Source organism: Hippocampus bargibanti, linkage group LG02 (genome assembly GCF_051943395.1).
Source record: "Hippocampus bargibanti isolate YZ-2025 linkage group LG02, ASM5194339v1, whole genome shotgun sequence".
Classification (NCBI taxonomy): Eukaryota; Metazoa; Chordata; class Actinopteri; order Syngnathiformes; family Syngnathidae; genus Hippocampus; species Hippocampus bargibanti.
The window spans coordinates 34371874-34443962 of record NC_142735.1 but is presented as its reverse complement, the minus strand read 5'-3'; the positions used below and the strand labels follow the sequence as shown (position 1 = coordinate 34443962).

General features: G+C 39.3%; 4 protein-coding genes across 4 annotated transcripts in view; 3 read left to right on the top strand and 1 right to left on the bottom strand.

Moving 5' to 3' along the window:
• The first annotated feature begins 7961 nt into the window (after nucleotides 1-7961).
• LOC148902510 (homeodomain-interacting protein kinase 1-like) lies at nucleotides 7962-16578 on the top strand. The gene is given in 9 exon segments (XM_089018584.1): nucleotides 7962-8165; nucleotides 10535-10726; nucleotides 11659-11840; nucleotides 12685-12808; nucleotides 13727-13840; nucleotides 13910-13996; nucleotides 14794-14987; nucleotides 16007-16098; nucleotides 16101-16578. Coding segments are annotated over 9 exon segments (1560 nt in total). The 3' UTR covers nucleotides 16472-16578.
• An 8872-nt stretch (nucleotides 16579-25450) lies between these two features.
• On the bottom strand, nucleotides 25451-32599 carry gask1b (golgi associated kinase 1B). The gene is made up of 4 exons (XM_088991109.1): nucleotides 31880-32599; nucleotides 30804-30997; nucleotides 27449-27675; nucleotides 25451-26261 (listed from the first exon to the last, which is right to left on the bottom strand). Exons 1-4 carry the CDS (start codon nucleotides 32544-32546, stop codon nucleotides 26054-26056), a joined length of 1296 nt encoding a protein of 431 aa, XP_088847235.1. The 5' UTR covers nucleotides 32547-32599; the 3' UTR covers nucleotides 25451-26053.
• Nucleotides 32600-34546: 1947 nt separating this feature from the next.
• Nucleotides 34547-47392, top strand: tmem144b (transmembrane protein 144b). The gene is made up of 12 exons (XM_089018570.1): nucleotides 34547-34625; nucleotides 34716-34877; nucleotides 37961-38083; nucleotides 40236-40335; nucleotides 40414-40494; nucleotides 41808-41886; nucleotides 41993-42069; nucleotides 42358-42476; nucleotides 42551-42670; nucleotides 43669-43766; nucleotides 46059-46112; nucleotides 47309-47392. Exons 1-12 carry the CDS (start codon nucleotides 34547-34549, stop codon nucleotides 47390-47392), a joined length of 1176 nt encoding a protein of 391 aa, XP_088874696.1.
• Nucleotides 47393-58409: 11017 nt separating this feature from the next.
• rxfp1 (relaxin family peptide receptor 1) overlaps nucleotides 58410-72089 on the top strand; it is a 40836-nt gene continuing 27156 nt past the window's right edge. Inside the window, exons 1-2 of the mRNA XM_088991108.1 lie at nucleotides 58410-58735; nucleotides 68492-68632. Coding sequence (XP_088847234.1) covers nucleotides 58660-58735; nucleotides 68492-68632 — 217 coding nt within the window. The 5' untranslated portion in view covers nucleotides 58410-58659. The remainder of the gene's footprint in view (nucleotides 58736-68491; nucleotides 68633-72089) is intronic.

The following is a 72089-nucleotide window of genomic DNA, read 5'->3' as shown; positions in this document are numbered from 1 at the left end:
CAAAACAGTAAAATCATGCATAAAGCAATAAATAATAAAACAGCATAATAAATTAGACCATGTAAGCAAGTTTAAAGAGGTGGGTTTTCAGGTGAGATTTGAAAGTAGGAAGGGAGTCAATGTTGCGGATGTTGGGTGGAAGTGAGTTCCAGAGTTTAGGAGCGGAGCGGCTGAAAGCTCTGCACCCCATCGTTGTGAGACGGGCAGAGGGCGTGTAGAGGTGGAGGGAGGAAGAGGATCTGAGGGCCCGAGTAGGAACGGAGATTTGAATTAGGTCAGACAGATAGGGGGGGGCAAGGTTATGGATGGCTTTAAATGTAAACAGAAGTATCTTGAATTCAATGCGGAGTTTAACAGGGAGCCAGTGGAGCTGTTGGAGGACAGGAGTGATGTGGTGAAATGAGGGGGTTTTTGTGATGATCCGGGCTGAGGAATTTTGGACTAGTTGGAGTTTATGGAGACATTTTTGATTGACCCCGAAAAGAAGTGAATTACAATAATCGATACGGGAGGTGACGAGACTGTGGACGAGGATAGCAGTGGTGTGAGGGGTGAGAGAGGGACGGAGACGATTGATATTGCGGAGGTGAAAATATGCAGACCGGGTTATGTTATTTATGTGGGAGTGAAAAGATAGTGTGCTATCAAGGATGACACCCAGGCTCTTAACCTGAAGGGCGGGGGACACGGTAGAATTGTCAATGGTGAGAGAGAAACTGTTTGCTTTGTGAAGGGTGGATTTTGTACCGACAAGGAGAAGTTCAGTTTTTTCGCTGTTTAGTTTGAGAAAGTTATGAGAAAACCAGGATTTGATTTCTGAGAGGCAAAGTGTAAGGGATGCAGGTGGAAGAGAGGCGTCGGGTTTACTGGAGAGGTAGAGCTGGGTGTCATCCGCGAAGCAGTGAAAATGAATTCCAAATTTGCGGAAGATATCACCAAGGGGAAGAAGGTATATAATAAAGAGAAGGGGCCCCAGGACAGAACCTTGGGGCACACCAGAAGACACAGGGGAGGACCGTGAAGTGAATGAGGTAATTTGGATAAACTGTGAGCGGCCAGTAAGGTAGGAGTGAAACCAACTGAGTGGGGTGTGTGTCACGCCTAGAGTGGAGAGTCGGTTGAGCAGGATGGGGTGAGAAATTGTGTCAAAGGCCGCAGATAGATCAAGAAGGATGAGAATAGAGAGGGAGCCGGTATCTGCTGCTATGAGAAGGTCGTTCGTGATTTTTATGAGGGCTGATTCAGTGCTGTGGCGGGGACGGAAACCAGACTGGAATTGTTCGTAGAGGTTATTGTGAGTGAGGTGAGAGTGGAGTTGACAGGCGACGGTTTTTTCGAGAATTTTAGCGATAAATGGAAGATGCGAAATTGGACGTAGGTTATTGAAATCATTGGGATCTGAACCAAGTTTTTTCAGGATTGGTGTTACAGCTGCGGTTTTAAGAGGGACAGGAACAATTCCAGTGGACAGTGAGGAGTGAATAATAGCTGAAATAAAAGGGAGGAGAGCAGGTAGACAAGATTTGATGAGGACAGTAGGGAGGGGGTCAAGTTGACAGGTGGAATTCTTGGACTTGGTGATGAGGTCAGAAAGTAAGGAGGGATGAGGGAGTTCAAAAGACGACAGCAGTTGATCGGGAGTAGGAAGGTTGGGGGAGGGGGGGGATACAGAGGAGCCGAGGTGCTGGTGGATCTTGTTGATCTTTTCAGTGAAAAACAGAAGTAGTGCGTTGCAGGTGTCTGAGGAGTGAAAGTGTGGGGGGAGAGAGATAGGGGGTTGAATGATTTTGTTGTATAGGGAAAACAGAGTCCGTGAATTCCCACTGTTAGCATCAATCAGTCCAGAATAGTATTCCGATTTTGCGCGTGTGATAGAGTCCTTGTAGTGGGTGAGGTGAGCTGTGTACATGTCCTGGTGGGTGGTGAGGCCGGTCTTTCTGTAAAGTCTTTCCAGCTGCCGAGTTTTCGCCTTGGTGGAGCGGAGTTGGGCGGTGAACCAAGGGGCGGATCGAGTGAATTGGACTGACCGGGATTTAACAGGAGCAAGGGTGTTGAGCATGTGTGCAAGGTCCATGTTGTATTGGGAAACAAGTTCATCAGGGGGGGAGTTGTAGTCCGGTTTGAGGTTGGCAGCCATTGCAGTGAGGGTGACAGTGTCAATGTGTTGGATGTTCCGATAAGTGATGATGCGCGGTGGCTTGGGGAGAGAGAGTGTGATGGGAACGTTAAATGAGACGAGGAAATGGTCCGTTACAGGAAGTTCGTTTGCTGTGCAGTTGGCGGGGGTAAAACCACAGCAGCATATTAAGTCCAGGATATGCCCTTTTATATGCGTGGGGAAATCAGAGAATTGGTGTAAGCCAAAACTCTCCAATGAGGAAATAAAGTCTTTGGTGAGGGGATGGGTGGAATTGTCAATGTGTATGTTGAAGTCCCCAAGGATAATAATATTTGGTGACAGAGTGGAGAGGTGTGTGAGGACGGCTGAGAAGTCTTTTAAAAAGTCACGATGTGGTTTAGGGGGACGATATACAGTGGCTATAACTGTGGGAGATGGACCAGAAATTTGACACGCAAGGCATTCAAATGAGAGAGTTTCCGGGACTGGTACTTGAGTGACTTTCCAGATCTCGCGGTAAAATATCGCGAGACCGCCTCCGCGGCCCGAGAGGCGGGGTTTTGAGAGGTAAACAAACCCAGGTGGCGTCGTGTCGTTCAACTCGGAAAAGTCCCCCGCTGTTTGCCAGGTCTCATTCAAACAGAAGAAGTCCAGCTTACGGTCACTAAGGATGTCTTGGATAAGACAACCCTTACCCGTAAGCGAGCGGATGTTCAGGAGGCCGAAAGTGACGCTGGTGGTGTCATTTTGAGGGGTATTGGCCGACCTAGCCAGGCCGGCCAACACACGGTGTTGCACGGAGCGGCTGTAACCTCTGCGTGTATGTATGCATGCATTCATTCATGTATTCATTCATGTATGTATGTATGTATGTATGTATGTATGTATGTATGTATGTATGTATGTATGTACGTACGTACGTACGTTTGTATGTATGTATGTATGTATGCATACTGTCTGTATGTATGCATGCATGCATTCATGTATGTATGTATGTATGTATGTATGTATGTATGTATGTATGTATGTACGTACATATGTACGTATGTACGTACGTTGTATGTATGTATGTATGTATGTATGTATGTATGTATGTATGCATGCATTCATGTATGTATGTATGTATGTATGTATGTATGTATGTATGTATGTATGTATGTATGTATGTATGTATGTATGTATGCATATACACACATTTCTAATTCCCGAATAAATGTGTGAATGGCAGTGAATGAGTTAAGAAATCATGACTTGAAAGACGACATCTAGAAATAAGTATATTGACAAATAAAAATACACCAGGCTTTTATAGAATATGTATTCAATTGTCCATTTTGTTTTCATATCTTGATGTTTCTTTGGTGGTCTGATTTGGCATGAAAAATGAGCCCCACCAAACAGATCATAATCATACTTTAAAATACATTTTAAAAACAGATTAATTTGTCTTGAAACTAATTTCATTTGAAATGGTTTGTTTGTTTTGGTGTCAAATAATAAAAAAGTCAAAGAACATAAAAGCCATCTAAAAATATGATGGCAGTTATGAAATAAAGGAAGTGATTTACACTCCTCATATTTAATATTTGCAAATTTCCCCATTGTGGGACTATTAAAGTTTTTTTTTTGATGATCTGATTATAAAACTTATAAAAAAAATCATATTAGTTATTTCCCGAGTTGATAAACATCAAAATTTGGTTGCTTTTTGCGTCTGCATTTTTTTATTATTTATTTATTTTTTGCTACCGTCACGCCACGTTGCGTGCCGGAAAATTCAATTAAAAAGCTTCTTTTGTTTACGACGTGACGGATGGCTTTGGAGAATGAGATTAATATTGCAAACATTTTGTGTCCTGACTAAAAATATCCATTGTGGTCGTGCTGCATATTAATAATTTAACTTTTTATGGAGGGGAAATATTAAAATATTTACTGGCTCACAAGCTGACATTGCTGTTAATGTTGCCTGTTTACTTGTGTCAGGTCAGTAAGAATGAGTGGGCTAACTACTTTTTCTATTAAAGGATTTTTTATCTTATATATATGGTGTGTAAGGCGTGTCTAGCTAGTTAGCTATTAGCGAGCTAGATAGCTTTCTATTTATTTGAATTACCTATCTATTCGCGAGCTATTAGCTATCTATTCGCGAGCTATTAGCTATCTATTCACTAGCTAATGGCTATCTATTCACTAGCTATTAGCTATCTTTTCACTAGCTAATGGCTATCTAATCACTAGCTATTAGCTATCTATTCACTAGCTATGAGCGATCTATTTGCTAGCTAATTGCTATCTATTCGCTAGCTATTAGCTATCTATTCACGAGCTATGAGCTATCTATTTGCTAGCTATGAGCTATCTATTCGCTAGATAATCACTAGCTAATGGATATCTATTTGGTGGCTAAAAGCTATCTATTCGCTAGCTATTAGCTATCTATTTGCTAGCAAATGGCTATCTATTCGCTAGCTATGAGCTATCAACTCGCTAGCTATGAGCTATCAATTCGCTAGCTAATGGCTATCTATTTGCTAGCTATTAGCTATCTATTCGCTAGCTAACTGATAGCTAATGGCTATCTATTCGCTGGTTAATAGCTATCTATGCGCTAGCTATTAGCTATCTATTCGCTAGCTAATGGCTATCTATTCGCAAGCCATTAGCGATCTATTTGCTAGCTAATTGCTATCTATTCGCTAGCTATTAGCTATCTATTCACGAGCTATGAGCTACCTATTTGCTAGCTATGAGCTATATATTCGGTAGATAATCACTAGCTAATGTATATCTATTCGGTGGCTAAAAGCTATCTATTCGCTAGCTATTGGCCATCTATTTGCTAGCAAATGGCTATCTATTCGCTAGCTATGAGCTATCGATTCGCTAGCTAACTGCTAGCTAATGGCTATCTATTTGCTGGTTAATAGCTATCTATGCGCTAGCTATTAGCTATCTATTCGCTAGCTAATGGCTATCTATTCGCAAGCTATTAGCGATCTATTTGCTGGCCATTAGCTATCTATTCGCTATCTATTAGCGATCTATTCACGTGCTATGAGCTATCTATTCGCTAGCTATGAGCTATTTGCTAGATAATCGCTAGCTAATGGATATCTATTCGGTGGCTAAAAGCTATCTATTCGCTAGCTATTGGCTATCTATTTGCTTGCAAATGGCTATCTATTCGCTAGCTATGAGCTATATATTCGCTAGCTATGAGCTATCTATTCACTAGCTAATTTCTATCTATTCGCTAGCTATTAGCTGTCCATTCGCTAGCTAACTGCTATCTATTTGCTGGCTAATAGCTATCTATTCACTAGCTATTAGCTATCTATTCACCAGCTAATGGCTATCTATTCGCTAGCTATTAGTGATCTATTTGCTGGCTATTAGCTATCTATTCGGTAGCTATTAGCTATCTATTCACTAGCTATGAGCTATCTATTCGCAAGCTATGAGTTATCTATTCGCTAGCTAATGGCTATCTATTAAAAAGGTGAATAAAACCACTTTATTATACCGTACAGTTTATTTCTTTAGTTATAATACCATAGCATGTTTATTATACATAAAATAAGGTATATTTTGCGTAGTTTTAAGGCTTAGAAAATTAGAAAATTATGTTTTATGGGGACCTAGGAACGGATTATTCTCATTTTAATGGTTTCCTATGGGAAATACATTTTTGGGATACATACTTTTCGCCTTACACACTCTGTCTGGGAACCAATCAAGTTCGTAAGCCAAGGTAGCACTGCATTACCCGTCCTCACACCCAAGTGAGCCAAAGTACGGCATTGTCTTCTGAGGCATTCAATTGTGAACTAATAAGGTGCGGATCAAAGCTAATGAGGCGTCCAAAATGGTCATGTGTGTAAACACCGTGTCATGTTCCCCGCCAGGTGTTTGCTTTTACTCAACTCATATTTGTTTGAGAAGAGCGCACGTTGCCATTTAGCACTCAATACCCGCACATCCTGCTGACGGTCAAAGGATTGTGGATTAGCATAGATAGCTTTTGTTGAATATTTGACAAACAAACAAAAGACATCTTGAAATCGATAAAACTGAGAGGGGGAGGAGTTTCTATGAAGAAAATTCCAGAATTTAGTTGACATGAACCAGTATTAAAGGACAACTGACTGCATTTTTTTTTTTGTTTCCTAACTGACATCAGAAAAACGTTTTATAGCATCTAAAATACCCAAAACACGCAGTATGATAGTTTTACTCAAATGCAAAACACCAATAAAAATGACTGGCTAGGTATCTATCTAGCTAGCTAGCTCTCTATTTGCAATCTAGCTGGCTAGCTATCTACAGTAAAGTCTGGTTATATCGATATCGGATATATCGATAGTCCCGGTTATATCGATATTTTTTCGGACCCCCTTGAATATCGATATAACGAGACTTTACTGTATTAGCTAGCTTGATGGCTGGCTATCTGATGGCTGTCTGGTGGCTGGCTAGCTGGTTAGCTGGCTATCTATTGGCTATTAGCTGGCTAGCTAGCTGGCTGGCTGTCGATTGGCGATCTAATAGCTAGCTGGCTATCTATTGGCTATCTGTTAGCTAGCTAGCTATCTGGCTGGCTATCTATTCGCTATCTAATGGCTAGCTAGCTTTTTATTTATTTATTTGAGTCATTCTGGGTTGAGTGAACGCTGGCGTATGTGGTTGCCGCTGCTCACCCACAGAAAAACGGATCCAGTGACTGCAAAGTGACCTTGAGAGTTTTGAAAGGCGCTTACAGCGTTCACTCAGCCCAGAAGTAACTTAAATAGATAGCAAGCTAGCTGGATAGCTAATAGATAGCTAATAATAATAATACATTGTATTTATAAGCGCCTTTCAAAACTCTCAAGATCACTTTACAGTCAAGGGATATTTTTATCTGTGGGTGAGCAGCGGCAGCCACAAGCGCCACCGTTCACTCAACCTGGAAGTAACTCAAATAGATAGCAATCTAGCTAGCTAGCTAATAGATCGTTAATTATAATAATACATTGTATTTATAAGCGCTTTTCAAAATTCTCAAGATCACTTTACAGTCAAGGGATACATTTTTCTGCGGGTGAGCAGCGGCAGCCACACGCGCCAGCGTTCACTCAACCCGGAAGTAACTCAAATAGATAACAAGCTAGCTGGATAGCTAATAGATAGCTAATAATAATAATACATTGTATTTATTAGCGCCTTTCAAAACTCTCAAGATCACTTTACAGTCAAGGGATACATTTTTCTGCGGGTGAGCAGCGGCAGCCACACGCGCCAGCGTTCACTCAACCCAGAAGTAACTCAAATAGATAGCAACCTCGCTAGCTAGCTAATATATCGCTAATCATAATAATAATACATTGTATTTATAAGCGCTTTTCAAAATTCTCAAGATCACTTTACAGTCAAGGGATACTTTTTTCTGCGGGTGAGCAGCGGCAGCCACACGCGCCAGCGTTCACTCAACCCGGAAGTAACTCAAATAGATAACAAGCTAGCTGGATAGCTAATAGATAGCTAATAATAACAATACATTGTATTTATAGGCGCTTTTCAAAACTCTCAAGGTCAGCCCACAGTCAACTTACGACCATTTTGTTTGTGTGTAAACTATACAGTTTACACTTCTTCTCAACAGCTTTCAAGATGATGCCACTGGTAGACATCATCCCAGTCAAATGACCTATTCCATGAGCGTTGCGCTTATGTGATTGTGATGTCACTCAGCATCACGGCGCCCTCAAAGGTATCCGCCATCATCGCACGTTTATTTATTGAGTCGCTTCATTTACCATTTACGAATAAAGTACCGGTACCAAGATAGTCTGTAGTCCAAATGGATTCATATGGCATATTTGGTGACCGTTTGGTCCCCGGCGCTCGGTTGTATTCGGCGTTCGCTAGCTACAAGGTACTGTCGTTACTCAACAGCGGTAGCTTTGGGAAAGTGGTCAAATGCCGCAAAATGGACAGCGGCAAGATGGTGGCGGTGAAGATGATTCGGAATCAAGGCAGCTTTGCAGAGCAGGCTAAGATTGAGGTAGCGTGAACCTCTGTTTGTTGGCTGTGTTTGTGTGGGAGGAGCGGAATGTTCCAGAAGTTACGTGAAAATCCGCAATTACGCTAATTGTAATTTAAAATTAACTCATTCACTGACAGACAATGTGCAAAAATGCGTCCACTCCAGTGCCAAGGTTTTTGTCATTGTCACTTGAATTCCAGGACCTAAGGAATAATGAGTTTTAGGACTACAGTAAAGTCTCGTTATATCGATATCGGATATATCGATAGTCCTGGTTATATCGATATTTTTTCGGACTCCCTTGAATATCGATATAACGAGACTTTACTGTATATAAACATTCAATAGATTGTTAGAAACCTTTGTTTCTCTTCTTTCGTCGGATAAAAAGAGTTAATTCCTAAGTTATATGGGTCTGGAGTTATCTGAGCTTGAAATGGGGGCAGGTGTACAAAATACTATAATGCAATACCGACATAATGGTTTATGTCTCGCTTTAACAACAGTTGAAGCTGTAACAACGCACCGACATGGAAAAAAAGGGAAATGCTGCCCCCTTGTGGAAAGGAAAAACATTGCCAGAGGTCTGGCCAGCACTTTAGCCACACCCAAGCAAGAAAAAAAAAAACAAACCCCGAACTAATTCGGGGATGGCGCTCTGTCATATTTTCAATTCCCAAATATATTCCTGAATGGCAGTGAATGAGTTAAAAAAAAGATTCAATTAGAACGACCATAAATTGGAATTAATTTTCCACACTTCAACTTATGCAGACTTTGGCCAATTTTGTGCTTATTTATGCCGAAAAATAGTTAATTCCTAAATTATATGGTTTTGGAGTTATATGAGTTTGAAATGGGGGCGGCTGTACAAAATTTAACGCAATACATACGTATTGGTTAATATCGCGCTTTAACAAAAGTTGAAGCTGCAACAAAGCACTGACATGGAAACAAGGGTAATGCTGCCCCCTTGTGGAAAGGAAGAACATTGCCAGAGGTCTGGCCAGTGCTTTATCGGCACCCAAGCAAGAAAAAAAACCTAATTTGGGACTCGCGCTCTACGTCATATTTACAATTCTCAAATAAATTCGGGAATGGCAGTGAATAAGTTAATTGGTTCCCAGACAGAGTGTGTAAGGCGGAAAGTATGTATCCCAAAACATAATTTCCCATAGGAAACCATTAAAATGAGAATAATCTGTTCCCAGGTCCCAATAAAACATAATTTTCTACTTTCTAAATTGCTTAAAACTACGCAAAATATACCTTTTTATGTATAATAAACGTGCTATGGTATTATAATTAAAGAAATAAACTATACCGTATAATAAAGTCGTTTTTTTTTTTACCTTTGTGACGGTCGTTGATGGCTTGATGGAATGGAGTGGCCGCTTTCCTCAGCATTAAACACTTGATGAGGAACGTAACCTTCTTCTTTCACCATCTTGAGCAGGGGTGTCAAAGTCGTTTTTTGCCGTGGGCAACATTGTAGTTATGGTTTCCTCTCGAGGGCCGTTCAGAATTTGGGGAACCCATTAGAATGTTTAAATCCCTTCAAATATTACATATAGAGCACACAGCAAATTAATGAATAACTCGTTTTCAAATCTGAAGTCAAGAATAATGACTTTTATTGTGGTTGACATCCAAAAATATGAAATTTTGGCTCAGATTTTAGCAATCATCATGGAATTTAACAAGTTTGATTTGCTTTCGCGGGCCGAAAAAAATGATGTGGCGGGCCGGATTTGGCCCGCGGGCCTTGGCTTTGACACCTGTGATCTTGAGGAATGATCTAGTTGGTGCTCTGTCTGTGATAATTTTACCTTGTTCCTCATCAATTATGTTCTGTTAGCTGCGTTGATAGCTTTTTGCATCAAGTTTACAGAAGGCTTGTGCGGGTTGTTTGTGGAGCCTGATTGATGGGAATTTTAACCTTGCAGTCTACAATCTGCCTTTGAAGTATCAAAGTTGAAAATCTGTCTATCCATTTTCTCAGTCTCTCTATGTTGTCTGCCTGTCTCTTTAATGTTTAAACCACCTCCCCTCACTGCTGCGTTCTTGACCAATCACGTGGCTTTAACCGGAGACTGGGGGCGGGGAATAAAGGACAAAAACAGTCGGCTGCCATTTTGTTATTAGGAGAACCAGCTCGTTCGCAAACGACACATCACTCATTGTGGCGCTCCGTGTCTATCCCGAAAAAGTTAACGTTCGAAACCGAAAAATTCGTAAGCCAAGGGTTTTGTAACTTTTAAATTAACTTTCAAGAATTTATTAACGCAGACTTTGGACAATTTTGTGCTTATTTATGCCGGTGTAAAAAGTTACGGTGTAGAATAGGTATGGTGCTTTGCCCTCCATTTGACATGCAGTCCCTACAGATTGACAGGCTACAGAAAATCAAAATGCTACAAAACTCAAAAAGACATCTGGTTCTGTGGAAACGGGTCTTCAGCGACATGGGCCACATTTGTCTAGAGTTCGAATACCTGGACAAGAATCTTTATGACCTCATGACTGAACGACAATTCAAACATCTTCAAGTGAACGAGATTCGACTCGTAGTCCATCAGGTACGTTTTAAACTCTGACCCCGCCCCCCTAAAAAAAGGAGGATTCAGCCTTGAAGTGCCTGTAAAGTGCCTTCGAGACTGTGGAATTGTAAGATATCCAGCTAGCTATTTGCTATCTAGCTGGCTAGCTAGCTATCTATTAGCTATATAGCTATCTAGCTGATTTGTAACGGATAACAAGGAGACAGAATGAACTTAACACAACTAGCTAGCTCTCTAGCAAGCTAGCTATTAGCCATCTATTAGCTATCTATAGCTATCTATTAGCTAGATAGCTTTCTATCCATTTGAGTTACTTCCGTGTTGAGTGTGGTTGCCGCCCCTCACTAACAGAAAAAAATATCCCCTGACAGTAAAGTGACCTTGAGAGTTTTGAAAGGCGCTTATAAATACAAATTACTTATTATTATTATCATTATTATTATTATTATTATTATTGTTATTGTTATTATTATTTCTTATTATTATGAAGATGACTGACAAACCGTGTTTTTGATGACCTCGCAGCTGGCCAGCGCTCGAGCCATCTATTAGCTATCTATGCGCTATCTATTAGCTAGCTAGCTTTCTATCTATTTGAGTTAATTCCGGGTTGAGTGAACGCTGGCACGTGTGTTTGCCACTGCTCACCCACAGAAAAAAAATATCCCTTGACTGTAAAGTGACTTTGAGAGTTTTGAAAGGCGCTTATTATTGTATCAATTAGTGAGCTAGCTTTCTATCGATTTGAGCTACTTGCGGTTTGATGATGATGGCGATGATGATGATTATTATTATTAGCTATAAATTAGCTAGCTAGCTAGCTAGCTAGCTGAGTTCCCACCTATTTGAGTTTGAGTGAACAGTGGCGCGTGTGGTTGCCGCTGCTCACCCACAGAAAAAAAATATCCCTTGACTGTAAAGTGACCTTGAGAATTTTGATGACCTTGCAGTTGGCCAGCGCTCTGGACCACTTGAAGCGTGCTCATATGATTCATGCGGACATCAGGTTGGACAATGTCATGCTGATCGACCACCAGCGGCAACCGTACAGAATCAAAATCAGTGACCTCTGTTTGGCCCAAGGCGCTTCGGCTACCAAACACAACTGCAATGTTCAGAGTCACACATACTGGTAAGTCTGTGGAAGCTCTCAGTCGTACAGGAGTGGTCCATCGATGAAAAGGTTTCTTCAGCCGTCATCTGTACAAATTTGAAGGTGTCGGATGTTTCGCTTCTTAGCCAAGAGGCTTCGTCAGCGAACTAAAATTTGCTGGTAGTTTCGGCCCTAGATATATCCCTACTGTACTGACGTGGCGGTGCCAGACTGCTATGATTGGTTCCTGCTCTCAGGTTGGTGGGAGCAGAGGACTACTCCCTGCGGCTACACTGATTACTTCTATTGTCCTGCCTGAGTATGTGGTCTACGACTGGCCTGATTGCCCCATTTGCTCTGGTATCACCTCATCAGCATAACTAAGCCTATGTTGCCTAAAATGTCTGTTGTACGAACAATCCAAATTGAACCTCACCCCACAGCGGCGATATAGTGACGGATTTTGCTAAGACCAAGTCTGAATCATGCAGAGTCAAATGCCAAAAGTGAGTTTTGAGGTGGGTTTTAAAGATAGGAAACAAGACAGGTATCGTCATCAACTCGAAAACAAGACTTCCTGAATATTCAGCGTCAGTCTTAAAACGTAAAATATAGCAATATGCTGTGGAATCTTTGTTAAATACGCTCAGTAGAAGTCATTTGAAGTGATTTTACAAATTATGGACACAACTTGTCCGGAAGTGTCGGTTGTCCTTTAAAGACTCTAAAACGTATAGGGAGCCAGTGAAGGGATGCCAGAGTAAGAGTTATATGCTCCCTCTTATGAGTACCAGTCAAAAGGCGAACTCCGCCTCGCCTTTTTGCGAACCCGAAATGTAGATATGGTGTCTGGTAAGGATGTCTCACCTTTATCTCCTCACAGGTCTCCAGAGATCTTAGTGGGGGCCCAATACATCGAGGCAACAGACATGTGGTCTGTCGGTTGCGTGGCGGCTTTCCTCTACATCGGCGCTCACATGTACCCTGGCAAAAAGGAATACGAGACGGTATTTGACCACATTTTATTTCCCATCAAAGTAATAACTCTGTTTACGAACCCCTCGGCTTACGAGCTTTTCGGTTTACGAACGTTACATTTATGAACATTTTACCTTGGCATGCAAACTATTATTCGGGATACACACGGAGCGCCACAGTGAGTGATGTGTCGTTCGTGAACGAGCCCGTTCTCCTAACAAGAAAATGGCAGCCGACTCATTTTTGTCCTCTATTCCCCGCCCCCAGTCTTCGGTTAAAGCCATGTGATTGGTCAAGAACGCATCAGTGAGGAGGGGTGGTTTAAACATTAAAGAGACAGGCAGACGACAGTGAGACAGTTTCAACTTTGATAGTTTAAAGGCAGAGTGTAGACTGCAAGGTTAAAATATCCCATCAATCAGGCTCCACAAACAATTTGTAGACTTGATGCAAAACGCTATCAATCCAGCGAAACAGAACACAATTGATGAGGAACTAGGTAAAATGATCGCAGAGAAAGCACCTACAAGGGATCATTTATCAAGATGGTGAACGAAGAAGGCTACGTTCCTCATCAAGTGTTTAATGCTGATGAAACGACCATCACAAAGATAAATAAAATGTCTTTTATTATTATATAGTACAGTTTATTTCTTTAATTATAATACCAGAGCACATTTATTATACATAAAATAAGGTATATGTTGTGTAGTTTTAAGGCTTAGAAAATTAGAAAGTAGACAATTACGTTATATGGGGCCTTGGGAACGGATTATTCTCATTTTAATGGTTTCCTATGGGAAATTAATCTTTGGGATACACACTTTTCGCCTTACACACTCTGTCTGGGAACCAATTAAGTTTGCAAGCCAAAGTATCACTGTACTTCATAAATTGTTTCTAATCACGACTTCTTTTGATTCATAGTCTCTGTTTTGTCTCTTCAGATAAAATACATTACGGAGACTCAAGGTCCATTTCCAGAGGACATCTTGGTCTCTGGAGAGAAGACCGGCAACTTTTTCCTTAGGGACAACAAAACCAGTTTGTGGAGACTGAAGGCAACCTCATTTTTTAATGAATTTTGAAGGTCAAATGCTAACGGTTAACCATGACCCATGTCTCCCCAGACGGCAGAATATTACCAACAAGAGACGGGATTTGCGGCGCGAGACACCCGAAAGATCAAGTTGACTTCTCTCAACCATCTTCAACAAGTATGTTGGTTAACTCTTCAGATCTCATCAGTACAATAAACCCCGGACACCCAGACAAGGACTAATATGAAGAACGAAAAACTGCCTGTGATCACAACATTGCTTCGGTTTGTCTGTGTAAGCTCTCAGTCATACAGGAGTGGTCCATCGATGAAAAGGTTTCTTCAGCCGTCATCTTTACTTCTTTGAAGGCGTTGGACGTTTCGCTTCTTATCCAAGAAGCTTCGTCAGCAAACTAGTCTTACTGGTAGTTTTTGCCCTATATACATCCGTACTGTCCAGACTCTGGACTCTGCTATGATTGGACTAATCCCTGCAGCTCCACTGATTGCCACTGACTGACGACTGGCCTGATTGCCCAATTTGCCCTGGTATCATCCAGATCCAAATTGAACCTCGCCCCACCATGGCGGTTAAGGGAAGTATTTTGCTGTTTTATGAAAATAGCTTCTTTTACTCCCCTTTCAAACAATCTACAGTAAAGTCTCGTTATATCGATATCGGATATATCGATAGTCCCGGTTATATCGATACTATTTCTATGCACGCACGGAGAAAATTACATGCAAACAGGGTCGGATATATCGATAGTCCCGGTTATATCGATATTTTTTCGGACTCCCTTGAATATCAATATAACGAGACTTTACTGTATTTTCTTTCGCTAAGAAACTCCCAGTAAGACAATAGTTTGCTGACGAAGCTTCTTGGATAAGAAGTGAAACGTCCGACACCTTCAAAGAAGTACAGATGACGGCTGAAGAAACCTTTTCATCGATTGCTTCGGTTTGTTTCAGCTCCAGCCTTGGGTTTCCGATTCCCAGTATCCTGCCGACAAAGACGTGCACTCAGACGACAAGCAGATGTTTGTGGATGTGCTCAAGGGAATGCTTCACCTCAACCCATCCCAGCGATTGACTCCACGTCAAGTCCTGGCGCATCAGTTCGTCACCATGAGCCACCTGAAGCTTCATCGCGACGTCAGCCAGTAGTATGTTGGCTAGACACGTAAAATGAGGATTCCAATGTTGCTTTCAAGACTGGAATACAGTTGTAAAATAAGATTATGGTTTCAAACAATGGTTTCCAGCGTGTAACCAGTGTCTGGAACTCATGACAAAAAGTTAGCGGACACCAGGGCAGACAACTCTGAAAAGTTGCCTGCCCGGCCATCAAGTTGCCTGCCCCATTTTTCACAACTTGTAACATAATAAGATGACTAATCACAAAAAAAAAACATTGTTGAGAAATATATGTGATTTTTTTTAATTAAGGAAGTACCTGACTTGCTTAACTTATGGTAAATATCCCTTGCTGAAGATTTTACTCCAGTTGTCGTTTGTCGTCATGGTGAACAATGCAATGTTTGCGTTGCGTTGTCTGCTCAAAAAAGCCACGTGGCTCCTCTTTCTAAGCACTTTTAAAAAACTCTCAAGTACACTTTACAGTCACGGTATGGTCCGAAGCACGAAACTGGCTTCTGATTGGCTACCGTGCCGAATATTCAAATTTCCAAATGGCAATTTGGAAATTTCCAAATGGCAATTTACATACTCTGCACGGCAGCCAATGAGAAAGCCTGTTTCATGCCATTATACCGTGACTTGAAAGTGTACTTGAGAGTTTTGAAAGGCGCTTAGAAAGAGGAGTTCACGTGGCTTGTAGCTTTAGCTTTATTGAATAAAACAAACGTTTGATTTGACAAAAAATATATTTACAGTAAAGTCTCGTTATATCGATATCGGATATATCGATAGTCCCGGTTATATCGATACTATTTCTATGCACGCACGGAGAAAATTACATGCAAACAGGGTCGGATATATCGATAGTCCCGGTTATATCGATATTTTTTCGGACTCCCTGAATATCGATATAACGAGACTTTACTGTATTTATTTTCTTGAAGAAGTTGTCGGCCACTCGGGTCGAGACGTTTTGAAAGTTGTACGCCCCGGGCCGACGTTATTTCAAACACTGGTGTAACGTGAACACCCCTGTGTTTTGCAGTGCAAAGTCATGCTATGAGTTGATGTCTTACTGCGAGAAGGAAACATCTCACATGAGCAAAAACAAATCTTCAACTTTGCAAAGATCTTCCTCCACCAGAAGAAGAAAAACTACACCACAAGAGTCCACAAGAAGTCCCACGACGCCACATGTCATCATCCAGCCAAAAGGCACAAATGTGGAGCTGAAGACGATCGCACCAAACAGGCTAAACAAGCTACTGTAGAACGAACCCTCAGCCGGATCTCGAGACTAAAGTCTAAGGATGCAAAGTACATCAAGCTGAAAACCAGATTTGCGGAACGCTTCATGGAGGAGCAAACTGCGATGGATGAAAAGCAGACTTTTCAACGTGCTTCAACTCCAAACCAACAGCAAGAACGTTATTACTGTCCTGAACCAGGAACAAAGACCTGGGACCTGGGTAAGGGTCTTCCGAAAGATATACTATTAACACAAAAGTAGGGGACCAATGGATAGCGCGCTAGGGTTTTAGGTTTAATGGGTTTGCAGGTTCACTGCGGGTCTGTGAGGGTTTTCTCCGGTTTCCTCGTGCAGTGATACCTTGGCTTACGAACTTAATTGGTTCCCAGACAGAGTGCGTAAGGAGAAAAGTGTGTATGCCAAACATTAATTTCCCTTAGGAAACCATTAAAATGAGAATAATCCGTGAGGTTGCCTTCAGTCTCCACAAACTGGTTTTGTTGTCCCTAAGGAAAAAGTTGCCGGTCTTCTCTCCAGCCCAATGGACCTTGAGTCTCCGTAATGTATTTTATCTGAAGAGACAAAACAGAGACTATGATTCAAAACAAGTCTGTGATTAGAAACAATTTATGAAGTACAGTGATACATTTGCTTACGAACTTAATTGGTGCCCAGACAGAGTGTGTAAGGCGAAAAGTGTGTATGCCAAAAAATAATTTCCCAGAGGAAACCATTCAAATGAGAATAATCCGTTCCCAGGTCCCCATAAAACATAATTTTCTACTTTCTAATTTTCTAAGCCTTAAAACTACACAAAATATACCTTGTTTTATGTATAATAAACGTGCTATGGTATTCTAATTAAAGAAATAAACTATTGTATAATAAAGTCATTTTATTTATGAGGTGATACCAGAGCAAATGGGGCCGTCCGGCCAGTCGTAGACCCCATAATCAGACAGAACAATAGAAGTAATCAGTGTCGCCTCAGGGAATAGTCCTCTGTTCCCCCCAATCTGAGAGCAGGGACGTATCATAGCAGAGATTGGCACTGCCACGTCTGAACAGTCGGGATATATATACAGTAAAGTCTCGTTATATCGATATTCAAGGGAGTCCGAATAAATATCGATATAACCGGGACTATCGATATATCCGATATCAATATAATGAGAATTTACTGTATATATATATATATATATATATATATATATATATATATATATATATATATATATATATATATATATATATATATATATATATATATATATATATATGGGGCCAAAACTACCAGCAAATTTTAGTTTGCTCACGAAGCCTCTTGGATAAGAAGCGAAACGTCCGACACCTTCAAAGAAGTACAGATGACGGCTGAAGAAACCTTCTCATCGTCATCTCTTTAGCTAAACTTCTTATCTTATTGAGCAGTAGCTCCTCTTATTTGGTCGTCAAGTAGTTCAGCTCATCTGAAGCAATGTAAACGTCCTCCATCCCCTTCATGTGGCGTGAAAACAGTTGCTTTATTTATCCGGGAGAGGATGGACGCCCAAATGTCACAAGCGGAGCGCTTCGGCCCGGCGGAAAGGCTTAGGTGGCGAGCAAAAGGTGCTGATCCAAAGTGACATTTAAAAAAATGGCGGTCGGCACAATGTGCATTCATCCGGTTACGCTTTGTTCTCTGACAGATGAAGAAGACACGAAAATACTGTACAGTGATATCTTGGCTTACGAACTTAATTGGTTCCCAGACAGAGTGTGTAAGGCGAAAAGGATGTATCCCAAAAATTAATTTCCCATAGAAAACCATTATAATGAGAATAATCCGTTCCCAAGGCCCCATAAAACATCATTTTCTAATTTTCTAAGCCTTAAAAATACACAAAATATACCTTATTTTATGTATAATAAAGTTTCTATGGTATTTTAATTAAAGAAATAAACTGTACTGTATAATAAAGTCGTTTTATTGATCTTTGTGATGGTCGTTGATGGCTTGATGGAATGGAGTGGCCGGTTTCATCAGCATTAAACGCTTGATGAGGAATGTAACTTTCTTCTTTCACCATCTTGAGGAATGATCCCATGTAGGTGCTTTTTCTGCGATAATTTTACCTTGTTCCTCATCAATCGTGTTCTGTTTAGCTGGGTTACTATCTTTTTGCATCAAGTGTACAAATGGCTTGTGCGGGTTATTTGTGGAGCCTGATTGATGGGAATCTTAACCTTGCAGTCTACACTGTGAACTATCAAAGTTGAAACTCTCACTGTCGTCTGTAGGTCTCTTTAATGTTTAAACCACCCCCCCCCCCTCACTGCTGCGTTCTTGACCAATCAGGTGGCTTTAACTGAAAACTGGGGGCGGGGAATAGAGGACGGTTCGTAAACCGAGGTATCACTGTATTGGTTTGATCAGTGGAGTGCTATGTCTTGCCGACAAGGGGCTTTTTAATAAAATCAATAATTTGCTCGATAAGGCAATCATCTTCTTCGCCAATCCACTCATGCCTGCTGGTTGTGTGTGTGTGTGTGTGTGTGTGTCATAGTTTAGCTTGCCCGGCAGAGTTGATTGTATCAGCTTTGTATCTCAAGAGAGCGCCACTCTCAACTCTGTGCTTTCATTTACTTCACCGCCTTGTCTGTCTAACGCTGGCTGGCGTCCATGTTTGCAACGAGGGCGCGCGGGGGGGATGTGTAATACTATTATGGGATGGCAGCGCCATCGTTTTTGGTCAGGCTCTGACCTTGTGGACTTGAGTTAATAGTGAAGTGTGTGCATTGTGAGGGTGAGTCATCAACTTTTTGCCAGTATGTCATGTAGACACACTCACAAATGAAAAATAAAATATTTCCCTATTTTTTTTTTTATTCTCTGTGTGGTTGAAGTTTGGTAGAATACGGGCAAAATCTATTGATCAGGCTTCTGTGTAAGCTCTGTCGTACAGGAGTGGTCCATCGATGAGAAGGTTTCTTCCCCCGTCATCTGTACTTCTTTGAAAGTGTATCCGAATTGAATCTGATCCCACCATGGCGATTTAATGAAGGGGTTTTGCTGTTTTATGAAAATGGCTTCTTTTACTCCCCTTTCAAACCATCTATTTTCTTTCGCTAACATGTATAACACATGTACACACATACAACATGCTTGTGTCATGTCATTTATTGGAGCCACTATTTTGTCCACCCCTTCCCTCTTGCAGGTCCTCATCAATGAATTACTACATGCATCCACTTCTTTCACATTAAATGCAACAGCGCCTTCTAGCGTCCGTCTGTGGCGCAATCTTTAGTTTTGGTGCTCATTTGTGCTCTCTAGCGTCTGTCCACGGTTAAAAAAAAATAAAAATAAAACCGTGAAAATGGTGATAAAGCAAAATTTCTTTCACTCTTATTTCACCTCATGATTGTTTCCTAGTTTTATTAGTTTGGTGTTGTTCTAGCATGCTTGACGTATGTATAAATAATAATTAAAGAACTGCTGTCACTTTGACACAAAACTCATCATTTCAACTCTAGCTTCTCCACATTTTGTCCGAGGCAATTGACAAGAAAACGGGGAAACTCGAGGAAGAGACTTTGTGTCGGGAGGACGTCAACGGAGAGCAAGGGACAGATGGTGTCCACTATGCATTTTTCATCATGCGTCACTTTAGACGGGACGACAGGAGACAAGCGTCAAGAATTTTGAGTGACTTGCTTTACTTAGAGTGTTCGAAGGTGATCCGTATTCCCACACTTTTGTTTGTACAGTGATACCTTGGCTTACGGACTTATTTGTTTCCCAGACAGAGTGTGTAAGGTGAAAAGTGTGTATCCCAAAAAATAATTTCCCATCGGAAACCATTAAAATGAGAATAATCCGTTCCCTGGTCCCCATAAAACATAATGTTCTACTTTCTAATTTTCTAAGACTTGAAACTACACAAAATAGACCTTATTTTATGTATAATAAATGTGCTATGTTATTATAATTAAAGAAATAAACTATTATATAATAAAATCATTTTATTTACCTGGTGGTGGTTATTTTTAGTGGAAGGGAATAAGTACTGTCCAATATATATACAGTGATACCTTGGCTTACGAACTTAATTGGTTCCCAGACAGAGTGTGTTAGGCGAAAAGTGTGTATGCCAAAAAATAATTTCTCATAGGAAACCATCAAAATGACAATAATCCGTTCCCGGGTCCCCATAAAATATAATTTTCTACTTTCTAATTTTCTAAGCCTTAAAACTACACCACAAAATATACCTTATTTTATGTATAATAAATGTGCTATGGTGGTACACTTGATGAGGAACACTTGATGAGGAACGTAACCTTCTTTCACCATTCTTGAGGAATGATCCCTTGGAGGTGCTGCGATAATTTTACCTTGTTCCTCATCAATTGTGTTCTGTTTAGCAGGGTTCATAACTTTTTGCATCAAGTGTATAGATGGCTTGTGCGGGTTATTTGTGCAGCCTGATTGATGGGAATTTTAACCTTACAGTCTACACTCTGCCTTTGAACTATCAAAGTTGAAACCAGTCCAAATTTCACTGTTTTCTTTCCATTTTGTCACTCTGTCTCTCTGTCGTCTGCCGGTCTTCTTTATGTTGAAACCACCTCCCCTCACTGCTGCGTTCTTGACCAATCACATGGCTTTAACCGACGACTGGGGGCGGGGAATTGAGGACCAAAACAAGCCGGCTGCCATTTTCTTGTTAGGAGAACGGGCTCGTTCGCGAACGACACATCACTCGTTGTGGCGCTCCGTGTGTATCCCGAAAAATAGTTCGTATGCCAAGGTAAAATGTTCATAAATTTAACGTTCATAAACCGAAAAGTTCGTAAGCCTATGGGTTCGTAAACCGAGGTATCACTGTATCACCCCTGGGCCTTCAGTAGTCCTACGTCGGAATAAATCCACAGCTGTGACTGTAAATAAAAAGGGTAGTCTGATTTACTAGAGGGTACCGTTAGCCAGGAAATAAATTGTGAAGAAATACTGTCATTAGACTGTTCGAGTTTTTAGCATGAACGCGTGGATTCGTGATATGGGATCAGAAGTTACTCAACCTTAAGATTGAACAACAGGATGGCGAAGCATCAATAATAACTTCATTAAATTGCTATTTTTGCTAGCTTAGGAGCTGTCTGACCTTTCTTAATGATGTCCATCTTTTCTTGAAAGTCCGTTTCATGTCAGTCTACTTGTTAAATACAGTGGTGGGCCGTGGATTTCATGGCTAGGCCTTCAGTAGTGCTATATCGGAATGAATCCACACTAAAAAAAAGTGTGCTGTTATGTACTGTAAATGCAGTAGATCACAGGTGTCAAAGTCAAGGCCCGCGGGCCAAATCCGGCCCGCCACATCATTTTTTTCGGCCCGCGAAAGCAAATCAAACTTGTTAAATTCCATGATGATTGCTAAAATCTGAGCCAAAATTTCATATTTTTTTGTCAACCACAATAAAAGTCATTATTCTTGACTTCAGATTTGAAAACGAGTTATTCATTAATTTGCTGTGTGCTCCATATGTAATATTTGAAGGGATTTAAATATTCTAATGGCTTCCCCAAATTCATAACGGCCCTCGAGAGGAAACCATAACTACAATGTGGCCCGCGGCAAAAAATGACTTTGACACCCCTGCACTAGAAGATGCCATGACACAGGAAATAACTGACCGACCTTTCTTAATGTCCATTTTTTCTTGAAAAGTCCGTCTTGAAAATGGCTTTGACAGTAAATCTGTAAGCTTTCTTCTCCTTCAGCCATTGTGGGTTGACAAAATTGCAATTAAATCAACACAAAAATGTACTTGCTAATGCAGCTTGCTACAGATACAGTGAGGTAGCTCTTGTCACTAGCGGCTATGATTGACTGGTGAGTAGCCAATCATAGTTTGCGGAAACTTACCCAGGCCCTGCGCGTCACCAACTTGAAAATCTGATTGGATAAAGCAATAGACATTAGTTCAAGCAACAGTCACCACATTTTATGCGACAGGACTGCAGACAACCTGCAGAACTCTTTGTGAAGGTAGATTTTGGACCCTGGTTACAAATTATGGCAGAAATATGAAATACGAAAACACACTTCTGGAAGCAGCACAATACGGGAAAAGCAATGAAAGGTAACTGAAAGACAATTTGGAATTATTTAATAAGAATTCATGGACAAAATATAATAAATTAGTCTGTGGTTCAGATATTTTTAAGCCAGCAGAGAAGGCCTTGCAGGCGCTGACGACCTACCACCGGTCGCATATTACAGCAGAAAAAAAATCATGTCCGGGACAACATGTGTCACTTCATTTGACCACTAGAGGGCAGCAAAGTAGCACTTTCAAAATGGTTCCTGAGAGCCAAACTGCGACGTCAAAGTTAGTTTCGATCTTTCCGTACTGCACTGCATTACATTTGGATATTTTTGTGACCTATTATTAAATAACATAAAAAAACACATCGTTATAATACATTCTACCTCATGTGCACACGAGAAAAGTCAAAATGCGTCTGTGAATTACTGTACAGTTCATTTTAAGAATAAACAATAATTCTCACGATCATCTGAATTCATTACATTTGTATGTGATCACATTTAAATAACCAATCGTGTAATCGAATAAACATTTGACAGGTATATAGCTAACAACCATTTATTAACTTGGATCAATGAGATTTACACAATCCAAAAATGTTTTAGTCATGAAAAAAAAATACATGTACAGTGATACCTCAGCTCACAAACTTAATTGGTTTGTCTGCCAAACATGTATTTCCCATAAGAAACCATTAAAATGAGAATAATCCGTTCCCTGGTACCCATAAAACATAATTTTCTATGAAATTAATCTTAAAACTACACAAAATATACCTTATTTTAATACAGTAATACCTCTGCATACGAACGCTTCAGCTCACAAACCTTTCGCCTCACAAACATTAAATTCGCAAGCATATACTCTCTGCTGACGAACTAGTTTTCGGCCGTGGAGCTGAGGTATCACTGTACATGTAATTTTTTTCATGACTAAATTAAAGGAGTTGATTTTTTAAAAAAGAAAAATAAATAAATAAAAATTGTTGTTAAAGCGCTATATAAATCAATATGTATTGTATTGCATGTCATGTTTTGTTTATCATAGGTTGCTTGTTGTTAAATAGGGCAGCTGATACTGCCGCAGGCAGAATCCTTGTGTGTTTTACATACTTGACCAAAAAAAGATGATTATGATGCTGAAATAACATGTTTAAATTCTTACAAGTCCGCAACAAATTTCCACTTGCCCGAGAGACGTTTCATATTTGAGCAAGTGTGCATCCACACGGACGTTCAGAAGCTTAATTGTTATGAAGGCATCGGTATGGGAACTAGATGGTGTCTTTTGTAAGACAAACACGCTGGAGCTGGAACCCCCGGTAATTGGTTCGCCAATGCGGGTGCAAAAAGAGGTTAGAATAACAAGCGCATGAATGACTCACAGGCATAAGAAAATATCCCGCAAAGCCCCTTTGGACTCCCATAGGACCAAACCGTAGAATGTGCTTCACTTAGACATGCATTTCACTGTCTAAAACTCTGAGAGATTTGTATACAGTATGTTTTATATATGATGGATCTATATTGGACTTAAACTGTTAGTCAGCACTCGCAGTACAGACGCTCTCCAATTTACGAACGTTCCGAGTTACAAACAACGGTACATACGAACATTTTTGGGGGTACAGTACAGTGATACCTTGGTTTACGAACTTAATTGGTTCCCAGACAGTGTGTAAGGCGAAAAGTGTGTATCCCAAAAATTAATTTCCCATAGGAAACCATTAAAATGAGAATAATCCGTTCCCAGGTCCCCATAAAACATAATTATTTATAATTTTCTAAGCCTTAAAACTACACAAAATATACCTTATTTTATGAGTAATAAATGGGATATGGTATTATAATGAAAGTAATAAACTGTACGGTATAATAAAGCAGTTTTATTGACCTTTGTGATGGTCGATGGCTTGATGGAATGGAGTGGCTGGTTTCATCAGCATTAATCACTTGATGAGGAACGTAACTTTCTTCTTTCACCATCTTGAGGAATGATCCCTTGTTGGTGCTTTCTCTGCGATAATTTTACCTAGTTCCTCATCATTTGTGTTCTGTTTAGCTGGGTTGATAGCTTTTTGCATCAAGGGTACAGATGGCTTGTGCGGGTTATTGTGTAGCCTGATTAATGGGATATTTTAACCTTGCAGTCTACACTGTGCCTTTGAACTCAATCAAAGTTGAAATCCATTTTGTCACTCTCTCTCTCTGTCGTCTGCCTGTCTCTTTAATCTTTAAACCACCTTCTTGACCAATCACGTGACTTTAACCGAAGACTCGGGGGCGGGGAATAGAGGACAAAAAAATGTCGGCTGCCATTTTGGTGTTAGGAGATCGGGCTCGTTCGTGAACGACACATCAATCATTGTGGCGCTCCGTGTGTATCCCGAAATATAGTTCGTATGCCAAGGTAAAACTTTAACGTTCGCAAACCAAAAAGTTCATAAGCCAAGGGGTTTGTAAACCGAGGTATCACTGTATGTTGGTGGGTGCCAGTTGACACTCCAGGAGGACCCGATGCATAACAAAAAATAATGGCTGCTGGCACGTCATTCAGTAATTGCGTGCCAATAGCTTCAGTAATGGCTTACAAAAGACCCAAGGATATATGTTGTCGTACTACAGTACGTGTGAATTTATTTGACAACGGTTAGAGCATCTGTGGTTTATACTTCCCTATTCAGTGTTTGACGTAAACATACATTCCATACAAAATACAGTGATACCTCAGCTTATGAAATTAATTGGTTCCCAGAAAGTGTGCGTAAGGCGAAAAGTTCATCTGCCAAACATTTATATCCCATATGAAACCATTAAATATGAGAATAATCCGTTCCCAGTTCCACATACAACATACAGTAAAGTCTCGTTATATCGATATCGGATATATCGATAGTCCCGGTTATATCGATACTATTTCTATGCAAGCACGGAGAAAATTACAGTAAAGTCTCGTTATATCGATATTCAAGGGAGTCCGAAAAAATATCGATATAACCGGGACTATCGATATATCCGACCCTGTTTGCATGTAATTTTCTCCGTGCGTGCATAGAAATAGTATCGATATAACCGGGACTATCGATATATCCGATATCGATATAACAAGACTTTACTGTACATGCAAACAGGGTCGGATATATCGATAGTCCCGGTTATATCGATATTTTTTCGGACTCCCTTGAATATCGATATAACGAGACTTTACTGTAATTTTCTCCTAAATAAGCCTTAAAAAGCCTGTCGTGGGGTCTTTTTCGATCCCATAATGGCAAAAGTACTCCACTCGATAGCAAACCACGTCTGCAGTCAAAGGGGGCGTGGAAAATGAGTCCGCCAGCCGCCTTGGCGCTGTTCGACCGTGTGGTTTGGTGTTCATCTGTAGAAAACTAGTCCGCCGACCACCGTGGCGCTGTGTGGTTTGGTTCGTCCGCCAAAAACTACTTCCTATGCCAAGATTATATTCTGGCGAATTTAATGTTCGTAAGGCAAAAAGTTTGTGAGCTAAAGTGTTCGTAAGTGGAGGTATCACTGTATAGCTTTAAACCAACTTACGAACAAAATCACCTGACGAACGATTGCTCGGAACGTATGCCGTTCGTAAGGCGGGGAACGTCTGTACAAGAATAAGTCAGGGAGAAAGAAATGGATGAATGAGTCAATAATTCTACTGTTTGGCTTTGTAAATGAAGCAAGGTGCCATCTTGTCCAAAGTGACATCATTATCAAAGTTGATATCGTTCCCACGCCATCACTCACTCATGTCAATGGCCCGGATCCCATGCGCGTTGGCATATGTCAGGAGAACATGAGCTCTCCGTTCGACAACGTCGATAAGTTTGTCGATGCCGGGACGGCCACCTCGACTCTCCCAGTACGTTTGGTCCAGGAAGAGCGACTGCAGCAGCTTCTGCCGCAGTTGACCGCTCGTCAGCACTGAAACGGCACCGTTGGGCAATCTGGAAAAAAAAAAGCAGTGGGCCACAGGAACAATCATTAATTGATCTTCACTAAATCGTCAGGGTGGTTTCAGGTGTAATTTAGACCGTGCTTACAACAGACTTCTTAGGCTGATACTACGTAGGCTTAGTCATGCTAATGAGGTAAACCAAGGTCAGTGATAGAACATTAGAGGTAATCAGATTGGCTAATGAGGTGAATCCAGAACCAGGGATACTACAATAGAAGTAATCAGAGGTAATCAGATTGTATAAATACAGTCAAGTCTGGTTATATCGATAGTACTGCTTATTACGATACTATTTCTATGAACGCAAGGAGAAAATTTACATGCGGCAGAATCGGATATATCGATAGTCCGGTTATATCGATATTTTTTCCGACTCCCGAGAATATCGATATAACGAGACTTTACTGTAAATAGACAAATAAATAAACACATAAATAGATACATAAATACATAGACAGATAAAAATAGATACAAAAATTAATGAACAGACGGACAAAATAAATAACTAAATAGACAAATAAATAAACATACAGACAAATAAATAAGTAAATAAATACAATACAATAAAAATTAAAAAAAAAGAGTGAAAGAAAGAAAGAAAGAAAGAAAGAAAGAAAGAAAGAAAGAAAGAAAGATACAAAGAAAGAAAGAAAGAGCAAAAGAAAGAAAGCGAAAGAGTGAAAGAAAGAAAGAGCGAAACAAAGAGCGATCGAAAGAACGAATGAAAGAAAGAAAGAAAGAAAGAAAGAAAGAAAGAGCAAAAGAAAGAGCAAAAGAAAGAAAGAGTGAAGGAAAGAACAAAAGAAAGAGCGAAATAAAGAAAGAAAGAGCAAAAGAAAGAAAGAGCGAAAGAGCGAAAGAAAGAAAGACCGAAAGAAAGAAAGAGCGAAAGAAAGAGCAAAAGAGTGAAAGAATTGAACGAATGAACGAACGAACGAACAAAGAGCGAAAGAAAGAAAGAGCGAAAGAGCGAAAGAAAGAAAGAGCGAAAGAGCGAAAGAAAGAAAGAGCAGGAGCGAAAGAAAGAAAGAGCAAAAGAAAGAGCGAAAGAGCGAAAGAAAGAAAGAGCGAACGAACGAACGAACGAACGAACGAACGAACGAACGAACGAAAGAAAGAAAGAAAGAAAGAAAGAAAGAAAGAAAGAAAGAAAGAAAAGAAAGAAAATCAACTTACTCCTTGATCCCCTCCAGCAGCCTAAAGTCCAGGTTGTCCTCATTCCGGTCAAAGTAGCCCTTATTGACGGTGAGTACGAGTTGTCGAGGGTCTTGATTGCTCCTCATCAGATGAGCCAATCGGATGCCGTCCTGCTGCCTGCATTCAAAATGGCGGCTGGATTCCTGGCACCGGTCCTGCTGCCTGGGTTTGAACCCGCAACAGCTGGGATCCAGACGCTTGTGAATCTGCATCGCCAAAAAGGAAGTGGAGAAAACAGCTATCGTAGTCGACAGCTTTCAACACTCAATTCAACTTTATATTGTAGAGCAAGTGTGTATCCCAAAAAATATTTTCCCATAGAAAACCATTAAAATGAGATTAATCTGTTCCCACGTCCCCATAAAACTACAATATAAGCCCTAAAGGACAACCGACGTCACTTTTTTGTTTCTTAACTGACACCAGAAAAACATTTTATAGCATCTAAAATACCCAAAACACGCAGTATGATATTTTTATTCAAATGCAAAACACCAATAAAAATGACTTAAAGTGTCCAAAATCTGCAAAAAAATGGAGCTGCGAATTGGGCATTTTCAGAAAGTCCCGCCCCCAGTTCGTGACGTCACGCCAAGACGTCTTGCATTGCTGGAGAATCAAAACAATGGCTTCAGATTCGGAGAATAAGCTTTCTTGTTACACATCCAGTTATGAATATGATTCAAATAGTTCTGAAGAGGAAAGCGTACATGTTTGCAATCAATTAAATAATTTATTCTGTGCCATTATGAGGCAACATTGAGGGGCGATGTCTAAACGAAAAAGAGGCACAAAATGGCGACCTCCTGTGGCCACCTCCGTTTCCACAGGCTGATAAATACCTCATATGGAGCTTGGACGCCCTCTTCTGGCAGCTTTTGGGTGCAACACGAGGTCCCCAGACCAAACAAGTACAGCAAAATACATTGACGGGATGGAATGACCGCTACAATGCATCTTTTTTTCAGTCAGGGGCGTTCCTTTCGTGACGTCACGTACGGACTCGTCACCAACTCAAAAACAAGACTTCCTGAATATTCAGCGTGAGTCTTAAAACGTAAAATATAGCTACATGCGGTGGAATCTTATTAAACGCTCAGTAGAAGCCATTTGAAGTCATTTTACAAATTATGGACACAACTTGTCCGGAGACGTCGGTTGTCCTTTAAAACGACACAAAATGTACCTTATTTTTTGTAGAATAAATGTGCTATTAGATTGTCATGAAAGGAATAAACTCTACTGTCTAATAAAGTCGTTTTATTGACCTTTGTGATGGTCGTTGATGTAGTTGCCTCTTGATGATATCCGAATGAAGTTGCCGTGCTTTCTCTGCGATAATACCCTCACTCACACTGTCCCCAGCTAGCTTCTTTTCGTTAATCCAAATCAACAGTTTTCCAACCTCTTCTATTGCCTGAGACCGTTGCTTAGACAACACAGAAACACCATTAGCAACACGTAGCATTGGTCGACTTAGCTTACTGGTACTGGGACGCTAAGTCACACAAACGCACACCTCGTTGGTGTTTTTTGATGATCTCCTTCTTCTCCTCGACCGTAATTTTCTTTTGTGTCCTCTTCGGCTTAACATTAGCCTGTGGTGGGGTCTTTTTTTTTGGTCCCATAAGAGCAAAAGTACTCCAATTGATAACAAACCACATCTGCACTCAAAGGAAGGAGGGTGAAGAAAACTAGTCCGGCAGCCACCGTGTGGTTTGCAAAGTTCATCCGCCGAAAATTAGTTTGTATGCCAAGATTATATACTCGCATATTTAATGTTCGTAAGGCGAAAAGTTTGTGAGCTAAAGCATTCGTAAGCTGAGGTATCACTGTATATAAATAAAAATGACTTGAGAGGCGAATTAAATGTTGCCATTTTGGTTCTGAAGGATTCATCGTCTTTATGGGGGTGTCAAAATTTCCCATACACAATAATCCAACGGTCAATCAGTCACCCTTATTGAAACGTTCCAAAAACGTTCCCTCCTACAGGGGGTTCTTGCTGTAACATAATGTCAAGAAAGTTCCTGAAATGAAACTTTTTCCATTAAAATCCCAAAATGGCTGACTCCTAACACACTAGAGTATCGAACAATGCTGAAATCCAGACATCTGTGTCGAGCCTTCCACACAGGAAATTGTGGAGCTAAAAGACATTTCCTCGGAGAATACATTTTTTTTATCAGTAGAAAACAGCTGTTGGACTACACTGATATTGCTAAATGGGAAGACTTATCTGAGGAGCATTTACGAGATAGTTGTTGGGGGAGTGGGAGGGTACGTTTTTTTAAATGGTACAGTGATAGCTCGGTTTACGAACACCTTGGCTTACGAACATTTCGGTTTACGAACGTTAAATTTATGGAAATTTTACCTTGGCATACGAACTATTTTTCAGGAAAAACACGGATCTGCCACAATGAGTGATGTGTCGTTGGCGAACGAGCCCGTTCTCCTAAAAGAAAATGGCAGCCGGCTTGTTTTGGTTCTCTATTCCCCGCCCCCAGTCGTCGGTCAAAGCCACGTGATTGGTCAAGAACGCAGCAGGGAGGATGGGGGGGTTTACAGACTGAGAGATAGTAAAGACATTCTCCCAAAAAGAAAATGGCCGCCGACAATTTTTTTTGTCCTCTATTCCCACTATTAAAGCCACGTGATTGGTCAAGAATGCAACAGAGAGGGGAGGTGGTTTAAACATTAAAGAGACAGGCAGACGACTGAGAGTGACAAAATGGATAGAAAACAGTGAAATTTGGACTTGTTGCAACTTTATTGATAGTTCAAAGGCAGAGTGTAGACTGCAAGGTTAAAATATCCCATCAAGTCTCCACAAATAATCCGCACAAGCCATCTGTACACTTTTTGCAAAAAGCTATTAACCCAGCTATACAGAATACAAATGATGAGGAACTAGGTAAAATGATCGCAGAGAAAGAACCTACAAGGGATCATTCCTCAAGATGGTGGAAGAAGAAGGCTACGTTCCTCATCAAGTGTTTAAAGTTGATGAAAGCGGCCACTCCATTCCATCAAGCCATCAACGACCATCACAAAGGTAAATAAAGCCACTTTATTATACAGTACCGTTTATTTCTTTAATTATAATACCGTAGCGCATTTATTATACATAAAATAAGGTCTATTTTGTGTCGTTTTAAGGCTTAGAAAATTAGAAAGTAGAAAATGATGTTTTATGGGGACCTGGGAACGGATTATTCTCATTTTAATGGTTTCCTATGGGAAATTATTTTTTGAGATACACACTTTTCGCCTTACACACTCTGTCTGGGAACCAATTGAGTTCGTATCACTGTATTTAATATTCTGTTACCTGTAAGAGAAAATCAAAAAGTGCCAGTTTGCTCCATTCATAGTGATGGACGGTGCAGCCTGTCTCAATCTTTGGAGTTATATTTTGAACCCAGCACCTGCGCCTTAGGGACTGCTGGTATTCGGCCCAAGTTGGGTTCACGCCATCCGGGTGGAGCGATGTCTCCCACGCAACCACTGGACTCGGTTGGCCATCTAAACAGAGAAGACAACCAAATGAATATTAATTACAACCGTAATGTATATAATGTACCTTCTCTAAGATGTCCTCAAAGACAAACTTATCTAGATGGCTATTGTACATTGGTAGGCCTATCTCTCTATAGTCTATACCAGGGGTGTCAAAGTCATTTTTTGCCGCGGGCCACATTGTAGTTATGGTTTCCTCTCGAGGGCCGTTATGAATTTGGGGAACCCATTACAATGTTTCAATCCCTTCAAATATTACATATGGAGCACACAGCAAATTAGTGAATAACTCGTTTTCAAATCTGAAGTCAAGAATAATGACTTTTATTGTGGTTGACATCCAAAAATATGACATTTTGGCTCAGAATTTAGCAATCATCATGGAATTTAACAAGTTTGATTTGCTTTCGCGGGCCGAAAAAAATGATGTGGCGGGCCGGATTTGGCCCGCGGGCCTTGACTTTGACACCTGTGGTCTATACCTACCTACCTACCTACCTACCTATGTCTGTGTACGCTCAGTTTTTTGTTGCCAAAGGACTCAGTAGTTTTTTCAGAAACTTCTGCAATGTAAGGCACTGCTACTCCTTTCCTTTTAGTATCTTCAGAATTCTTGGTTTCATTCCCTATGCTTTCCTTTTGACATTTGTTAAAAGACCACTGAGACTGTTATTGTTGTTTACATATGACAATTTGAAATGTTTGTTCAGACTTTAGCTAGTATCGTAGAAGTTCGTATAAGTTCATATAAGTTCGATTTACTTTCACGGGCCTTGACTTTGACACCTGTGCTTTAAAGTGTCAGTGTTTTTATTTAAGTCATAAGTGAAAGTGATTTTTCCACATCTCGTTATATCATTTCACTGTCGTTATTATTTAATGGCCCACCGTGTAAGAAGGCTAACCTCCGACTCACGGCTGGCAACGTTCTGTTGAGTCCTAGCACTCGGTCCAAATGGAAAGCGAACACCTCCACCGAATCCACCGGGCCAAGGGCGAGTCCCAACGCCGTGTTGTGCTCCTCCGGACGGGTTGCCTCAAAAACCAAAAGTGGCCACGGAGCTCCTTGTGATTGTTCGACGCGTAAAACTTTAGCACCTGCGAGAGCGCGCATGGTACCCACGTCGTGTGAGCTCAGCCAAGGCGGAGGAGTTCGGCTGTATATGCGGATAGAACTCACGGGAGGGTCCGTTACCAATCCGGGCTTGAATTTCGAATGCGGAAGAGTCGTTCTTCTCGTTTTCCGACGCAGTTTGGGTCGTACGGTGCCGCGAATGTTGGAAGGCTTCAGCCGCTTTGATTTGAATGTAATGTAGACCACGTTGGAGTGGGTCGGAACCGCCGAGTCCTGGTTCATCAAAATTACATTCATGACACCCCTCGGCGTTACTCGGTTCCGTTTGGTTGTCGTCTGGTTGGGGCTCCGTAAGGAAAGGTCCACTTGGGTTAAAAATAGATACACCGCGCAGACAAGAGCGGCTGTTAAAGTTTTTTTGGGAACAATGAGCCTTCGGAACCAAATCCCGGGCCGGTGGAAGCGACCCTTGCCCGCCATTTATTTTGTTGGCATTGTGAACCGAACCGAATTCGAAATGAGGGAGTGTTGGGTTGACAGGACGGGACAGGATGCAACTGCGCAACGGAAGCGCAATCCTGACCCAAATGTGCTAACAAGCTAAATACAGACAATTCACATTCTGCCTTGAAAACAAGAATTTTCACGGTGATTATTTTTTTTTTCATATTGATCGGTACAGTTAAATGAAACACAAAATAAACAAACAAAACAGTGTCAAAAATACTTTTGATAATTTGTGACTTTATTCGATAATAAAAAAAAAACTTAGTTGTTGCTAAATCAGGACTTTTAATTATGTTTCCCTTATAATGTTTCTATTTATTCCAGCATTTTATTTATGTAATAATAATAATAATAATAATAATATATTTAATTTCTAAGCGCCTTTCAAAACTCTCAAGGACACAGTCACAGGATTTCTTTGTGCGGGTGAGCAGCGTCTGCCATTCGCGCCAACCCGGAAGTGACACAGCAGCAAAGTTATTTATTAATGTGTTTATTTATTCATCTATTTGTCTTTGTCTAATTATTTATTCATCTATGTATCTGCTTATTTATTTGTTTATTTATTCATCTATAAAACACACAGTAAAATAAATAAATAAATATGCAGTGTGTTTTGGGTATTTTAGATGCTATAAAACGTTTTTCTGATGTCAGTTAAGAAACAAAAAAAGTGACGTCGGTTGTCCTTTAATGCACCAGCACGCGTCACATTAAAAATTCATGTGTTAAAGGTGACACCTGCTGGTGTATATTGAATTGTTTAATAAGTACAACGTTTGAGGAACATTTATTAACAGACTGGGAAAAAACAGCTAGGAAAAAAAAGAACTTCAATTTTTGAGGGAGGAAAGGTTGTGAAGCAGTTTTACAGGATTTCCTGCAATGGATGTAAAGTCGTTCCAAAATAGACACAATGCGTTTGTGTTTCCTGGTTGTCTGTGGATACTCAACACCTCAACATGCTACATGCTACATGTGCTCCCATTCGAAACAGAGGACTTTGTACTGATGGTTAATTCTTTAATGTAATTTCACACCACCGTTGAACGACAAACAATTGTAAAAATATGGCTATTATTTACACATAAACATTTGGACTTTGCATCCATGAAATAAAACATGTATGCAATAAAATCGTACAAACCACTTTGTGGCTTTCCGTCCGAAATTGAAGTTTTGATCGTAGTCCTTTTTATCTTTTCCTTGCTAAACAGTACAGCGATAAAGCATGTCCATTCTCACCGTCTTCTCAGTGAAAAATGAAACTTAAAGAAGCACGGAAAGCCTGACATGTTTCGGATATATCATCTATCTATCTGTAACGGAGTTGTGCGCTTAGATTATTAAATTATGAAGGAAGTGACGCAACGGCGCACAGTGTGGCACTATGTCCCGCCCATAGTTTCCAGAACAATCTCGAGGAGATTCAGGTTAATCACAAGACGAAACCCATGCGACTTCACCCATCCCTTCTGCCATACTGTGTTGCAGAAATAAAAGAAATAAAAAGACACATCCACGCGTCTCGTCTTCATTAATACGGCAGCATCGTGGAGATGAAGACAGTCACTGTTGTGACGCCCGTCACATATCTATATCTATGTCATAGATATAGATAGATATCTAGATCATCTATCCATATCTATCTATATCATCTATCTATCTATAGCTATATCTATATCACAGCTATATCTATCTATCTATCTATCTATCTATCTATCTATCTATCTATCTATCTATCTATCTATCTATCTATCTATCTATCTATCTATCTATCTATCAAATGTCTCCTAGTTATTACTTAAAAAAAGAACACTGGGCGTCATGATCCAATTTGCGCTGCCCCCTACTGGCATTATTCACCCCCATGATTAGTTGATTGACAGCACCTGTCAAGCAACTTCTTACTTGTCAGGAATTGAACCGGGGCCGAATGTCACCAGGCCGACATCACGTCGAATTTCTGGAACATGTTTGCAATGAAATGTGCTTTACTTGTCATCCCGTTTTTGATCGCCCGTTGCTCTGGAAAGCAAACAAAAGCACCAGGTTTGAATTAATTAATGACAAGAATCGTTTTTTTTTTTGTTAGTTTCTTTTTTGGCTTTGAAAATGTCTTTTTGTTTCTTCCCCGTGAAGGTGGCACTGGAGATGAAGAGGTTGAAGCAAATAATGGGACGTTTGGTTTTAACTCTACCAATAATATGACACGATTCACTTGCGGAATGGTGGCAAATGTAGCTGCTGTTCTGCTGTACGGAAGCAGCTTTGTTTCTGTTAAACGCATCGAGACCGGAGATGGTGAGTACTGGACATTTGGTCTTTGTTCTCTATGATGAATGTGATGTAAAAGAAAAGAGATTTGAGGACTCGACAAATTCAGTATGCTAAATCAGATGTCACTGCAAAGTCCAATTTGGATATACAGTGATACCTTGGCTTACGAATTTAATTGGTTCCCAGACAGAGTGTGTAAGGAGAAAAGTGTGTTTCCCAAAAAATTATTTCCCAGAGGAAACCATTAAAATGAGAATAATCCGTTCCCAGGTCCCCATAAAACAATTTTCTAATTTTCTAAGCCTTAAAACTACACAAAATATACCTTAGTTTGTGTATAATAAATGTGTTCTGGTATTATAATTAAAGAAATAAACTGTACTGTGTAATAAAGTCGTTTTATTTACCTTTGTGATGGTCGTTGATGGAATGGAGTGGCCGGTTTCATCAGTATTAAACACTTGATGAGGAACGTAGCCTTCTTCTTTCACCATCTTGAGGAATGATCCCTTGTCGGTGCTTTCTCTGCCATAATTTTACCTAGTTCCTCATCAATTGTGTTCTGTTTAGCTGGGTTGATCGGTCGTCTCCCTTTCGTCTCCCTTTCGTCTCCCTTTCGTCTCCCTTTCGTCTCCCTTTCGTCTCCCTTTCGTCTCCCTTTCGTCTCCCTTTCGTCTCCCTTTCGTCTCCCTTTCGTCTCCCTTTCGTCTCCCTTTCGTCTCCCTTTCGTCTCCCTTTCGTCTCCCTTTCGTCTCCCTTTCGTCTCCCTTTCGTCTCCCTTTCGTCTCCCTTTCGTCTCCCTTTCTCTCCCTTTCTCTCTCTCTCTCTCTCTCTCTCTCTCTCTCTCTCTCTCTCTCTCTCTCTCTCTCTCTCTCTCTCTCTCTCTCTCTCTCTCTCTCTCTCTCTCTCTCTCTCTCTCTCTCTCTCTCTCTCTCTCTCTCTCTCTCTCTCTCTCTCTCTCTCTCTCTCTCTCTCTCTCTCTCTCTCTCTCTCTCTCTCTCTCTCTCTCTCTCTCTCTCTCTCTCTCTCTCTCTCTCTCTCTCTCTCTGTGTCTTGTGTTCTGTTTAGCTGGGTTGATAGCTTCTTGCATCAAGTGTGATCATCAGATGGCTTGTGTGGGTTGTTTGTGGAGCCTGATTGATGGGATATATTAACCTTGCCTATCAAAGTTCTCTCTCACTGTCTGCCTGTCTCTTTAATGTTTAACCCCCACGCCCTCACTGCTGTGTTCTTGACCAATCACGTGGCTTTAACCGAAGACGCCATTTTGTTTTTGGAAGAAGAACCTCACTCTCACTCTGTCTGTAACCCCCATCCCCCTCACTGCTGCGTTCTTGACCAATCATGTGGCTTTAACCGAAGACTGGGGGCGGGGAATAGAGGACAAAACAGTCGGCCACCATTTTGTTGTTAGAACGGGCTCGTTCGCGAAGGACACATCACTCATTGTGGCAGCTCTGTATGTGTATCCCGAAAAATAGTTTGTATGCCAAGGTAAAATTTTCATAAATGTAACATTCGTAAACCGAAAAGTTTGTAAGCCAAGGGGTTCGTAAACCGAGGTATCACTGGAATTCAAAGGGTGACAGCTGAAATCCACATTTTTGAAATAACACATTGACTTAACTTGTTTTTGCTATTCAACAATGATTCAGTTATGTGATGCGTTAAAAGTGATCATTCGTTCCTGGTTCATCGGTTTTCAGGGTTTTAGACGTGGCATGGTGAAATCAGCAGGAAGTCAGGTGTTGAACAGAATAAATTATTTTAATCTTGTACACAGCAGGGACATTGTGAGGTCGGTTGAGGAGAGGAAGAGAGAGATCGACGCGCTGGCAGAGCATTTATGTAAGACGGACAGGATGTGATAGGACACAGGTGTCAAAGTCAAGGCCCGCGGGCCAAATCCGGCCCACCACATCATTTTTTTCGGCCCGCGAACGCAAATCAAACTTGTTAAATTCCATGACGATTGCTAAAATCTGAGCCAAAATTTCATATTTTTGCATGTCAACCACAATAAAAGTCATTATTCTTGACTTCAGATTTGAAAACGAGTTATTCACTAATTTGCTGTGTGCTCTATATGTAATATTTGAAGGGATTTAAACATTCTAATGGCTTCCCCAAATTCAGAACGGCCCTCGAGAGGAAACCATAACTACAATGTGGCCCGCGGCAAAAAATGACTTTGACACCCCTGTGATAGGATGTGACATCATGTAAAGGCAGGCAGGATATGACGTATCAGGAAGTCCAAAACAAAACAAAACAAAAAGATGTTTAAAGACGTTCGTATAGCGAATTACCCCGACATTATGTAAAGACTTTGTTCATGTTCATCGTCATCGTTAAAAAATGGATGCATATCATCTCAAAACCCACCTATTTAAAATGCATTTTCTGTGTAGCTTTATCTCGTTTCTATTTATAATTGTACGTATTTTAGTTATTATTGTAGCTGTTTTTTTCTAGTCTTGTCTGTGACTAAAGTGTCCTTGAGCGCCTCGAAAGGCGCTTGAAAATAAAATGTATTATTATTATTATTATTATTATGTGCACCACTATTTCTATAACTGTCATTTTCAAATGACCATTTCTGCAAAATTCCTTAAATAATTCCAAATGACAGCGCATTTAATGCGACAGGGCCTGCAGAATTGATTGTGAGGACATCCAGGAAGATTTCTGACCCTGGTAACAAATAATGGCTGAAATATGATTGGTTAAATGCTTAAATACAAAAACACGCATCTGGAAGCAGCGTAACGGGGGGGTAAAAGCAATGAAAGGAAGCTGAAAGACAATTTGGAAATATTTCGTAAGAATTCATTGACAAAATATAATAGCCGTTATATTATTAAATTATGAAATATTAATATCCGCGTGATTAAGATATTTTTAGGCCAGCAGAGAAGGCCTGACGGCCCCACCACTGGTACGCAGTACTCCAATGTAACTGCATGAATCGATTGGGTCAGATATTTTTAGGCCAGCAGAGAAGGCCCAACGCCCCCCCCCAACTCTGGTGCCAATGAATGGACCACGTTGACGTTTTATTTTACATACAATTGCCTTTCCAACTTTTGTTGTATTCTTTTGAGCAGGGATGTTTTTCCAGTGGATGTACTGCACCGGAATCTGGTCGGTGGCCATGATCGGTGATGTGATGCTCCATTCTCCCAAATTCCATTCTTTGGCAATGCTCGGAGGAGTCATCTGGGCCACAGGTACGACATTGACATTGTATAGCTGACTGTAGAGTGGCTCAAGAAATTCTATGCGCCACCATGTTTCCACTCCTGTGCCAGGGTTTTTGTCATTGTCACTTGAATTCCAGGATCCACAAAATATTGCGTTTTAGGACTACATAAACATTAAATAAAGCGTTAGATTTTCTTCTTTCATCAGAAAAAAAGTTAATTCCTAAATGATATGGGTCAAGAGTTATATGAGCTTGAAATGAGGGCGGCTGTCCAAAATACAATGAAATACATACATATTGGTTTATGATAGAGATTAGACAGAATAAGAAGTTATCATATTTAAAAGTGTCATGCTGTTATATGCTTAGTCAACACTTGTGACTCGATACAGAATTGAAGCACAGACAACCTGGGGTCAATCTGAGGTCAACAGACACAGCAAATTAAACTGTCAGCTTCATCTAGGAGATCCGGCCGGGCACAGAATTTAGGACTTGGGAAACTTTATCACAGAAGTAATTTAGGACTTGAAACTCCTTGACAAGAAGAGCTCATTAGCCAGGTTACAAATTCATCAGTTAATGGAAGACACAATGTTTTATTGCCTACAGCTGTTCGTGCTTTGAAGTCAAGAGGTGTGGTATTCTAATCAAGAAAACTATGTTTTACTAAAGTATCACTTAAATTTGCATATAATCTCAATAAATAGCTTGGCAGAGGGCTGCAGAATTCAGACGTATGTCATGAATGGCTGCGTCTCCTGCCGGCAGTAGGGACAATCTTTCTGGATCCGAGTCTCCAGCCACAGTGTCTGACTGTCATATTTCTGACATTTTATATCTCGCTTTAACAGCCGAAGCTGGAACAAAGCACTAATATGGGAAAAAAGGCAAATGCTGCCCCCTTGTGGAAGGAAAAAATACATAACCAGAGGTCTCGTCAGTGCTTTATTCATTTAATCTTCTTTCTACATTCAAAGCTATCCATAACCTTGTTCCCCGATACCTATCTGACCTTCTTCAAGTGTCTATTCCCTCTCGTTCCCTCAGATCCTCTTGCTCCCTCCACCTCTGTGTGCCCCCCTGCCTGTCTCAGCACGACGGGGGACAGAGTTTTCAGCTGCTTTGCCCCTAAACTCTGGAACTCACTTCCTCTTAACATTCGCAACATCGATTCTCTTCCCACCTTCAAATCCCATCTCAAACCCATCTATTTAAAATCACATTTTCTGTGTAGCTGTTTTTCTTGTTTCTATTTATCATTGTATTTTATTGATTGTATTCTATTTTCTGATTGTATTTTATTCATACAGTGAGACCTCAACTTACGAACTTAATTGGTTCCCAGACAGAGTGTGTAAGGCGAAAAGTGTGTATCTCAAAAAAAAAATTACCATAGGAAACCATTAAAATGGGAATAATCCGTTCCCGGGTTTCCATAAAATATACTTTTCAACTAAATAAGCCTTAAAACTACACACAACATGCCTTATTCTGTGTATAATAAATGTGCTATTGTATTGTAATGAAATAAATACACTGCATTGTATCATAAAGTCACTTTATTTACATTTGTGATGGTCATTGATGGCTTGATGGAATGGCATTGGAGGTCAAAGGGAATTGCTGTTTGGAAAGAGAGGGGCATTACATGACGACTATAATTAAAGAAATAAACTGTGCTGTAAAATAAAGTTTTATTTACCTTTTTGATGGTCGTTGATGGCTTATGGAAGGAGAGTCACCTTCCATAAGGACTGTTGGTAACTTCTGGTGCTGTTCGGTCGTGTGCTTCCGCCGAAGATCACTCCGCCAGCCGTGGTGGGTGTGTATTATGAAAATAGTGCTTATTATAAGGTTTAATTTTCAGAAATTTGACGTTTGTAAGACGAAACGTTTTTAAGATAAGGTGAGGTCTCACTGTAATAGTACCTGTGCTTGACTGGAGCTGTAAAGTGTCTTTGAGAGCTTTGAAAGACACTTAAAATGAAATGTATTATTATTTATTGGCATCCAAGCATGAAAAAAAACAAAACCCGAACTAAATCGGGAATGGCGCTGGACGTGATATTTTCAATTCCCGACTAAATTCGGGAATGGCAGTGAATGAGTTAATCGACTGTGAACACTCGAAGCCCAAGTCGACCTGGAATGTTGTCTTTGTTTGTCGTTTACAGGCAGTGTGATGGTCGTGACCATCGTCAAAGCCATTGGCCTCAGCCTGGGGATTTTAATCTGGGGGTCTTCCGGTTTGCTGATTAGCTGGGCCACTTCAAGGTGATTTCATGTATTTTAAATTCATACGAAGATCGCATCATGTAAGACTGTGTCTAATTGGTTTTTGATACGACTCAGGTTTGGCTGGTTCGGGATCACCCCAGACTATGTTTCTCGGCCGGCGTTGAATTACTGCGGCGCAGGATTGTGTTTTCTCAGGTAAACTACTTATTTTTAGTAGCACAATACGAGTATGATATCCTCAATACAAATTTTGGCCAATTAGATGGAGGAGTAATGATGGGCAAATGATAGAAATTAGTTATCATATTTAAAGTCCTCGGTCAGGGGCGTTCCTGACGTGACGTCAGGAATCATCACAGACTCAAAAACAAGACTTCCTGAATATTCAGCTCGGGTCTTAAAACGTAAAATATAGCTATATGCTGTGGAATCTTTGTAAAGTAGAAGTGATTTTACAAATTATGGACACAACTTGTCCGGAGACGTCGGTTGTCCTTTAAAAGGTATTGCAGTCCCAATCCATTGGCAGCTTGTCTGTTAGTAATAGTCTTCATTATTTAGAGTACAGTGATACCTTGGCTTACGAACTTAATTGGTTTCCAGACAGAGTGTGAAAGGCAAAAGGTGTGTATCCCAAAAAATAATTTGCCATAGGAAACCATTAAAATGAGAATAATCCGTTCCCAGGTCCCCATAAAACTGAATTTTCTACTTTCCAATCCTTAAAACTACACGAAATATACCTTATTTTATGTATAATAAATGTACTATGGTTTTATAATTAAAGAAATAAACTACTGTATAATAAAGTCATTTTATTTACCTTTGTGATGGTCGTTGATGGCTTGATGGAATGGAGTGGCCGGTTTCCTCAGCATGAAACACTTGATGAGGAACGTAACCTTCTTATTTCACCATCTTGAGGAATGATCCCTTGTAGGTGCTTTCTCTGTGATAATTTTATCTAGTTCCTCATCAATTGTGTTCTGTTTAGCTGGGTTGATAGCTTCTTGCATCAAGTCTGATCAGCAGATGGCTTGTGCGTGTTGTTTGTGGAGCCCGATTGATGGGATATTTTAACCTTGCAGTCTACACTCTGCCTTTGAACTATCAAAGTTGAAACTGTCTCACTGTCGTCTGCCTGTCTCTTTAATGTTTAAACCACCTCCCCTCACTGCTGCGTTCTTGACCAATCACGTGGCTTTAACCGAAGACCGCGGGTGGGGGATAGAGGCCAAAAACAGTCGGCTGCCATTTTGTTGTTAGAAGAACGGGCTCGTTCGCGAACGACACATCACTCTGTGTGTATCCTTAAAGTTCGGATGCCAAGGTAAAACTTTGATAAATGTAATGTTTGTAAGCCGAAAAGTTCGTAAGCCAAGGGGTTCGTAAACCGAGGTATCACTGTAGGTCGGTTGGACCCATTTTGTCAGATGTAAATAAAATAAAATAAATAAATAGTAAAAATCGGTACAGTTTCAGACCTGACTATACTGTCTTTCTTCCAGTGGCATCATATTTTTCTGTGTGAAAACAGATGTCCAGCTTCATCCCGATCCTGAAATTGTTCCGTTACTCATCGACAGGGTTGGTTATGTCTTTGTCTCCAGTTGTAACTGGGCAAATAATTCCATTTGTTTTCGTTACTATCCTTGGGCAATAATTTTGATTTTAATGCATCTGTGTCTTTCAGCAATCATGTGACACCTATGGCCCGGCTTCGTCCAAGTTTTGGATAGATTTTGTCGGACCTCAACGCAGACGCTACATGTGAGCTAAACTTCACTTACTGTATATTTTGAATTTTGCTTAGCCGCAACCCCAAAATGCCAGTAGCCTATCAAAACACAGAACATACTTTGATCGTTGTCTAAGCTTAATTTACACCGGTAGACCCTTCCCAGTCTTGTTTGGTGAGACAATATTCTGGTATGCTACATGTGTGGTGTCCCTCAAAGTTCAATGCTAAGGCCCCTACTTTTTCTATCTTCTCGCTATATGCATTGTTGTGTGGCCATGTTGATCGCTCCCCACCCCTCTGTTTTCTGCCATCTTTAGAGGCTACCTGCTGGCCGTGATAACTGGCCTCTTCTACGGCACTTCCTTTGCGCCAATGCTCTACATCAAGAGTCATTCGTCATGCCGCGATAGCATGTACCATGGGGCAAGCGTTTACGGTTAGTATCACTGGACACGGTTGTTGTGCATATATGTCCCTCAAAAAAAACATGTTTTGTTTTGGTCTTTGTAGATCTAGATTATATCTATGCGGAATCTTGTGGGATATTTATGGGAAGCACCATCTACTTTGTTATCTATTGTGTTGCCATGAGGAGCAGGCCCAGGATCTACTCCAGAGCTGTTCTACCAGGTCAGTCTACTGATGAGGAAGTGACAAGAAGTTTGAAAGGCGCTTATTAATTAAAATCATTATTATTATTGTATCTATTAGCTAACAAGCTAGCTTTCTATTGATTTGAGTGAACGCTGGCGCGTGTGGCTGCCGCTGCTCACCCACAGAAAAACTGATCATGTGACTGTAAAGTGACCTTGAGAGTTTTGAAATGCACTTATAAATGAAAATGTATTATTATTGTTCTCTGTTAGCTAACTAGCTAGCTTTCTATCTATTTGAGTTACTTCCGGGTTGAGTGAACGCTGGCGCTTGTGGCTGCCGCTTCTCACCCACAGAATAACTTATCCTGCGACTGTAAAGTGACATTGAGAGTTTTGAAAGGTGCTTATTATTATTGTATCAATTAGCTAGCTAGCTTTCTATCGATTTTAGTTACTTCCGGAGTGAGTGAACGCTGGCACGTGTGGCTGCCGCTGCTCACCCACAGAATAACTTATCCTGCGACTGTAAAGTGACCTTGAGAGATTTGAAAGGTGCTTATTATTATTGTATCAATTAGCTAGCTAGCTTTCTATCGATTTTAGTTACTTCCGGAGTGAGTGAACGCTGGCACGTGTGGCTGCCGCTGCTCACCCACAGACAAAAAAACCTATTCTGTGACTGTAAAGCGACCTTGAAAATTTTGAAAGGCGCTTATAAATGAAATGTATTATTATTATTATTGTATCTATTAGCAAGCTAGCTTTCTATCTATTTGAGTTACTTCCGGGTTGAGTGAATGCTGGCACGTGTGGCTGCTGCCGTATTTTTTTTCTATGCAACTACAGTCATACTATTGGTGAAGTAGCAATTGGCTCAATTGCCGCAATGTTATATATTTTTTTCTTTCCACTGAAGTAGACAATTGTAAATTTTAAAGTCTCAAATGGAAGTGATAAAACATTACATGTGATGTTTGTTTGCAATAATATCGTTTTTCAATTATTGGCATTAATTATTTTTTTTGCTCGCAGGCCTTTTGTCGGGCTCCATGTGGGCGTTGGCCACGTACTGCTGGGCCCTGGCCAACAATTACTTGAGTGCGGTTATAACGTTTCCTATGGTGTCAGCGGTGAGTATGCATACAGTTTTTTAGTGTTACTGACTTATGGGTTGTACAGTGATACCTCAATTAACGAACCCCTTGGCTTACGAACTTTTCGGTTTACGAACGTCACATTTATGAAAATGTTACCTTGGCATACAAACTATTTTTCGGGATACACACGGAGCTGCCACAATGAGTGATGTGTCGTTCGCTAACGAGCCCGTTCTCCGAACAAGAAAGTGGCGGCTGACTGTTTTTGTCCTCTATTCCCTGCCCCCAGTCTTCGGTTAAAGCCACGTGATTGGTCAAGAACGCAGCAGTGATGGGGTGGGGGTTACAGACAGACAGAGGGAGAGTGAGGCCGTTCTCCCAAAAACAAAATGGCGTCTTCGGTTAGACTGCAAGGTTAAAATATCCCATCAATCAGGCTCCACAAATAACCCGCACAAACCATCTGTACACTTGATGCAAAAAGCTATCAACCCAGCTAAACAAAATACAATTGATGAGGAAAAAGGTAAAATTATAGCAGAGAAAGCACCTCCAAGGGATTGTTCCTCAAGATGGTGAAAGAAGGCTACGTTCCTCAAGTGTTTAATGCTGATGAAACCAGCCACTCCATTCCATCAAGCCATCAACGACCATCACAAAGGTGAATAAAATGACTTTATTATATAGTACAGTTTATTTCTTTAATTATAATACCATATCACATTTATTATACATAAAATAAGGTATATTTTGTGTAGTTTTAAGGACTAGAAAGTAGAAAATTCAGTTTTATGGGGACCTGGGAACGGATTATTCTCATTTTAATGGTTTCCTATGTGAAATTAATTTTCGGGATACACACTTTTCGCCTTGCACACTCTCTGGGAACCAGTTAAGTTTGTAAGCCAGGGTATCACTGTATTGGTTAAACATATTCGACAAAATTAAATCCAGCAAAGTCAAAACTTTTTTTGGTACACAATGTTGATGCTTTGTTCCTATTTGCAGTATGCTGGTATTTGATTTTTAAAAATGTAATTCAACGTATGCTTATGTCATGCATTTCAATGAAGTCATGTTTATTTTAAATTTATCACACATAGAGGACACTGATTCGCTGTGGCGATCCCTTGAAGGGAAAAGCCGAAAGGAAAAGAAAACACTAATTCATGTATGAAAAGATGGTTTCTTTTCACCTGAAATCTTCTTTCCCGTGAGACAGACAGGCCTTAGCCTGATAGAAACACCCATTCAAAAATAGCACATATGCCCATCTAGCTCAATTAGTTGCATTCAAATGCATTTTTTCCGCCTGTCATCTAACGGTACTACCATTGCAATCCACCAGCAGCGCAAATTCTGTTTTTGCTCAGACTTAAAGGACAACCGACGCCTCCGGACAAGTTGTCCATAATTTGTAAAATGACTTAAAATGACTTCTACTGAGCGTATTTTACAAAGATTCCATTGCATATAGCTATATTTTACGTTTTAAGACTCGCGCTGAATATTCCGGAAGTCTTGTTTTTGAGTTGGTGATGAGTCCTCACCCTACGTCACTGAAGGAACGCCCCTGACCGATTGTAGCAGTCCTTCCATCACGTCAATGCATTTTGCTGTACTTTGTTTGGTCTGAAAACTTCGGAAAGCAACAAAAAGAGGCAGAAGAGGGCGACAAAGCTCCGTGTAAGGAATTAATCAGCCTGTGGAAACGGGCTGATTAATTCCATACACGGAGCTTTGCCGCCCTCTTCTGCCCCTTTTTTTTGGTGATACATTTCCCCCACCCTATTGCCTCAAAATGGCACGAAATAAATTATTTAATCGATTGCAAACATTTATGCTTTCCTCTTCAGAACTATTTGAATCATATTCATAACTGGATGAGTAACAAGAAAGCATTTTCTCCCAATCTGAAGTCATTGTTTTGATTCTAGAGCTAGGCAAAGACGTCTTGGCGTGACGTCACTAAGGGGGGCGGGACCTTCTGAAACTCGGCATCTCCGGGGTTATTTTGAAGTAGATTTGGGACACTTTAACTCATTTTTGAGTGTTTTGCATTTGACTAAAAATATCATCGTACGTTTTTTTGGGTATTTTAGATGCTTTTTCTGATGTCAGGTAGGAAACAAAAAATGGTTTCGGCTGTCCTTTAACCAATCCCAAAACAGTCACGCTTGGCTCAGTTCAATGTGTTTGTTTTTTTCTTCTTCTCCCCAATGTCCCTCACGGATACAGGCGTCTATTATAATTGCTCGATTTTAAGAAACCGCTTTCCCAATGCTGTGTTGATAATGTTTTGTTTCTTGTCATTGACCTCGATAGGGATACGGGCTGGTTGCGGCACTCTGGGGAGGCCTGCTGTTCAAAGAGATTAAGGTAAAAAAAACAAAAACTGTAGAATGTAGTCATACATAGGTATGAATGCATTTTCAAAGCTGTGCTCCATTTGCTTCTTTGGTCTCACCTTCCTTCTATGAGACTGTTGCTCATCTACAAAATACGCTTTCCTTCATATTTTGTCGCTTCTCCTTCCTCTCTTTTTATTTCTTTATGTTTCCGCTTCTTTCCACATCATCCGTGACCTCCTGCTCCCTTCTTGGGAGTTTTATTTTTCTTCCTTCCAGCTAATCTTGTTTTCTGTTTGCCTATTGTAGATCTTTGTTTACTTCGTTGTATACTTTGCAGAATCAGAAAGCCTTTAAAGGACAACCGACATCACTTTTTTGGTTCCTGACGTCAGAAAAACGTTTGATAGCATCTAATATATATATATATATATATATATATATATATATATATATATATATATATCGATAGTCCCGGTTATATCGATATTTTTTCGGACTCCCTTGAATATCGATATAACGAGACTTTACTGTATATATATATCTATATCATAATAATATAGCATATTATTAATATAATGTATTTTAATTTTCTAAATTGTATAATAATAAAATTTTAATAAATTAATTATAATTAATAATATTTAATTAATTAAGAATTATAATTAATAATAAAATTTTAATCAATTAAAATTTATATAGCCCGTTTCCACAGGCTGCTTAATTCCTTACACGGAGCTTTGTCGCCCTCTTCTGCCTCTTTTTGGTGCAATATGAAGTTTTCAGACCAAACAAAGTACAGCAAAATGCATTGACGTGATGGAAGGACTGCTACAATGTGTCCTTTTTTCGGTCAGGGGCGTTCCTTCAGTGACGTCACGTCAGGCATCATCATCAACTCGAAAACAAGACTTCCTGAATATTCAGCACGAGTCTTAAAAGGTAAAATATAGCTATATGGCGTGGAGTCTTTGTAAAATATGCTCAGTAGAAGTCATTTGAAGTGGTTTTACAAATTATGGACACAACTTGTCCGGAGGTGTCGGTTGTCCTTTAATAGTCCCACAATGAGGAAATTTGAGTATGGTACCAGTGTTCTAATGCATCCATTATTTTTTTGGGGGGCAAAATATTAAAATTTTTCCCAAGATGTCACTTTTGTCTCAGTTTTGCAAGTGTTCAGTACGATCCGCTAATTGTTTTTTTTTTTTTTTACCTTGTCCTCAGGGATTAGCAAATTGCTTAATTTTCTCCCTGGCATCCTGCGTGGTATTGGTGGGCTCCTTGTTGACAGCCATCTCCAGTCTGTGATGATGTAAAAAAAAAAACACACAGCTTGTAAATATGCAGTACTGCCCTTTTTTTTTTGCAAGTCAACTGTTTTGCATCAGCTTCTGACTAATAAACACCAACAAATCTGTCAAATGCACTTGCTTCAATTATGTGGAGAGCGAAAAAAAAAACATCTGTCATTATCTACACACAAGTCTGACTGTCGATACAGTGATACCTTGGCCTACGAACTCAATTGGTTCCCAGACAGATTGCGTAAGGCGAAGTGTGTATCCCAAAAATGAATTTCCCATAGGAAACCATTAAAATGAGAATAATCCGTTCCCAGATCCCCATAAAACATCATTTTCTACTTTCTAAGCCTTAAAGGACAACAGACACCATTTTTTGTTTTCCTAACTGACATCAGAAAAACGTTTTATAGCATCTAAAATACCCAAAACACGCAGGCTGATATTTTTAGTCAAATGAAAAACACCCAATAAAAATGACTTAAAGTGTCCAAAATCTCCAATAAAAAGGACCCGGAGATGGCAAGTTTCAGAAAGTCCCGCCCCCTTGTTCGTGACGTCACGCCAGGATACTCCTTACAAACTGCCTTGCTCCAGAATCAAAACAATGGCTTCAGATTCGGAGAAGGTACTTTCTTGTTACTCATCCAGTTATGAATATGATTCAAATAGTTCCGAAGAGGAAAGCATAAATGTTTGAAATCAATTAAAGAAGTCCTTCTGTATCAATTTGAGGCGTCTGGACTCCAATGTAGCGTCCCAGAAAATGCACAAGATGGCGCACAAGCTCCGCTGGAAATGGGCTGATTTGTCTGGTATTTTAGATGCTGTAAAACACTTTTCTGATGTCAGTTAGGAAACAAAAAAAATGGTGTCGGTTGTCCTTTAATTTCATTTGGAATGCTTAGTCATCTTGCCAATAACATTGTTTTCCCTCTGCGCCATCTATTATTATTGTCTCTGTTTTATTCTCGGCTTCGGTGACACTCAAGTTAATTAAGGTGGAAATTTTAAACTGCATTTTTTTTAATCGCATTATTCAAGGCTGTTAAGTGTGTCCTGATTTGCCCTGGGAGGGCAGCACTTGGATGAGTCACCAGCAGGCCCAAAGCAGATGAGCAATCATCTCCACTTTAACACTTCATATTAAGATAACGTCCATCTTTGCTGCTGTGAAATGTAAATTTCTCCACTGTGAGACTAATAAAGGCCAGTCCAATCCACCAACCATCCAACCAAAAATGAAGTGCTTCAAGCGTCAATGCAGGCAACAAGTGACTCCTAACATGCTCTTTGGGGGGGAAAAAATGTCGCCTAAGTGGCTAAAACAGGCAAGACTTGCCTTGTTGTGACTCTTTTTCAATTGGAGTAGCCTTTATTGGTATTGCATTGGAGACATTTATATTTCATTGCAGCAAAGTGATAAAAGGAAGAGGAAAGGAAAGAAAGAAGTAGAAAAAAAAACAAAATACAGGACCTGCTGTAAAGGCAGCCACTCTTGCGGCGCCATCTTGAAGTCAAAAGAACGAAATAATATAATAGTAATATACTTTCCCTTGATGAATGTTGTGGCCAAAAATGCTGAAAAACAATCTGTATTCGTTCCACATGACGCACAACAACGCAAAGTGACAAAAGAAAACAGAAAAACAAGACAAAAACAAGTACACGGGCGCCATTTTGGATGTTTTCTAGACTTTGAACGGATTAAGATTTTTTACATTGATTTGAATGGAAAGTGCTGTTTCGGTTTTGGAACAAATCTGTTTTCGTACAGGTTTCTGAAACAGATTATGTGCTGTAAAATAAAGTTTGATTTACCTTTTTGATTAAACACTCTGTCTGGGACCTAATTAAGTTCGTAAGCCAAGGTATCACTATACATTCCCCGAAATGGTGCAAGCAAGATTACAGATGTGCAAAACAGCTGCGGTATCAACGCTTGATGTTACCCCTTGATTAAAAAAAGCCTCTTTCATTATACAGTAAATAGGTTGATTTTTGATTGACACTTAGTGCCATAATCACCTATTTCCTCACCACCTGTTCCATCCAAATTCACTAGATAGCGTGTCTTTGTGTTCAGACAGAAAGATTCCATGCACTCATCCTCATCAATATTCCTCCCGCTCTGTGAAATATTATTAATTTGTAAGAATTCAAGTCCAATCACACATTAGTGAGTATAGCGGTAATGAAGGGGTTTCAATCACGTGCATTTGTGTCAAAAAGTGTCTACGGTGATGACGGGAACTATAGTCAGTATTGCGACCCCAGCTGTGATTTCATCATGTTTCAAATAACCATTGACTCAAAAGACAAATGCTTGAAATTGAATTGGAAGTCAGCCATTTTGATTTTAAGCTGCTATTTTGGATGAATTCCAAGGATATTTATACTAACTGTCACATTCGGCTGTCATCGAATCCAATCCTGTTTTCTTCCATCATCGTTTGGTTCGAAGCCGTCACAAAAATGGACAGTTAGGATGGCGAAAAAAAAAATGCCGTTTTACCATGACGTTCCTGATCCACTGGTGAAAAGGAGGCATTGAATGATCAAAATTGAATGACTTTGTGTCGTCATACAGTAAAGTCTCGTTATATCGATATTCAAGGGAGTCCGAAAAAATATCGATATAACCGGGACTATCGAAATATCCGACCCTGTTTGCATGTAATTTTCTCCGTGCGTGCATAGAAATAGTATCGATATAACCGGGACTATCGATATATCGATATAACCAGACTTTACTGTATTATTTGTTCTTTAGTTTTTTTTTTGTTCTTTTGACTTCAAGATGCCACCATATGTTTTGTTTTTCTACTTCTATCTTTCCTTTCCTTTTCCTTTTATCACTTTGCTGCTGTGAAATGTAAATAATAGCTAACCCAATCCAATGCAATTATCGTATGTGCAAAAACAATACTGAAATGGACAAAATCCGACAGTTAGGATGAAAAAAAAACATTGGTACCGCCCTAGCCACTCTCGAGGACTTACACACAGCGAGCTAGATAGTGAGATTAGCTAGTTAATAGATAACTAGATAGCTAGGGAGCTAGCTATCTATGAACTATCTGGCTATCTAGCTCACTATCTAGCTTGCTATCTAGCTTGCTATCTATTATCTAGCTCCAAACAAGGTCGTGGAAAATCTTACTGGACCCTCCGCACCCTGCCCACCGCCTTTTCCAGCGACTTCCCTCATGCAGGCGCTACCGATCCATGCGCACCAAATCCAGCAGGCATCTAAACAGCTTCTTCCCCCAAGTTAACTCTCGAAACAGTAACCCTAATAGAACTACGTGAGACCTCAACTTACGAACTTAATTGGTTCCCAGACAGAGTGTGTAAGGCGAAAAGTGTGTATCTCAAAAAAAAAAATCCCATAGGAATCCATTAAAATGGGGATAATCCGTTCCCGGGTTTCCATAAAATATACCTTTCAACTAAATAAGCCTTAAAACTACACACAGCATACCTTATTCTATGTATAATAAATGTGCTACTGTATTGTAATGAAAGAAATACACTGCATTGTACGTAAAGTCACTTTATTTACATTTGTGATGGTCATTTATGGCTTGATGGAATGGCGTTGGAGGTCAAAGGGAATTGCTGTTTGGAAAGAGAGGCGCATTACATGAGGACTGTAATTAAAGAAATAAACTGTGCTGTAAAATAAAGTTTTATTGACCTTTTTGATGGTCGTTGATGGCTTATGGAAGGAGAGTCACTTAACCTCTGGTGCTGTTCGGTCGTGTGCTTCCGCCGAAAATCACTCCGCCAGCCGTGGTGGGTTTGTATTATGAAAATAGTGCTTATTATAAGGTTTAATTTTCATAAATTTGACGTTTGTAAGACGAAAAGTTTGTAAGTTGAGGTCTCACTGTATATAGTGCCTCCATTTTTCAATGATACTAGTGCAGCGTGTTCTACTGGAGACAAATTCCTTGTGTGTTCGAAATACTTGGCAATAAAGATGATTCTGATGTGATTTGATTTGGTGACGGGTGTGCGCCTCCCCACTTGTACACACCTGCTGCCAATCACCTCATTATGTCACTGGGTATTTCATGGGATTCATTCGGCCGATACGTCGCCGGTGAATTGAGTTGACTCGCCACTGCCCAGGTTAGATTTCGTCTACTGTGTTTACTGTTGTGGTAATACAAAGTACAAATACAAGTTGACATGAAGAAGGAAGTGGTTGAAGCGAGGAAGCGTGGTACCGCCCCCAGCCATCTATGTGCTAGCTATTAACTAGCTCATAGATGGTTAGCTAGCTAGATAATAGCTAGTAAGCTAAATAGCCAGGTAGTTCATAGATAGCTAGCTCCATAGCTAGCTATCTATTAGTTATCTATTAACTAGCTAATCTCACTAGCTAGCTGGCTACCTTACTACATATCTATTGGATATCTATTTGCTAACTAGCTATTTAGCTGGCTACCTAACTAGCTTTCTATTTGTCATCTATATGCTATCTATTATATAGCTAGATAGCTAGCTATTAGTTATCTATTAGCCAGCTAGCTAACTTTCTATCTATTCGAGTTATTCCGGGTTGAGCCCTAACAGATTAGTAATGTTTATTCCAGTTATCTATCAAGCTAGCTATCTTGCTAGCTATCTATGAGCTAGCTAATAGCTAGCTAGCTAGCTTTCTTTCTATTTGAGTTATATTTATTTACGCTCTAATAGTCGTAAAACAAAATTCACTCATACTGTAGTACGACGACATATATCCTTGTAAACAAAAAGTAGCCAATCATCTTTGGACAAAGCAATAGCAGAAACACTTTTGTGTTGATTACAAATCATTGTAATATTCTTTGTTTTCAAGCTGAAATGACTACATCACTTGACCGTTTCCATTGAGATAATAATCAGTCTTGTCGATAAGTGGTTTTGTTGATTGTGAAATGACTTGAACGACCGCACACACGCGCGCGCACACTCACACACACACACACACACACACACACACACACACACACACACACACACACACACACACACACACACACACACACACATTCCTGTTTAAACGCTTTTGTGAGGTCCGGATAACTCCAGATAAGGTGTGAGGACCACCATTGCTGATAAATTTAGAGAACTAGTGTAACATTCGAAGACTAAATGTCACCCCATTTCCCACTTATAGCTTTTTTAAAAACTGCTTTTTTAAATAAAAAGACTGGAACTGAAATAAAGCAGAAGTGAGGACTCTGAATGGGTACATTCAAAGTCCTCACCCTTGCGGTGAATTTGGTTAAAATATCATTTTACTTTTTGTGGTATGAATGTTTTGGATTGGATTGGATTGGATTTGCTTTTATCAGTCTTGCAGTGGAGACCTCTCATTAACCACACACACACACACACACACATAAACACACACAGTGAGTAAAAAGTGTGTGTATCCAAGTGAAATGAAAATACACACCAAAAAAATCATTTTGGGTGAATTTGTGAGGACCTTTGTGACACTTTAACAGATGCATATATAGACCCTCTAAAAGCCTTTAGAATGAAAAACTCGTGAGGACCGGCCAAAAGGTCCTCACTTGTCAGAAATGTCCTCACTACGTATGGCATAAAATCTTAGTGGTCCTCAGAAGACCAGTCATACAAACACACACATACATTAACGCATACACATTCCTGTTTCAATGGTTTTGTGAGGTCCGGATAACTCCAGATAAGGAGTGAGGACCACGGTTGCTGATAAATTTAGAGAACTATTGTTACATTTAAATACTAAATGTCACCCCATTTCCCACTTGAACTTCTTTAAAAACAAAGAAATAAAAAGTGGACTGAAACTTAAATAATAGCAGGAGTGAGGACTCTGAATGGGTACATTCAAAGTCCTCACACTTGTGGTGAATTTGGTTAAACTATCATTTTACTTTTTATGGTATGAACTTTTTCCTCTCATTAACCACACACACACACACACACACACACACACACACACACACACACACACACACACACACACACACACACATAAACACACACAGTGAGTAAAAAGTGTGTGTATCCAAGTGAAATGAAAATACACACCAAAAAAAATCATTTTGGGTGAATTTGTGAGGACCTTTGTGACACTTTAACAGATGCATATATAGAACCTCTAAAAGCCTTTAGAATGAAAAACTCATGAGGACCGGCCAAAAGGTCCTCACTTGTCAGAAATGTCCTCACTACGTATGGTATAAAATCTTAGTGGTCCTCACAAGACTAGTCATACAAACACACACATACATTAACGCATACACATTCCTGTTTCAATGGTTTTGTGAGGTCCGGATAACTCCAGATAAGGAGTGAGGACCACGGTTGCTGATAAATTTAGAGAACTATTGTTACATTTAAATACTAAATGTCACCCCATTTCCCACTTGAACTTCTTTCAAAACAAAGAAATAAAAAGTGGACTGAAACTTAAATAATAGCAGGAGTGAGGACTCTGAATGGGTACATTCAAAGTCCTCACTTTTGTGGTGAATTTGGTTAAACTATCATTTTACTTTTTATGGTATGAACTTTTTCCTCTCATTAACCACACACACACACACACACACACACACACACACACACACACACACACACACACACACACACACACACACACACACACACACACACACACACACACACACACACACACACACACACACACACACACACATAAACACACACAGTGAGTAAAAAGTGTGTGTATCCAAGTGAAATGAAAATAGACACCAAAAAAATCATTTTGGGTGAATTTGTGAGGACCTTTGTGACACTTTAACAGATGCATATATAGACCCTCTAAAAGCCTTTAGAATGAAAAACTCGTGAGGACCGGCCAAAAGGTCCTCACTTGTCAGAAATGTCCTCACTACGTATGGCATAAAATCTTAGTGGTCCTCAGAAGACCAGTCATACAAACACACACATACATTAACGCATACACATTCCTGTTTCAATGGTTTTGTGAGGTCCGGATAACTCCAGATAAGGAGTGAGGACCACGGTTGCTGATAAATTTAGAGAACTATTGTTACATTTAAATACTAAATGTCACCCCATTTCCCACTTGAACTTCTTTAAAAACAAAGAAATAAAAAGTGGACTGAAACTTAAATAATAGCAGGAGTGAGGACTCTGAATGGGTACATTCAAAGTCCTCACTTTTGTCGTGAATTTGGTTAAACTATCATTTTACTTTTTATGGTATGAACTTTTTCCTCTCATTAACCACACACACACACACACACACACACACACACACACACACACACACACACACACACACACACACACACACACACACACACACACACATAAACACACACAGTGAGTAAAAAGTGTGTGTATCCAAGTGAAATGAAAATACACACCAAAAAAAATCATTTTGGGTGAATTTGTGAGGACCTTTGTGACACTTTAACAGATGCATATATAGACCCTCTAGAAGCCTTTAGAATGAAAAACTCGTGAGGACCGGCCAAAAGGTCCTCACTTGTCAGAAATGTCCTCACTACGTATGGTATAAAATCTTAGTGGTCCTCACAAGACTAGTCATACAAACTCACACACACACAAACACATTTGTTAGTCTATGGAGAATTTCCTTTTTACATTCAAACGGAATTATTGACTGTGATTAAATATTTTTTTTTTCCTTCGCCCAATTCAATAAATTCATGAAAAAACCACCCGGTATGAAGATGAAATTTAATTAATAATACACCATGAATGCAATTAATAATACAGCATGGAAAGAAAGGGAAAATTAATTAGCAAATGATTGATGACTTTCAGCTATTAACAGGAAAATGTTGCTATGGTATAAGAAGGGCAAAAAGATCCATACCTGAAACTGAGCAGGAAGTCCGTTATTTTGATTTGATGCCATTTTTGGGCATATTACTCACTCTGTCTGTCTGTCTCTCTCTCTCTCTCGTAAAGTGAAATTCATAAACCAAGGGGTTCGTAAAACTGAGGTATCACTGTACCAGAAACCAATGCTAAAATAATTTGTATTTGCTGTTAAAAAAAACAACAACAATTCTATGAATTCTATGATCTCACCATATTCTGTGAATATGGTGAGATCAAAATAATCCTCTAAACCGAGAGATTTTTTTTTCCCCCAATGCGCTCTATAGCTTGCGGATGAATTTTTTTAAAAGACTCCAATCGGTGGCTGTCAAATGTACTCCCTTGGCTCTTCCAATTTATTGTGACAGACTGTAAAATGTCTTTTAAAAACAACTGCACAAGAGCTTATCTCCCAGTGGGCGTAAACAACAACAACAACAAAATGGCGATCAGATTTAGAAGCCCCACAAAGCGTCGATTTTGTTCCGACGTGGGCGAAGGATGAAAGCTAATTGACAAGCTAACATGGGCTATGAGCTTCAGCTTGCCCCATTGCACTTGAATAAAACGTCGCCCCAAGCCGCCAACAGTCTACAGATTTATGTATTTGTTGACATCTCACATAAAATTGAATACAAAGCATTTCGTTTGCCTTTTAGGTAGAATCTAGTGAAGGCGAGATATTGCAGAGACACCATTTTGTTAAGAACACGGAAAGTCGTTGTCGTGCATTTTTGGGAGCAGTGAATGTCCAACTCAGATTCTACATTTCACACTTTTCTAAGAGACTGTGTTCAGTGATTTGAGATGCTTATTTGGGTAAAAACAGATGTAGGCTTTTACCTTCTGTCGACATACATTCGAGGGTGGCTTGATGAAAAGGTTTCTTCAGCCGTCATCTGTACTTCTTTGAAGGTGTCGGACGTTTTGATCCTCATCCGAAAAGCTTCGTCAGCGAACTAAAGTTGTGCCGGTAGCTCTGGCTCTATATATATATCCCTAATAGACAGAAGTGGCGTTGCCAGACCTCTGCTCAACACCGTCACTTTGACACGGGTGGTCTATGAGTTCAGAGAATTTTAATTTTTTAATTTTAAATTGTTTAATTGTTTAACTTTTTAATTTTTTCAAATTTATTTTTTTTTTATTGTAAATGTTTATTTTTTTAATGTTTTATTTATTTTTTAAACTTTTTTATTTTTTTAAGTTGTAAAATTTTTTAATGTTTTAATTTTGTAATTTTGCAATTTTGTAGTTGTAATTTTGTAATTTTTTAATGTTTATTTTTTTTATTTAAAATGTTTAAAGTTGTAAAAAAAATAAATTTAAAATGTTTACATTTTAAATGTTTTTAAATTGTAAATGTTTACTTTTTAAATGTTTTATTTATTTATTTATTTATTCATTTTTAACTTAATTTTTTTAACGTTTTAATTTTATATTTTTTAAATTTATTTTTTTAACTTTTTGATTTTTTTAAGTTTTAAAATATTTTAATGTTTTAATTTTGTAATTTTGCAATTCTGTGATGTTGTCATTTTTAAATGTTTATTTTTTTATTTAAAATGTTTAAAATTGTAAAAAAAATAAATGTAAAATTTTTACATTTTTAATTTTTTAAAATTTGAAATGTTTAATTCTTTAAATGTTTACTTTTTTATTTTAGTATTTTTTATTTATTTATTTATTTTAAACTTTTTAATGTAATTTTTGTAACGTTTTAATTTATTATTTATTTTATTTTATTTCTTTTAACTTTTTTAATTTTTTTAAGTTTTAAAATATTTTAATGTTTTAATTTTGGAATTTTGTAATGTAATTTTGTCATTGTTAAATGTTTATTTTTTTATTTAAAATGTTTATAATTGTAAAAAAATACATTTAAAATGTTTACATTTTTAAAATTTTAAAATTTTAAATGTTTAATTTTTTAAATGTTTAATTTTTTATTTTTTATTCACTTATTTATTTTTAACTTTTTATTTTTTTTAATTTTTTTCAGTTTTAAAATATTTTAATGTTTTAATTTTGTAATGTTGAAAATTTATAATGTAATGTTGTCATTTTTAAATGTTTATTTTTTAAATTTAAAATGTTTAAAATTGTAAAAAAAAATATATTTTCACATTTTTGTTCATATTTATTTTAATTTTTGTATATTGTAATTATTTATTTCTCTTTTTTTATTTATTTATTTTTATGTCAGGGTTTTTTAATGAGTAATTCGATTTTTACATAATTTTACATGATTTTTGATATAGTTAATTAATTTAAGCAAAAAAACAAACAAACAAACAGAGGAGCCACTCAGGAGCCAAAAAAGCCGGATCTTTTTAGTAAGCCGAGCCAAAAGAACCGGCTCTCTTAAAAGAGAGTCAAGTTAGTGGATGCTCTCTGTGCACATAAAAATCAAGCCATATAAAAAAATATGATATAGTGTATTTTTTTATGAGTAATTCGATTTTTACACAATTTCACATGATTTTTGATATAGTTAATTAATTTAAGCAAAAAACAAACAAACAAACAAACAAACAGAGGAGCCACTCAGGAGCCAAAAAAGCCGGATCTTTTTAGTAAGCCGAGCCAAAAGAACCGGCTCTCTTAAAAGAGAGTCAAGTTAGTGGATGCTCTCTGTGCACATAAAAATCAAGCCATATAAAAAAAATATACATATGATATAGTGTATTTTTTTATGAGTAATTCGATTTTTACTTAATTTTACATGATTTTTGATATAGTTAATTAATTTAAGCAAAAAACAAACAAACAAACAAACAAACAGGAGCCACTCAGGAGCCAAAAAAGCCGGATCTTTTTAGTAAGCCGAGCCAAAAGAACCGGCTCTCTTAAAAGAGAGTCAAGTTAGTGGATGCTCTCTGTGCACATAAAAATCAAGCCATATAAAAAAAATATACATATGATATAGTGTATTTTTTTATGAGTAATTCGATTTTTACTTAATTTTACATGATTTTTGATATAGTTAATTAATTTAAGCAAAAAACAAACAAACAAACAAACAGAGGAGCCACTCAGGAGCCAAAAAAGCCGGATCTTTTGAGTGAGCCGAGCCAAAAGAACCGGCTCTCTTAAAAGAGCAGGAATTGTCATCACTAATGGTAAGCAGCATGAACAACAACCGCAGCACCCGAAGGTGTTTTTCTTCATACCCCTCCTTGCACGAAGCCCCCCAACAAACGTGTTTGGCGCCTCCCTTCCCGTGCGTCATGGACCCCCCCTCTCTCAGTCGCTTTCGAGCGAGCACATCAACCAGCCAGCAGGTTGCTGTGCCAAGCCGCCGTTTTGTTTCGCCATCTCAAGAGTCACGTCGTCTTGCTCTTGACTTTTTTTGTGGGTGGGAGGAACGAACCACGACGACAAGTGACGATGGTGATAATCGATGGATGGTCAAGTGGCGGAGCTCAACTTTACCTTCTCCTCGTGGTGGCTTGTGACGTGTTGGGTTAGTTCAACTTTTCTCTTGCTTTTATTGATATATTGTCGTGTTAGTGTGTGGGTTTCTAACTAAATTGATTTCGATTGCTTTTCATGTCAGGAGGTAACGTTTTGAGCTAATCATTAGCTAATAATGCTAATAAAGTTGAAGGACAACCGACGCCATTTTTTTTGTTCCTAACTGACACGAGAAAAACGTTTTATAGCATCTAAAATACCCAAAACACGCAGTATGCTATTTTTAGTCTAATGCAAAACACCAATAAAAATGAGTTAAAGTGTCCCAAAACTACTTCAAAATGACCCCAGAGATGGCGAGTTTCAGAAGGTCCCGCCTCCTTGTTCGTGACGTCACGTCAGGACGTCTTTGCCTTGCTCTAGAATCAAAACAATGGCTTCAGATTCGGAAAAGATGCTTTCTTGTTACTAATCCAGTTATGAATATGATTCAAATAGTTCTGAAGAGGAAAGCATAAATGTTTGCAATCGATTAAAGAAGTCCGTCCGTAACAATTCGAGCTGTCAGGACTCCAATGTAGCGTCCCAGAAAATGAACAAGATAGCACCCAAGTTCTGTTGGAAATGGACTGATGTGTCTGCTGGGAATTTGTGTCAACTAGTATCAAATAGTAGTCTTGGTGCAACACACAACGATACACCATCGCGTTATTTATGTGTTTTCGGACCAAACAAAGTACCCAAAAATGCACTGTGTGTCGCTTTCTCAGTCAGGTCAGTCAGTCAGTCAGGGGCGTTCCTTCAGTGACGTCACGTCAGGCATCGTCATCAACTCGAAAACAAGACTTCCTGTATATTCAGCGCGAGTATTAAAACGTAAAATCTAGCTATATGCGGTGGAATCTTTGTAAAATATGCTCAGTCAAAGTCATTTGAAGTGATTTCACAAATTATGCTCACAACTTGTCTAGAGGCGTCGGTTGTCCTTTAAGGTGCCACATTGACATTTAACTTTAGTGACGTGGCCTATATATAGGGATGTGACAAACATTTTCCAATAATAATTCATCACACATTTTCTAATACCATATTAAAGTGCATTTAAATAGCTTTCAAATGATGTATAGATTATTGATCTATGACAATAATAAGTAAATAATGGAATTTTTAATTTTCGAAATATGAGGGGATTTTCTGCCTGTAATTAGAGTTAAAAACAATGAAAATATGTGAGCGAGTTCTTTATTACAGTTTAAACTAATAATTTTCTTAATTTTTGGCAGATCATAATAATAATCCATTTAATTTCTAAGCACCTTTCAAAACTTTCAAGGTCACTTCACAGTCACAGGATCAGTTTTTATGTGGGTGAGCAGCGGCAGCCACACACGCCAGCGTTCACTCAACCCGGAAATAACTCAAATAGATAGAAAGCTGTCGAATAGGTAGCTATAACTAATAGATAGCCAGCTAGATAGCCATCTGACCAGCTAGATTTCAAATAGATAGCAAATAGATAGCCAGCCAGTGAGCTAGATAGATAGATAGATAGATAGATAGATAGATAGATAGATAGATAGATAGATAGATAGATAGATAGCGAGCTAAATAGCAGATAGATAGATAGCGAACTAAATAGCAAATAGATAGATAGCGAGCTAAATAGCAAATAGATAGATAGATAGCGAGCTAAATAGCAAATAGATAGATAGATTGCGAGCTAAATAGCAAATAGATAGATAGATAGCGAGCTAAATAGCAAATAGATAGATAGATAGATAGCGAGCTAAATAGCAAATAGATAGATAGATTGCGAGCTAAATAGCAAATAGATGGATAGATAGCGAGCTAAATAGCAAATAGATAGATAGATAGCGAGCTAAATAGCAAATAGACCGATAGATATTGAGCTAAATAGCAAATAGATAGATAGATAGCGAGCTAAATAGCAAATAGATAGATAGATTGCGAGCTAAATAGCAAATATATAGATAGATAGTGAGCTAAATAGCAAATAGATAGATAGATTGCGAGCTAAATAGCAAATAGATAGATAGATTGTGAGCTAAATAGCAAATAGATAGATAGATAGCGAGTTAAATAGCAAATAGATAGATAGATTGCGAGCTAAATAGCAAATAGATAGATAACGAGCTAAATAGCAAATAGATAGATAGATAGCAAGCGAAATAGCAAATAGACCGATAGATAGCGAGCTAAATAGCAAATAGATAGATAGATAGCGAGCTAAATAGCAAATAGATAGATAGATTGCGAGCTAAATAGCAAATAGATAGATAGATAGCGAGCTAAATAGCAAATAGATAGATAGATAGCGAGCTAAATAGCAAATAGATAGATAGATTGCGAGCTAAATAGCAAATAGATGGATAGATAGCGAGCTAAATAGCAAATAGATAGATAGATAGCGAGCTAAATAGCAAATAGACCGATAGATATTGAGCTAAATAGCAAATAGATAGATAGATAGCGAGCTAAATAGCAAATAGATAGATAGATTGCGAGCTAAATAGCAAATATATAGATAGATAGCGAGCTAAATAGCAAATAGATAGATAGATTGCGAGCTAAATAGCAAATAGGTAGATAGATTGTGAGCTAAATAGCGAATAGATAGATAGCGAGTTAAATAGCAAATAGATAGATAGATTGCGAGCTAAATAGCAAATAGATAGATAGCGAGCTAAATAGCAAATAGATAGATAGATAGCAAGCTAAATAGCAAATAGACCGATAGATAGCGAGCTAAATAGCAAATAGATAGATAGATAGCGAGCTAAATAGCAAATAGATAGATAGATTGCGAGCTAAATAGCAAATAGATAGATAGATAGCGAGCTAAATAGCAAATAGATAGATAGATAGCGAGCTAAATAGCAAATAGATAGATAGATTGCGAGCTAAATAGCAAATAGATGGATAGATAGCGAGCTAAATAGCAAATAGATGGATAGATAGCGAGCTAAATAGCAAATAGACCGATAGATATCGAGCTAAATAGCAAATAGATAGATAGATAGCGAGCTAAATAGCAAATAGATAGATAGATTGCGAGCTAAATAGCAAATATATAGATAGATAGCGAGCTAAATAGCAAATAGATAGATAGATTGTGAGCTAAATAGCAAATAGATAGATAGATTGTGAGCTAAATAGCAAATAGATGGATAGATAGCGAGCTAAATAGCAAATAGATGGATAGATAGCGAGCTAAATAGCAAATAGATAGATAGCGAGCTAAATAGCAAATAGATGGATAGATAGCGAGCTAAATAGCAAATAGATGGATAGATAGCGAGCTAAATAGCAAATAGATAGATAGCGAGCTAAATAGCAAATAGATAGATAGATAGCGAGCTAAATAGCAAATAGATAGATAAATAGCGAGCTAAATAGCAAATAGATAGATAGCGAGCTAAATAGCAAATAGATAGATAGATAGCGAGCTAAATAGCAAATAGATAGATAGATAGCGAGCTAAATAGCAAATAGATATATAGCGAGCTAAATAGCAAATAGATAGATAGACAGCGAGCTAAATAGCAAATAGATAGATAGCTAGGTAGATAGCCAGATAGTGAGCTAAATAGCAAATTGATAGATAGCTAGGTAGGTAGCGAGCTAAATTGCCAATAGAAAGTATAGTATAGTATAGTGTAGTATAGTATAGTAAAATTGCAGGTAAAAAAATCATTTCGGGTGATTTTTTTGGGGGGCCATTTTTAACACAGTATCGGGTCATTTTGACCCAAAGACAACAGCAGGGTTAACAAATTGTACCTTTCTAGCCTTTTGCAAATCCAACAAATGTCCTGTAAATTGTGATGACCGTTTGTATTTAAACCAGATTTAATAAGGTTCTGACCGAATGATTGACATCTATTGCTTTTAATTTCTCATTCTCATTAAATCCAACCTTTCGATGCCACTTCAGACCTCTAATTGATTTTCAACACACATCACTGTTATTTCAAAGCTGCGCAATCACGTTAAGTAGCAATTAACCTACCCACCAATTAAATGACGAGGGAATAGCACCCAATCCATAATTGGTTTTCAATACACAAAATGTGTAATACGATGGAACGATCAAACGGATTCAAACGGTCTTTTTTTATTGCCAGAAGGTTAAAAATGTTTTTTTAAAGGACAACCGACGCCCCCGGACAAGTTGTGTCCATAATTTGTAAAATGGCTTCAAATGACTTTGACTGAGCGTATTTTCCAAAGATGCCACCGCATATAGCTATATTTTACCTTTTAAGACTCGCGCTGAATATTCCGGAAGTCTTGTTTTTGAGTTGGTGACGAGTCCGTACGTGACGTCACTAAAGGAACGCCCTTGACCGAAAAAAGGACACATTGTAGCAGTCTTTCCATCACGTCAATGCATTTTGCTGGACTTGTTTGGTCTGAAAACTTTGTGTTGCACCCAAAAGAGGCAGAAGAGGGCGACAAAGCTCCGTGGAGGAGGAATTAATCAGCCCGTTTCCACAGGCTGATTACACGGAGCTTTGTCGCCATTTTCTACCTCTTTTTTAGTGCTACATTTTCCCCACCCTATTGCCTCAAAATGGCACGGAATAAATTTTTTAATCGATTGCAAACATGTATGCTTTCCTCTTCAGAACTATTTAAATCATATTCATAACTGGATGAGTAACAAGAAAGCATATTCTCCCAATCTGAAGCCATTGTTTTGATTCTCCAGCAACGCAAGACGTCCTGGCGTGACGTCACGAACAAGGGGGCGGGACCTTCTGAAACTAGCCACTTCCGGGTTCATTTTTTTTGTAGATTTTAGACACTTTAAGTCATTTTTATTGGTGTTTTGCATTTGACTAAAAATATCATACTGAGTGTTTTGGGTATTTTAGATGCTTTAAAACGTTTTTCTGACGTCAGGAACCAAAAAAGTGATGTCGGTTGTCCTTTAAAGGCTTTCTGATTCCGCAAAGTATACAACGAAGTAAACAAAGATCTACAATAGGCAAACAGAAAACAAGATTAGCTGGAAGGAAGAAAAAATAAAACTCCCAAGAAGGGAGCAGGAGGTCACGGATGATGTGGAAAGAAGCGGAAACATAAAGAAATAAAAAGAGAGGAAGGAGAAGCGACAAAGTATGAAGGAAAGCGTATTTTGTAGATGAGCAACAGTCTCATAGAAGGAAGGTGAGACCAAAGAAGCAAATGGAGCACAGCGTTGAAAATGCATTCATACCTATGTATGACCACATTCTACAGTTTTTTTTTTTTTTTTTTACCTTAATCTCTTTGAACAGCAGGCCTCCCCAGAGTGCCGCAACCAGCCCGTATCCCTATCGAGGACAATGACAAGAAACAAAACATTATCAACACAGCATTGGGAAAGCGGTTTCTTAAAATCAAGCAATTATAATAGACGCCTGTATCCGTGAGGGACATTGGGGAGAAGAAGAAAAAAAAACACATTGAACTGAGCCAAGCGTGACTGTTTTCGGATTGGTTAAAGGACAGCCGACACCATTTTTTGTTTCCTAACTGGCATCAGAAAAACGTTTTATAGCATCTAAAATACCCAAAACACTCAGTATGATATTTTTAGTCAAATGCAAAACACCGAAAAATGAGTTAAAGTGTCCCAAATCTACTTCAAAATAACCTTGGAGATGCCGAGTTTCAGAAGGTCCCGCCCCCTTCTTAAAATAAAAATATCCTACTGTGTGTTTTGGGTATTTTAGATCCTATAAGACGTTTTTCTGATGTCAGTTAGAAAACCCCCCCAAAAAATGGTGTCGGTTGTCCTTTAAGATAAATGAGGCATGTTGAATGTTGAGCGGATCTGGCAACGCAGCCACAACGCTACATATGGTCCTTTGACACTAATGTTCTTATACAATGCTGAGAGAAGCTGTTGCTCTCTGTGCTCCGGCAAATCAACATTCTACTCAAGAAGGACCATCTCGAGTCTTTATTCGTTCTACCAAATGCATCTCAACAGCGTTGTCGGGCTGCCACCGTAGCAGTCCCAGCAGTCTGGCGGCCGTACTCGCACCGGTTGTAAATCAGATGTTACCTGTATATGCATCGCTATCTATCCTTGCAGAGAAAATCCATTTTTGAAATCCTCAGATTCATCGTAATGCCGTAAATTGCTCATCCGATTGCTTTAGTGGTAATTTGACTGCCCCTGTTGAATACTTGAGGTGTTGATGGCTTTGTCGTTGAATGTCGCAAAGGTTTCAAGGCTTAATTGTACCCTTCAGCTGGCAAAGAATGACAGAAGCTAAGAAGTACAGTGAGAACTCAACTTACAAACTTAATTGGTTCCCAGACATAGTGTGTAAGGCGAAACGTGTGTATCTCAAAAATAATTTTCCCATAGGAAACCATTAAAATGGGAATAATCCGTTCCCAGGTTTCCATAAAATATACTTTTAACCTAAATAAGCCTTAAAACTACACACAACATACCTTATTCTATGTATAATAAATGTGCTATTGTATTGTAATTAAAGAAATACACTGCATTGTATCTCAAAAAGAATTTTCCCATAGGAAACCATTAAAATGGGAATAATCCGTTCCCAGGTTTCCATAAAATATACTTTTAACCTAAATAAGCCTTAAAACTACACACAACATACCTTATTCTATGTATAATAAATGTGCTATTGTATTGTAATTAAAGAAATACACTGCATTGTATCATAAAGTCACTTTATTTACATTTGTGTGTGTTCTACATACTTGGCAATAAAGATGATTCTGATTCTGATTCTGATTTGTGATGGTCATTGATGGCTTGATGGAATGGCGTTGGAAGTCGAAGGTCAAAGGGAATTGCTGTTTGGAAAGAGAGGTGCATTAAATGAGGACTAAAGCGCTGGCCAGACCTCTGGCAATGTTTCTCCCTTCCACAAGGGGGCAGCGTTTCCTATAGCATTTTATATAATCATGATAAATAACAGTTGTGAGGTCTTGTGTACGAAGCAATGCCTTTTTTGACAGTTTTTGGTGCACCTATGAGATCCATTCCTCGGCGCGTTATCATGAATGTGAATAATGTCGCAGAGATGTAATTTTAGCGGCATGGATAATTTGACACGAAAGGAATGGCGGCAGCATGAAATGAAGCTGTCACTCAAATGCCAACTTGGCTTTGGAGAAAGGAGTTCGTAAGATGAGATAACCTTTACTTGTCTGACATTTAAGAAATTCCTAATTAACAACAAAGTTATGAAAGGAAGACAAAAGGACAAAGAAACAAGTAGAAAAAACAAAATATAGGAGCTGCTGTAAAGGCAGCTATTCTTGCGACGCCATCTTGAAGTCAAAACAAACTAAAACAAAATAAGAAATATTTACAAAATAACAAATATACATTTTCTGCACCCTCGTTGTTGTCTGAAGACGTTGAGGAGAGGATCAAAGTGTCCTTTTCACCAATGGATCAGGGATGTCATGCTGAAAATGTGCACACATCTAATACAAGCTAAGTTTGGAAAGCAAGCACGAAGCTGTAGCATCCATTGATGAAAAGAGATATAATACCCACACTTTTGTTGATTTAGATGTGTGTCAAAGTGCAATATAACAAGAGGTTTACATATTTCTTTAATATACAGTGAGACCTCAACTTACAAACACCTTAACTTACAAACTTTTCGCCTTACAAACGTCAAATTTATGAAAATGAAACCTTATAATAAGCACTATTTTCATAATACACACCCACCACGGCTGGCGGAGTGATCTTCGGCGGAAGCACACGAGCGAACAGCACCAGAAGTTAAGTTACCAACAGTCCTTATGGAAGGTGACTCTCCTTCCATAAGTCATCAACGACCATCAAAAAGGTCAATAAAACTTTATTTTACAGCACAGTTTATTTCTTTAATTACAGTCCTCATGTAATGGGCCTCTCTTTCCAAACAGCAATTCCCTTTGACCTCCAACGCTATTCCATCAAGCCATAAATGACCATCACAAATGTAAATAAAGTGACTTTATGATACAATGCAGTGTATTTCTTTCATTACAATACAATAGCACATTTATTATACATAGAATAAGGTATGTTGTGTGTAGTTTTAAGGCTTATTTAGTTGAAAAGTATATTTTATGCAAACCCGGGAACGGATTATTCCCATTATAATGGTTTCCTATGGGAATTTTTTTTTGAGATACACACTTTTCGCCTTACACACTCTGTCTGGGAACCAATTAAGTTCGTAAGTTGAGGTCTCACTGTATATTTAAATAGAATGTGAATTCCAACTCCATTTTTCAAAAGTATATTGCAAAAAAATAGAAGAACCAAATGAGTCACCAGTAGTACATCGCCTGCTGTGTTGCCATTTGCGACCGTATACAAGTGTCCTTGAGCAAGATACTGAACATCTATTACCCCTGATGTCGCCTCATCAGGAGGGCAATGTGGTCAGAGAGGTCGGTTGTCCTTTCAAAGTAAGGCTTTTGACCTAAATGGCCAAACGTGTCGTTCGATACAAAATAAGATGAGAGCTTGTGAAATTGTATCCATTTTGGGTGGTGTGCATGGTGAGTAATGTGGGGGCATTATCCGCCACTTTTGCTCCAGCTCGCGCTAGTTTATGTCAATATCCTACAATATCCTTAAAGGACAACCGACGCCCCGGAAAAGTTGTGTCCATAATTTGTAAAATCACTTCAAATGACTTCTAATGAGCATATTTTACAAAGATTCCACCGCATATAGCTATATTTTACCTTTTAAGACTCGCACTGAATATTCATGAAGTCTTATTTTCAAGTTGATGACAATGCCCTAAGTGACGTTACGGAGGGAACGCCCCTGACCGAGAAAGCGACACACAATGCTTCCACAAAAGGGGCAGCATTTTGTTTTTTTCCCATGTTAGCGCTTTGTTCCACCTTCAGCTGGTGTTAAACAATAATAATAACAATAATACATTTTATTTTCAAGCGCCTTCCAAAGCTCTCAAGGACACTTTACAGTCACAGATAAGCATAGAAAAAAACAGATAATATAATAAATAAAATACAATTATAAATAGAAACACGAGAGAGAGCTAGTCAGTCAACCATTATGCATGTATTGCATTGTATTTTGCACAGTCGCCCTCATTTCAAGCTTATATAATGCCAGACCCATATATTTTAGGAATTAACTCTTTTTCTCATGTAAGAAGAGAGTCTAAGCTTTCTAATACTACTACTACTACTACTACTACTACTACTAATAATAATAATAATAATAATAATACATGTAATTTATAAGCACCTTTCAAAGCTCTCAAGGACACTTTACAGTCACAGATAAGCATAGAAAAAAAAACAGATAATATAATAACTAAAATACAATTATAAATAGAAACACGAGAGAGAGCTACACAGAAAAAGCAATTTTAAATAAGTGGCTTTTGAGATGGGAAGAGAATCGATGTTACGAATGTTGGAAGGAAGTTCCAGAGTTTGGGGGAAGAGCAGCTGAAGGCTCTGTCACCCATCGTGCTGAGACGGGCAGGGGGCACACAGAGGTGGAGGGAGGAAGAGGATCTGAGGGAACGAGAGGGAATAGAAATTTGAAGAAGGTCAGATAGGTATGGGCGGGCAAGCTTTATATAGCTTCTTTATAGCTTTATAAAGAAGACGCTGCATTGAATGTTTATGTAGTCCTAAAACTCAATTTTCTATGGGTCCTGGAATTCGAGTGCCAATGACAAAAACCCTGGCACTTAAGTGGACACATTTCGTCTGGCAGTGAATGAGTTAACGTCTTCCCTCGCTGCTTTTTTTCCAGCTGCCAACTTGACTTTAGAAGCATCGCCTTCATGCCCTCTTGGCTACTTCCCGTGCGGCAACCTGAGCACGTGCCTGCCCCAATTGCTGCACTGCAACGGTGCTGATGACTGCGGGAACCAAGCGGACGAGGAGAACTGCGGTGAGCCACTTACTCAGTTAGCCAAAACCTTTTTTTGGGGGTTACGGACCCTCACCCCACAACCATCTAAATGTCATCAAATTGTATCCGTCTGCTTGGATTTTAAAGGACAACCGACGCCTCCGGACATGTTGTGTCCATAATTTGTCAAATCACTTGAAATGACTTCTACTGAGCATATTTTACAAAGATTCCACCACGTATAGCTATTATTTTACCTTGAGTTGGTGACGTGACGTCACTGAAGGAACGCCCCTGACCGAGAAAGTGACACACAATGAATTTTGGGTACTTTGTTTGGTCTGAAAACTTTATGTTGATGGCGAAATTAAAAGGAAAACGCATAAATAACGCAATGGTGAATCGTTGTGTGTTGCACCAAGACTACTATTTGCTACTAGTTGACACCAATTCCCACTTGACAAATCAGCCCATTTCCAACGGAGCTTGTGTGCCATCTTGTGCATTTTCTGGGACGCTACATTGAAGTCCTGACGGCTCAAATTGATACGAGAGGACTTCTTTAATCGATTGCAAACATTTATGCTTTCCTCTTCAGAACTATTTGGATCATATTCATTACTGGATGAGTAACAAGAAAGCATCTTTTCCGAATCTGAAGGCATTGTTTTGGTTCTAGAGCAGGGGTCTCAAACTCAATTTACCCGGGGGCCGCTGGAGGCAGTCTGGGTGAGGCTGGGCCGCATCAGGATTTTCACAAGAAAAGCACAGATAAAGCATTCCAATGTTCTCAAAATCTTTATTTTTAACACACAAAAAATGAATTAAATGGAAAAATGACTAAAAAATAAATTAACCAGTAATCTTCTTTTCCTTTCGGCTTTTTCCTTCAAGGGGACATTTTATTTATTTATTAACAGTAATAAATAAATAAAATAATTATAATGATCATAAGGCAGATACAGACGACTGAAAAAAAACACATACAGAGTGTGTAAGGTGAAAAGTGTGTATCCCAAAAATTAATTTCCTATAGGAAACCATTCAAATGAGAATAATCCGTTCCCAGGTCCCCATAAAACATAATTTTCTACTTTCTAATTCTCTAATCCTTAAAGCTATACTATACTATACCTCATTTTATGTATAATCAATGTGCTATGGTATTATAATTAAATAATTAAACTGTACTGTACAATAAAGTCGTTTCATTTACGTTTGTGATGGTCATTGATGGCTTGATGGAATGGAGTGGCAGGTTTCCTCAGCATTAAACACTTGATGAGGAACGTTACCTTCTTTAACCATCTTGAGGAATGATCCCTTGTAGGTGCTTTCTCTGTGATAATTTTATCTAGTTCCTCATCAATTGTGTTCTGTTTAGCTGGGTTGATAGCTTTTTGCATCAAGTGTACAGATGGCTTGTGCAGGTTGTTTGTGGAGCCTGATTGATGGGATATTTTAACCTTGCAATCTACACTCTGCCTTTGAACTCAATCAAAATTCAAAATTGAAACTCTGCCTGTCTCTGGGGACCGTCGTTTTTTTCTATCATGGTTAGAGAGATGCTAATATGCTTCCTGATGACTTGAGATGCCCTTGAGCAAGCAAAAGCTTAGCTAGAGGAGTCAATGCTATTTTCACACCCCATCATGCTGACCCCTGACCTTACTTTGAACCACCTCCCCTCACTGCTGCGTTCTTAACCAATCACATGGCTTTAACTGTAGACTGGGGGCGGGGAATAGAGAACAAAAACAGTCGGCTGCCATTTTGTTGTTAGAATAACGGGCTCGTTCGCGAACGACGCATCACTCATTGAGGCAGCTCCGTGTACGAAAAGTTCGTATGCCAAGGTAAAATTTTCGTAAATGTAACGTTCGTAAACCGAAAAGTTTGTAAGCCAAAGGGTTCGTAAACCGAGGTATCACTATATAACGCTTATTTTACCACTTACTCTTACCACTATCCTATCACAACATGGCAGAAGATCGGGCAGGTAGAATTTCCGGTCTTTTTCGCTATGCTGCAGCTCCAGCAGATTTCCGACCGTGTGGAAAATAACGGTATAAGGTGTCGAATCTCGCACCTTGTGTCTTGTATTCCGACGTGTTATCCCTCACGTCATTAGTTCAGCGAACTTAATTTGGCATCTCTCTCTGCTTCCGCTCAGAAATATAGCAGTACCAAATGTTCGCTCCTCAGTCATCTGTAAATGAAGAAGTTCAGAATCAGAATCAAAATCATCTTTATTGCCAAGTATGTCTGGACACACAAGGAATTTGTCTCCGGTATGACACGCTGCACTAGTATCATCGAAAAATGGAGGCACGGTTTGCAAGGTGGTGATGGCGGGTGCGGATCCCAAAAAGCAGGCAGGAGGGAGCAGGAGGTTGTTTGACAAATTGTATTAAAATAAAGGTCAGCGGGAACAAAATGTAAAACATCAAAATCATCTGAACAGAAAAAATACAAAGTATCAAAAGTATGAGTAAAAGTCCGCCAAGGTTAAATAAACACATGCACAGCATACACAATGCATGCAACAAACATGCAGCAAACAATGAACCGACACCGGATGGTCATGCCGGGAGTCCTTTTAAGTGTCACTGATTAAAACGACCAGAACCTGCGAGGATGCAGGCAGTGTTGACGTCGCTACCCGTTGGTCGCCAATCCGAACGTGGCAGTCCGTCACTGATCGGAACGACCAGCACCTGTGCAGGTGCAGGCGGGGCCGACAGCGCCACCCGTTGGTCGGCAACCAGATCATGACAGGGTTACTGTTTAGAGCAGGGGTGCTCATTACGTCGATCGCGATCTACTGGTCGATCGCAGCGTGACAGTAAAAAAAAACATTTGTCAGCCTATCAAACGTCCCGTCACTTGATTGACATACATGGCAACCATTCAGATGACAACTGAATTTTTACCTGTGGGTAAACAACGGCGCTAAACGCAGCAAAATTTACAAGCTAGTCAGCGAATGACCTCAGATTTTAAGCCTTTGCTAAAACATATGGTGATCAAAATGAGTGCGAAAGCGGGACCAAGTAAGGGGGCAAAACATACTACTTTCATACGGAATGGGAAAATGTGGAGCGCCATTTTCGGACTGTTCATGGAAAATACGACATTGACTTCCCGCCGAAAAGCCAGCTGAGACAGAGAACGGTGGACGAACTAAAATCCCAGTTGTCCGTACAACAGTCATTTTTCACTCAACATACTTCAAAAAGCGAAAGTCGCCACCGAAGCATCTTTCCGGGTGAGTCACGCCATCGTTAAAAACAATAAGTCCTTCCAAGACGGAGAGATGGTAAAAGAAGCATCCGTTGAAGCAGCTGACTCCTTGTTCAAAGACTTGGACAGTTCTGTAACTTACTCACACAGGAAAAGTACCCCAACATGAGGAAATGTGCGACCTCCTTGACTGCATTATTCGGCTCCACTTATTTATGTGAGTCAGCCTTTTCCTACATGAAGATCATTAAGT

Bases quoted from the DNA above. Each gene is read 5' to 3' on its own strand.
- tmem144b (XM_089018570.1), top strand. From the start codon at position 34,547: ATGTTTGCAATGAAATGTGCTTTACTTGTCATCCCGTTTTTGATCGCC. The intron at 42,070-42,357 runs GTGAGCTAAACT...TGCCATCTTTAG, and splicing joins CCTCAACGCAGACGCTACAT to AGGCTACCTGCTGGCCGTGA. The intron at 42,477-42,550 runs GTTAGTATCACT...TGGTCTTTGTAG, and splicing joins CCATGGGGCAAGCGTTTACG to ATCTAGATTATATCTATGCG.
- gask1b (XM_088991109.1), bottom strand. From the start codon at position 32,546: ATGGCGGGCAAGGGTCGCTTCCACCGGCCCGGGATTTGGTTCCGAAGG. The intron at 30,998-31,879 runs GTGGGCCATTAA...TTCTCTGTTTAG, and splicing joins GAGGTTAGCCTTCTTACACG to ATGGCCAACCGAGTCCAGTG. The intron at 26,262-27,448 runs GTAAGTTGATTT...TTTTTTTTCCAG, and splicing joins CTGCTGGAGGGGATCAAGGA to ATTGCCCAACGGTGCCGTTT.